Genomic DNA, 72089 nt, shown 5'->3' with positions numbered 1-72089 from the left:
ACTTTCAGCTTCAGAAACCTCACAAATTCAAAGGAGAAAGAAGCCATTCTCTAGGACTTTGCTCTGTTGTTGTTTTCTAAGGACAGAGTGTTTTAATAGTCAGTAAGTGCCACTAATTGCTCCCTGGACAGCCCTAATCTAGCCATTTCCTCTCTGCCTTTTACTCCATAAATCCTTAGACTGATATATTGGCCAGCACTCCTCAAGAGTACCCCTTGGATTCGATTGGTTTACATTCGATTGGCTACAGATAGTTGCCATGCACCCCACTCTGAAAGGCCTGTTTTTATTAAAGCTATTATGAGTGCATAAAAGCATTCTATATTTAGGCTTATGTTGGTAACACCAAAATTAACCACAAACCTTTCATTTTCTTTTCCTTTTTTTTTTTTTTTGTTTTTTTGTTTTTTTGTTTTTCTTCAATACCTTAAACACACCATCTGTCCTTAATACCAGTCTGCCATTTCTGACTCCAACTAGGTCCACATGTTTGGAAGAATCACTGCACATTTTGGCTCATGTGTTTTGTTTTGTTTTGTTTTGTTTTTGTTTTTGTTTTGTTTTGTTTTTCCCTGCTTATGAAACAGAAAGAAGATGCCTGTCACACAGCAAAGCTGTAAGAAAGGCCCTGTTCTCTAAGTGCACAGCTCACAGCTCTTCTGTGATAATCCCGGCTGCTTAGAGTCCTCCCCCTCCATCTGTGAGGTGGAGACCTTCACCCTAAAGAAGAGAGTAGGTATTATCGTATGATTGACAGTAGAATCGGCGCATAAAGCAGAACTCGGACTCAAAATTCCCAGTCTGGGCAATGTTATCTTTGCTTCCTCCAGTTGCTGGTCCTAAGCAGGAGAAGAACTCATGAAAGGAAATGCTCTCAGGAAGAACAAAGCTATCTGCAAATTCTGTGGGGAACAAGCACTCTCCATGAAATGTTAACCTGGAAAAACTGCCCTCCTGCAAACACATAAAATTCTAAAATGCACATACAATATTTGCCTATGTTACCATAGACAGGCAAGTGTAGACGAGTAGATGATAGATGAATGGATAGATAGATCGATAGATAGATAGATAGATAGATAGATAGATAGATAGATAGATAGACAGATAGATAGACAGATATTTCTCTGTTTAAGAACACTGCCAGATAGCTACAAGACATATTGTGTTGGTTCTTTCCATTTCAGACTCTACCCTGCATGTTTGCAGATTGCTTAATTACTTCATTGGGCTTTGGAACTCATACATTACCGATACATGATCATCCAAGTCATTACCTGCACATTTTCCCATTAAGAATAATTATGGCTTTTACCACCACTGCCCACATACTTATGTCCTGCAGGCCTGGGCACACTGAAGTAATCATCTACTGAAAATGATCTTGATGGGCAAGCACTGTATGCACAATCAGCAGTTTGCAGGGCAGGTGGGGAGATTTCCATCTTCTCCATTATTGAGTGGCTCAAAAAATCACATCCCCATTATTTTATCACAGGGCCATGCAGGACCCTGAAGTAGTTTATCCTCCCCTGAAAAGCGAGTTAGTGCTAAGTGTGGAGACAAGACCCATGGGATGCTGGGTTGCTTCTGCCTCTCAGTGAATCACCTTTCCAAGCACGTACACATCTCCCATTTCCTGGCTCAATTTCATTGTCTACAAAATGGGATTTATAAGCTGCTTTAAAAACCTCCGATCATCAAATGAGAGACGAAACAGTCTTATAGACGCAGCATAGCTTTTTATACTGAGTGATTGCCCAGGTTCTGGGATCCCTGCTCCTCTACTTTATCAACTGCAAGCCTTATGTGCTATCACCTCTCAGAGCCTCAGTTTCCACATTGGTAAAGAGAGGCTGGTGGTAGCTCATGCTCTTTAGCCACTCAATGAGAAGACACTTAGAAGACATCTTGCCAGTGCCTGGTGTAGGTAAGCATCCAGTCAACACTGGCCATTGTTATTATCAGGAGTTCAGGAACAGTTTTCAACAGGGCACAGGACTCCAAATTAAAAGCATTCACTGTCTGCCAGATAATATTCGAAGAACACTGTGAAGGGCCACATGCTATGTTAATCACATGAGCAGTTCAATTTCAAAGGTAAGAAAGAGACCGGCTAGCAGATGATTAAAAAAAAAAAAAAAAAAAAAAAAAAAAAAAAAGTTGGATGGTCCTGAGAAAAAGCTACTTTAGCCGGGTGGTGACGAACGCCTTTAATCCCAGCACTCAGGAGGCAGAGCCAGGTGGATCTCTGTGAGTTCGAGGCCAGCCTGGGCTACCAAGTGAGTCCCAGGAAAGGCGCAAAGCTACACAGAGAAACCCTGTCTCGAGAAAAAAAAAAAAAAAAAAGCTACTTAAATAACTAGTTGGTGAGTGACCTGCATCTGGCTGCTCAAAGAGTTACTCAATTACTCAAGCAGGAGGGGGAAAAACTTTCTTGTTTCATTTTTAATACAGATAAAATGTATTCATTGTTAAATTGTTTACATTTTAAATAAGCAGCAAAAGGCTTCCAAAAGTTGTTAAAATTTCCCACTTCTACCTAGAAATAAGTGTGAACATTTGTTGGAAATCACTGTTATTTCTCACCCAGGGACCCTCCATATAGAACACATAAGGTATTTTCCTGCCTCTATTTTTCTATATTCAGCTCTTTCACATAGCTATATACAAGAAACATTTTTCTATGTAATTTAAAATTCTCAAATTCCTTAATGTCTAAATTAAGGTCATTTATTTATATTATTTTATTTATATTGTTTTATTTACATATTTACAGACCTCTGTTGGTACTTACTTAGATTTGTTCTGAAATGGTTGTCATGAATATCCACATAGCTAAACTTCTAGAACTGGGTTTGCTAAATCAATGCGATCATACTCCTCACCCCACCCTTAGAAACAGTTGACTTTAAAATCCTGTTTTTCCCTACTGGTTCGTGCCTGTGGATATATCCTCATCTTACCAGGGATGTGGAGTCCCCACTGGACTCATATGTGTGTGTGTCTTCGGGGACAGACTGTCTTCAAAGCAGATTCTGCTGGCACTATTCAGTGATGCTCCAAGTAGCAAATGACCAAGGGCTCTGATCACTACGTCTCCCAGGGCCCCGGCAGACTAAACATGTCATGTTTATAACCTCCTTGACTGAGCTTCCCACAGCTGAGGCCAGTGTGGGTTTGAGGTGTCCTAGCCAATCGCTGAATATGATTATCTAAGTGTCCAGGTTTCTTGATTTTTCAAGACAACACTTGGCGTGGCTGGTTTGAGTAGATGTGTGTTCAGCACTGACTAGGAAGTCATCTGAAGGTAAGTGCCTGTGTACTCTATGGAGGGTCTCTAGGAGGATATGCAAGCTGAAGCGGATACAGGCACACCTCTGCCAGGAGAGCAGAGGTCATCACGGAAGCCTGGCTCTTCTCCCTCTTTCCCTGCACAGTTGCCGTTTGTCACATGTGCAGTTTCATTTCTTGCCTCATTCCAAGGGCAAGCTCTTAAACAAAAGAGATTGCCCCCCAAATCCGCAGTTCACGTAGCTGTTTTCTCGTGAGCAGCAGCTGGATGAGTGAAAGAAGCAACAGCAAAGCAATCTAATGCTTTTACAGAAAGAGGGACAGTCTGGTAGTCAAGTTTGCAGACTTGGGAGCAGACTGTGAAGGTCCATAAAACATTTATTGCTAGCTGTATGATCCTGGACAATTCTAAGCCACCCTGTAGACCAGTTTCCTCATCTACGGAACTAGCAAGAATTCTTACTTCACAGTTAACCGGAGGAAATGAGTGAATACATTAACGTCTTGGAACAATAATCGGCACATAGCACATATTACTGTAGATTGGCTACTGTTGTTGATGCTGTTATTCACTGAGTTTTATGCTAATAATGACAAAGAGCCCTCCCTATAAGTTGTATCTTTTGATACAATGTTAAAGGAGCCTATTTACAGCAAGTGTCCACTTGATTTGATGATGTCATTTACTACCATGCAAACAGCTAGCAGGGCCAGAGTTTGGGAAGTTATCCCCTCGGTTAGAAGGGACTCCAAATTGAGGACTGATACAGCCTTTATAAGAGAGTAAGAGTAACCCTTCAAACTGTGTTGCGTCAATGTAGTCTGTGAATAAGTTTGTCAAGACATTCTATTCTATTCAAACAGCTTGGTTTGACATTAATTCATCTGGGTGTGTGTGTGTGTGTGTGTGTGTGTGTGTGTGTGTGTGAGAGAGAGAGAGAGAGGAGAGAGAGAGGAGGGAGGGAGGGAGGGAGGGAGGGAGGGAGGGAGGGAGAGAGAGATGTTTCTCTTTTTTGAGGTTAAACAATTTGTAAAACAAAGGTTGTGGTACCTACTTCCTTTGTCTGCCTCTTAGACAATTCTCTTTGAGAAGCACCTGTGTGAGAATCCACATCTGCCTGAGGAAGCCATTCATAAGACAGACAGGCATTAGAGACTTCTGAAAACATTCTGATCCTACCTACTGTGAATAATGTGCTCAGCCATTGGAAAGGTATTGCTGGCAAAGCACATGATATCATGACAGAGACAAGTAGACTTCGTTGTCACACAGGCCTAAAAACATTCTTTGGTCCACCCCTTTACTGAGTGTGGGTGGTAAACAGGGCTGTTAGCTTGTTTTATGGCGCCCCCTGTGCCCCTGTTTCATTGTGAATCTTCCCAAGCTGCCAACATCATCAGAATGGAATGTCCCCTATAGGATTTTTAGGTCCAAGCTATTTCAAAGTCAGGTCAATATACCGCATAAGTGAGAGCACAGAAGACTTTGAACATCATGAGGATGCTCCTCAGAGGTCTCAACAGAGCAGCTCTGTATCTTTTACACTGTGAGTGTTCCACTGGCAACCGCTGAATGAGTCCCCAGATTCATCAGTGACTATCACACAGCATTTCTCCCCTTAGATACAGAACAGTCTCAAACAACCTGGTCCTGCATCATCTTCATGCATCAGGACTGTATACTGTTGGTCCTAAATCCTTCTCCCAACACACACATTTCTTTGACTCATATAGGTGATGTAAATAGAGCAGAGAAAGGGTAAACTTATATTCAAACAGTAAAGTCTAGTTAGAAATTTTCATTGTATCAACATAATTTGTATTAAGCATTGCCTGAAATCAATAAAAGTCTTAAAAATAAACAAAATCTGTTCATCTCATTTTACTAAATTATTCAACATCCAAGAATTTTGAAAAGGTGGGCCTTGGCTAAAACCAGAGACCATTATCCATCCTGTCCTCCTTTTACAAGAGGAAAAGCACCCACTTGCCTGGCCATTACAGGAGAAAGCAATTACCCAAGAGCACTCTGGGTAGACAGGAATCAGTGTAACTCCTGAAGATCATCTCTCTCTTTTAACAGTGACATAACTCCACAACTCAATGTTGTATGTTGTGTGTGGTGCTAGGGATTGAACTCAGGACTCATACATGCCAGGCAGATACTCTACCACCGAACCACAACCCTTTTTGTTTTATTTTGAGATGAGCTTGCTAAGTTTGCCCAGGCTGGCATCTGACTTGGAAATCTCCTGCCTTAAGCTCCCTAATAGCTGTGGTTATAGGCATGGACCACCATGCCCAGCTGCAAAACATAATTCTGTAAAAAAAAAAAAAAAAAAAAAAAAGAACATTTAGAATATTTTATGCTTTCAAGTAAAAATTGATTTGCACTACACTTAAGCCACCTAAATTATAATCTATAGAGTTCCCTTTAGCAAAAAATTACCTAATCCCGGCATCCCAAGAGCATTGTCATAGTAGAACATACCAACAGATGCAGAGTAAATGGTGGGATGACAGTTTTCTTGCTGTGTGGCAGTGTTACTGTAAAATCTCCCACACAAGGAGCACCTAGCTTCCTGGGTTGCGATCTATCTCGATAATACTAAAGTTGATGGCCATGGCCCTTTGGGGCTAATGAGTTCTTTACAGTACATCTTTTTACTTTTAACTGAGGTTATTATATGCCATCATTAATAGGCTAAGGAAAGAATCTGTTGCTGTCAACAGATAGGAGGTAAGTCCTCACAATTTTCTTGGTCTATTCTTCTATGTCTAGAACATCCACCTTTTCTGAAAAGCTGATGGAGACATATGCTGTTACCATCCTGCCGACGTTTATCACTTACCTCTGAAACACATAGTGCATCCAACTTACCCACTAACAGTGCCCTATCCTAATTATCATTGCTTACTCAATGTGCTCGTAAATGTGCTACTTTTACACAGAGCATTCCTATGAAGATCTCATGAACTCAATCTCTAATGTGCATTTCTATAGCCAATATTTATTCACAACCTGTCAAACCAGTGTTTTGTTCCTCAATGGTATTTCTTAGTCTCTAAAATCCATCTGAACCTTCTAATAGGAAAAATTATCTTGATAAAATTCCAAAGAGAGCTTGTGATAATGGCTTCAATGTCATAAAAAACATGATACTGTGTATTTTCATGGAAACTGTGTGAATAATCTAGAGTCTGAGAGAGAAGCCATTGTACCCTTTGCTAGTTTCTTCACCTGCAGAACTATGGTAAGCTTTTTCCTTGACCTGATTCAACTGCGAGGAGAAACAGCTAATAAAAAGTGTTATGAAGTACCATGAATATTGAAAAGTGCATGATCATCATGATTAATTATAATACATAAAGTTCAAATATTGAAATGACTCTCTGGCATCATTCCAAATCAAGAAATATAATCTCTGGTCTTGCATAGTAATGAAGAGAAACAGTGTGAGGTCCTCTTATTGTACCCGTTTAAATGAACGTGGTGATGAATATCTTTAATTATGGACTGTATTCTGTAACACTGTGTACGTGAGTGTGTGTGTGTGTGTGTGTGTGTGTGTGTGTGTGTGTGTGTGTGTGTGTGTTAAACTAAATGTATTGAGATCTCAACAATATATTACAGATTCAAAGGGAACCCTAACCCAAACTTTGTAGGCATTTATGTATCTGAATCTTACCTTGGTATGAATGTTCATTTTGATAGAGGATAGAAACAGCTAGCAACCCTCACTTAAGAGGCTGGCTCTGATTTCATAGATATCAAAATCTGTCATCCTCACGTTAGCCGACTGTCTGGCACCTAATGAGAAAAACAAATTGCTTTTACTTCCTACGTAAGACATTTGCATTTAGAATTTTTTTGCTCGTAAAAGGTTTATAAAGCATCCACTCAAACCATTTTACCTGCATTTTTCACCTAAAAGGGTCTTTATGAAATCTTACAGTAAATTTAATAACCCTCTTCAATAAACATGAGCTTTTATGAGCATGACATATCTAAATTGACTCAATGGTCTGGGAATAAAATCTGCATCAGTAATATTTTCAAAACTGTAATATGCCACATTTAAAAAAAAAAAAGAAAGAAAAGAAAAAACCATGAACAGAGCAGACCATTGCATACGGAAATGCATTCATTTCCAACCTTAAGAAAGCAAGTGGTCCGTGAATGCTTGAGTGACTCAGTGAACTGCCCTGATGTGTACAGCATCGAGCTGCACAATATTCAAGTATTAGCAGCTGTCATTTCCTTCCATCTTCATCAACTGTGTATTATAGAAACAAATTAGGAAATGGCCTTTACCAGTCATCCCATGAGTCTCTTCAGGAAAGGGACTTCCTTCCCATGAAGCATTTCTCTACTTCGACCCCCTCCTCAGGGACTTCTGCTTGAGTGATGAAGCCGAAGGGCACCCTATTGCTCTGGGCACCTCATAGCTACTTTTACCAGGTAAGCTGCCAAATTAGGCATGACATGGAGCCCCTCGTTTCTGCTATTGCTGGTGCGTATCCTTAAGGAGGACAGGAAAACACTAGCGACTTTTTTTTATAGCTGCTATATAACAAGAGAATGAAATGTCAGAGCCCAAGAAACCCCATCTTTCTCAGTCCTGTCAGAGCTCATCGAGGGCTAAGAATGCTGCGCTTGCACCTCGCCTTCAACTTGGTCTTGTGAGCAGGGGGTGATGGGAATTTTGGCAGTGCAGAACGGCCTGCCCCGACAAGACATCTGAGCACACCATCAGTGCCTGTGGCTCATCCGAACATGCTGAGGGCTTGGGTGAGCATCCAGGGATGCCAACCCTCCCTCTGACAACCTACTTCACCTCTGCCACTTCAACACACTCCTGAGAAGTTGTGTGGAAACTCTTCCCTTGAGAATCAACCCATATGTTTTAACACACCAGTGAGGTGTGCTTAAAAGTAGGATAAAGTGCTTAAAATACATTTTTGAAATTCTTTAAATTCTATCATGTTTTACATCAAGATTTGTTTAAAGTCAAGACTTGCTCAAAGTAGACTACATATGGGAACAGAGACAATAAAGCCACAGATTTAGGCTGAGGAAATGGCTCAGTTGGTAAAGGACTTGCCTCACAAGTATAAGGACCTGAGTTCAGGTCCTGAAAACACACATAAAAAGTTGGGTGTGCCTGTAATCCCAACAATGCAAGGTGGAGCTTTACTGGCCAGCTAGCCTGGCCTACGTGATAAACTTCCCAGCTAATGAGAGACCTTATCTCAAACACTCAAGGTTGTCCTCTGACCTACACACACACACACACACACACACACACACCATGCCTGTGTGCACCCAGACTCACAAGTGGATCCACACACATAGACAAAAATAAGTAAGATGTGGGCGAGGGTTAAAGCTCCAGATGGAGCACACACAAGGTCCTGGTTCAGTGCCCAGCACTGAATAAACCGGGCATGGTGGCTCAAACCTATAACCCCGGCACAACAGAGGTCTCAGAGACAGGAAGGTCAGGACGTCAAGGACATCCTTGGCTACAGAGTGAGTTCGAGGCCAGACTAGGCTCTATAGGAACTTGCTTCAAAATAAAGTAAAATAGTGGGTTGTCAGGCAGAGTTGGCCCATGAAGGCAAGTCTAATGACCTGAGAGTTCAACCCTTGAAACCTTCAAGGAAGAAGGAGAGAGCCAATATTCATAAGTTGTCCTCAGACCCAGTTGCACACCATGGTACACACACACACACACACACACACACACACACTAAATTAATGTCAATTTTTTAATAAGTAAATACACATTAATTCTCATTAAGTCCTTAAAAAAAAAAAAAAAAAAAAAAAAACTCCTCTTATTCCCTCATCCTTTTCTTAAATCAGAATTTCCACAAAGCCAAATGGAGGAATGTTGCCCAGTGATCAGAAGAACTGTTTCCTCTGCCTTGAAATTCAGACTGTTTCTCAAATCATCCAGTTCTAAGATGGATGGATCATCAGGAAGACTGAGAAGGGAGAAGATGCAGAACAAGAAACCTGCTCTGCTCACTTTGTCCCCTCGAGGCCCCCAGTGCATCTTCTCATCCTCAGCCGTCCATGACTGGGGCAGAAGGGCACCCAGGAACTGCATAAAGCCGCCTGCTCCCATGTCGATTTCTCACACACACACAGCCGCGTTCACCAGCAGAATGATCTAGTCAAACTGCCTCCTGCTTCGGCTTCTCATTCCCACCTCGGTGCCTTCTTAACTGCTCTTGTCTGTCACCTTGGGCACCTGAGGGGCTCTAAGGGAGACGACCTTCTCTACTTTGTTTTGCCGGTAGGAATGGACAGACATGTAAGCAAAGTAGAGTTAGGCACTCCCGGAATCCCTGAGCTGACCCCCGGAATCCCTGAGCTGACCCCCGGAATCCCTGAGCTGACCTTGGACAACACTGCACCATTCTAGCAACTGGTTCAAAGACTGGCACAATATAAATAGATGGGCAACCGATTCCACTCAACAGAGAAAGTCATGGATCCTAAACAGCCAAGAACTGGCAAGCCAGTACTTAAGCCTGGCTTTAAAACTTGTTTGTAGGGCCTTTCGACGTGCCTGCTGCCCACAGAGAAGTGAGAGAGTATCTGTTGGGACCCTGGCCAACTTGACCAGGAGCCACATCTTAGTGCCAATGAACCCCCCTTGGTCGTAAAGAGTGTGCCTAAGGCTGGCATTGCTGTGCCTACTGGATGTTCTACTCTCAGGAATCAATGAAGCCTACTGCTCCAAATTAGTGCATTTTTAAACGACCAAATAAAATGAATGAGGTGATGATACAGAGAAAAGAAAACATTTAAGGATAATGAGCACCGAGCACAGAGCTTCATTCTATACAGGGAGGGAGAAAGGTCAGTAAATTTAGCACAAGCATAATAGTCCTCGCAAATCATCTAATTAATCCTTATCCAGCCAGAATGTACCGGTTTAACCTTTCCATTCTGTACTTCTCACAATATTTACGAACTATAGCCTCTCAACGGGGATGGAAGGGGCACCTATATTTCAGAAATCTGGGACTAAGTGTACCCTGAATGTGGTCCTGCAGGGCAAGTGGGGAGGAGAAGCATGCCCTTCCTGTGCCGGGAACAGTGTGGAAACCATAATCCAGTCATTTCGAGATGTTGTCCGCTTCTCAGTGCCAGAGTTACCTGTAATTGGTAGCTGTAGGGTTTGGGGTTGAGTTTGGGCTTGAAATAACAATAATTGATCTCTTCTACAACAATGGAGCTGACCTCAATAAAAATCAAGCCTTGACTTGGATCCTCCCTGGGAGAGTGTAATTGGTAATTTACTAGAAAGCCTTATCCAAAAGAAATTTAATCCATAAGTGGACCGCAGCCACGGTTACTGAGAATAGAGAACATTCAAGAAGTTGGTGGGGTAGAAACCCCAAAGGAGTATTTCTAAAGATATAGTTTCTCAGAGGGGGTAGACAACTCGGGGTTTTGAAAACATTGGTTTGAGAACAACATAGGAAAATAAAGCATGGACACCATCTAACTAGATACAGCCATTTAAATTTTTAAATTCAAATTTATTTAATATATAAAACTAATATTATTCATATTAATGCTATGAGGCTTCTCAGTACATAGATACATGAGTTAAATATATTTACATGTATCCAGTACATCTATAAAATGAATTAAATATATTCACACAAACATTTATCTTTCACTTTATGGTGAAAACATTCAAAAATTCTTTCCTCTCAGTTTTTGAAATGTGCTGTGTAAGACTGGTAGTCTACAGTCCCCCGGACGTGGGAGGGCACCCCAATCGCCTAACTCTAACAGAGGCGATTGCTTCACCCTAATCATGTCATTGAACCCCTGCGACTCTGAACCCGAGTCCCACTAAGAACAAAACACACAGAAAACAAAGGAGTAGCCTGAGATTTTGCAGCCCTTCTAAGTCTCCTTCCGATAGCACCCACAGGCCCTCCAGCCAGCGTCGGTCATGGCCAGCACTGCCCGTGAGTAGTAGAACTCTGGAACATCAGAGCTGGGATGGGTGGGGAGGGTGAGACAGTGACCAGATTACACTTCACTCTGCTGTCTGCCTGGGTCAACAGGTAATATTTATTAAGTGCTTCCCATGTCCAGACACAGCTTAAATAGCTTATACTTATTAAATTATTCCCTCCCCATAGCAAAACTGCATGCAGTTACTATAGCCATGCCCATCTTAGAAGTAGAGAAACTGAGGCACAGGGCTTGTGTCATTTGCCTAAGATTGTACAGGTAGGAATAAGAGAATCCATTAAATTGTAACTTCTTCAGGGTTGCTGTTTTATACCTCTCTATATTCCAAGGACACTTAGCACTGAGATTTTGTTCACCTGTGGCACTCACAAGACCAGGGATTTGTTGAGAACAATTAGGCAGAAATGAATGATTTGAGATGCAGTTTAGGCGGCAGAGGGAATGGGGTGGGGGACATATTTGCAAAGTGCTCCATGAGTAAGAAGCACCCTTCCTAATCCTGGTTTAGCATTTAGGATTTGTATATTCATCAGAGAGCCTTCTCTCTAGATGTATGGCCCTCTACACACGCATACGGGCCTCCACCACCACCCCCAATTGTGCCTTTTCTTAAACGATGGGTACTAATTATTACTCTTAAGCAATGCTACTATCACTGTGGATTTATTTAGTTTTAATGCAAAAAGATATTGATGAAGTATTTGGGCAAGGTGTTATTGTGGATGCCCAGTCAGAGTTTAAAACATAAAAGAAGGGCAAGCAGGTTAGGGCACTTGCCACTAAACTAGCTAAAAGAGTTTGCCCAGGAAAGCCACATAGGGGAAGGAGAGAAGTGACCCCCTCAAGTTGTCCTCTGATCTAGACACATGTCCATGCCATATGCACACACCCCCTACCTACAACACACACACACATGACAAGCAAATCAATGTAAAAATTGTAAATAAATGGAATTGAGGGCTAACTAATTGGCAGCCCCTCTGTATCCCAGGGGCGATCCTGAACTTGTTCTGACCATATCTCCCAGGGGAAGAACCACCAGATTCTGGTTTGCAGAAGTTTCAACTTCCTAGAGTCAGATTTCAAAAAGTAGAGCCCAGGAAAAAAGACCCAAGTAGGTTATGTGTCTATGGTTAACACTATCAGCGTTTCTAAGACACAGCAGGACTGATGGATGCAGGAACTCACAGAGACTGTGGCCACACACACAAGACCTGCGCAGGTCCAAACCAGATAGAGTCCCAGCACTGAGATGGGAAGTGGACAGGGTTCCACCCTTAGCCACAAAGCTACTTGCAATTGACCCGCTGGCAAAGGGAAACTCAGTTTTCTCCAATGGTGTGTCACTGGGTAGATCAACCACACCTCGCTCGGGAAGGGCCTCATGCTCAAGAGTAGGTGGCCAACACAACACAAAGGCTTTTGTGTATTACTTTTTATTTGTATATTTTAGTTTTTTGTTCATTTGTTTTTACCTTTGTTTTGTGTGTGCTTGCTTGTTTGCTTGCTTTGAAAGAGAGAGAGAGAAATTACATTGGATGGGTAGGGAAATGGGAAGGATCTGAGAAGGGCTGGGAGAGGGGAAATATGATCAAATATATTTTATGAAAAACACTTTAAACTAAAAGTAAATAAACTTACAAACACACACACACACACACACACACACACACACACACACCACACACACCACACACCACACACCACACACATTATACCCTGGAACCAATCAGGGGCAATTCTTCAGGCCATATGCAGGGCAGATGACATTCTGTGGGACCTAACAGGGTCCAGGCCTTTGACATAGAACCAGAAATACACAGGAATCCCCGGAGTTGTGTGATGTGGAAACTTTAATTTATTTTGAGAGCAAGGGGCATAGGGCGTCAGGTTCAGCCACTATTATCACCATATGGAAACCAGGGTCACTGCTTCAACCCCTGTGGGAGACCAAGGACTTCTGTTGATGGAGGAACCCAGCACATGGGGACAGAGGACACACCATGTGTGGCTCCCTCTAAATATGTGAGGCGATGACACAAAGTCGGGACAGGATACCCACACAGGGCCCCAGGGTCTGAAACATTCTGCCCAGGCCCTCGAAATAATGAACTATCAACGAGACATGGATGTTACAAATAAAAATTGGATTGCTACTGTACTAAGAAATAGACACTTGGCCTTTGTCCTCAATTTCTGGCATATAGCTCCTAAAAATCCTCTGGAGTCTCCAGGTTGATTAAAAAAAAAAATAGTTTTTGTATGCTAATGAGAGTTGTTGGGACCCCTAGATAGGATCAGGGAGGTCTCCAGAAAAGTAAAGAGGTTATGAAAGGGTCCAACGTTCCAGCCTACCCTCAGACTTCCAGGAAGTTAAGAAAGCCTGAAGACCAAGTTAGTAGCCAATGACAAAGGGTTTAACTAATAATGCTGATATAATGAAACCCCTTTAGGACCCCCAAAACTGTATGATTAGCAAAGTGTCCAGACTAGTGAACACATAATGGTGCTGGTCGGGGTGGGATCCTGTGTACCACCCCCCATAATTTTTCCTATGTATCGCTTCCCCTGGACTCAAGTAAGAAGCAGTAATGATAATGTACTTTCCTAAGCTCTGTACCCCATTCAGGCAAATCATTAACCCTAAGCAGAAAGTCATCAAAACCCTCAAACTTATAAATTAGAAGCAGCCTGGACTTGTGGGTAGGTCCTCAAACAAGACTATTAGACTTTGGGGTTCTGTGCTAACTCTGGGTAGTTAGTGTCAATTGTAAATTACAAAACACTTGGTCAGTGTCCTCCTTGAACTGGGGAGTTGTTTATAAAAAAAAAAAAATCTCCACATATTTTGTGTCTGAGTTCTATAAGTAAAAATGGCTTACATTCTGTTTGTTTACACAGACTGGAAATTCTGCATAGTAAATTACTCCTTCTCACGAGAGAATGCAGAAGATGTGAAAATGTCATTCTTATTACCACTTCCGGGACAGCAGAAACTATATCCCACACTCCTTGACAGGTTGCTTAGACGAAAGCTGCTAGGCTCTCATATGCCTGCCCCTGCCCCTGCCCCCACCTCGCCCCTGCTTCTGCCCATGTCCCCACCCCAAGTCTGTTCTAGAGACCAGAAGTATGTGCTGTACCAGAGTGGGAGAAAAAAAAGATAAAAGATTGGGGGGGGGTGGAATCAAGGAGGTAGCATGGTGACTGATGAACTGAAGTCACAGAAGGTTCTGGGCATGTGGATTGACTGTCAAGGATTTGGGTTTCCTGTCTACATCACTGTGGCCTTGGAACTGAAGAAGCAAATGGATTCAAGGGCAAAAGCCAGCGAAAGAGGGGGACAGAAAAGAATGCTGGGAAGACAGCGTTCTTGAAATGCACAAAGATCCAGAAAGAAGACAAAGGAACTGTGGCTAAGTCACGGGCAGGGGGGCTCCCCAGCCAGGGAAGCCTTGGATGTGCAGGCAGCCAGGGCTCTGTGGCCCCTGTTTCCCAGGGCTGCTACACTGACCTCATTATCTTTCATACTTGGTACTTCACCAACTTCACACTCTGTCTTCTTATTGTCCCCTGCTGAGTCAACACTAGCTCACAAACCCTTGCCCAAACATCCCTCCCTCCTTTTTACAGGGCCATTCTCTCTTTATCCATGGGGTCATCCATATTACCTGCTCTCATTGTGTTCAAAAGGTATGTGAATAAAGCTAGGGATTATTATTATTATTATTATTATTATTATTATTATTATTGCCAAATGATAAGATCACACACTACACAAATAACCTAATCTGCAATTCAACAAGCCCACACATGGGAATGTTTTGGTATTACAGCTAGTATACTTACTGAGCAGAGTAATTTAAAATGAAGAAATGGATGACTACATATTATAATTTGTCATTGTTAAAGAATGAAGGTGATTGGATAAGTAGACAGGACAAATGCATGTAAGATAATATCGACAGCATGCTGGCTAATCAAACACCCAATCATCTCACCTGCCATGAGTAAGAATTTGGTTAAACATTTTGATGATGTACAGAATAGCTTGCAGAGGGATTTGTTCCCAGGTAATTGGCAGGAACTGCAGCTCATTAAATTAGCTCTCATCTGACATGCCAAATGATACTCACAGCTGATCCGTTAGATCATCAGCAAGCGATTGTTTATCTCTTCCGTGAGCCAGGATGACAAATAAGCAATTTTAGCCAAAAGGGTTAAGGCCAGTGCCAATCATTATTCACACTGCAATTTAACTGATTCTCTGGCAATCAATACCATGCGTTCAAAATGCAATACAGCAGTTTTTCCACATTGTAGGGCCCTTATGTGAACATGCTGCCAGGATATAGACAAACAAACTACTAAATGAAGACAGGTCTCAGATGCAGTATTTGCCATCTGATTTTAAGGAAGTGAGGAAATCCATAGGCCCCCAGCATTCACATAGAGCATAACATAGCAGATCCATTAGCAATCTCCTGCCCAGATTATTGCGCTAAACCATAAGAAATAATGAAAGCTGGCAGAAGAGAAGAGGCGGTGACCACCTTAATGCCTCCACCGAGCTTCTCAGACTCAGCAGGAAGTCTGAGCTAATGATGGATAAGTTATCCCTAAATGGCTGCGTTTTGCAGCTCACTCCCATGGACTTGGGAGTGGAGGTCTTCCTTCCTTCACTTGGGGTTAAGACCTTCTTGGGAGATGAGTCAAAGAAAGGTGTGTCAGTACCACACAACGTCTTGCTCAGTTTGCCCTTGACATGCCTGGCTTTTTTCCAGTAATAAAGGATGGTTCCCTTCCTGACTGACTTTCTCTCCTCTTGCCCAAAACTTCTGATGGTTTGGCAAGACTCTAAGCTGTTGAGAGAGCATCCACTGGAGTGTGCAGGCTCCAAGCTACTCTGTGTCTCAGTGGTCTTCATGCACACTCTCACTTCCTTCTCTATGGGAATGTGGTCTTTCTGCTACTTCACAGCTCATTTTGGTATCTTCAGAGAGCAGAAATTCTAGTAATAGCCTCCTCACACCTTACCTATGCTGATAAAATATTCAGAGCAAAGGACTGAATTTACTGCCTAATATGCAACTTTGGAGATCCTTCGTTACTTCCGTCTTTTATGTTTTCGCTAGCCAGCAAACCAAGATGATCAAAATTTGATAAAGGGGCTTAGTGAAGACTTCTTCTTATGATTTGTTCCAGTAATCATGGTGCTGATCAAAATCCCATGGTGAAAAATCTAGGTCTTTAACACAATATGGGTAACTAATGTATCATAATATTGATAATAGGTGTCAGTGATTAAAATAAAAAAATACCATGTACAGGACTGGAAGAGGCTCAATGGGTAGAATTCATGCTGTGTGCAAGCATGAGGACCTTGCTTCAGACCCCCAGTGCCCATGTAAAAAGCCAGGCACGGCTGCAGACCCCTGTACCTGCAACACTGGGAGGCAGAGCGAGAAGCCCTGGACCTCACTGCCCAGCCAGCCTAGCAAATTACTGAGCTCCATGTTCAATGAGAAACTCTGGCTCAAAAAATAAGGTGGAAAGATATTGAAGACATATGTCACACTTGAGCATATACACACAGGCACACATACACTAAAACACACTGGTGCATGTACACACATACATATGCCACACCAAAAAAGAGGAGGAGGGGGGAGAAAGAGGAGGAAGAGGAGGAGGAAGAAAATAGAGAGAGAGAGAGAGAGAGAGAGAGAGAGGAGAGAGAGGAGAAAGAGAGAAAGAAAGAAAGAAAGAAAGAAAGAAAGAAAGAAAGAAAGAAAGAAAGAAAGAAAGAAAGAAAGAAAGAGAAAGAAAGGCAAAGGTCATGCTCTCGATTTCTCTCTCTCTCTCTCTCTCTCTCTCTCTCTCTCTCTCTCTCTCTCTCTCTGGAATGACAAAGACTTGAAGTAAATTGATAGTAACATGGCTGTATTAAAAGAGTGTGGCAATCAGACTGAGAAGGAGTTAAAAGAGGGTGATAGAAAGGGGAGAAAATCAAGAGCCAGTCTAAGATTCTAACCTAAATAACTACAGATACAGTTTGGAGACAGTTGGGGAAGTGGGAGACAGATAGGTATAAAGGCATCAAGGTCAAGATGCCCATGTATCTTTAGGTAGAAAGATCTAGAAAACAGTCAGATATTTGAGCTTAGAGTTCAGCGGGAAAAGAGACGGGTTGAGATACAGCCCCAGAGGCAGATAGTGCATAGTTAGTGCTGGAGCCATTAGGAGTGAATGAGACCTTTCCAGACTGGTATAAAGGAGACCAGCTCCAACAGTAGAACCCAAGAAGTATTACATTTAGAAGCCCACCAGAGCCAGGCACAGTGGAACATGCATTTAATCCCAGCACTCAGGAGGAAGAGGTGGATCTCTGAGTTCAAAAGTCAGCCTAGTCTACATAGCAAGTTCTGGGCCAATCTACATAGCGAGACCCTATCTCAGAAAAATAAAATATGGGGCTAGAGACGTGGCTAAGCAGTTAAAAGCAATGGCCGCTCTTCCAGAGGAACCAGCTTTGACTCCCAGCACCCATGCGGCAGCTCACAACTGTCTGTAACTCCAGGGGCTCCAACACCCTCTTCTGACCTCCACACACACTTCACACACACTGTGCACATACACACCTACAGGAAAAATACTTATACACGTAAAATACTAGCATAATAATAGAAATTATTTGATAAAATAAAATACTGCCACACAAGCACTAGGACCAGAGTTGGAGCTCCACAACCCATAAAAACAAATATTTTTTAAAGCCAATCAGGAAATGTGTAGTCATCCATGGAGGCTGAAATGGGACAACAAAGAGCAGTGTTACAGAAGCCTCCTGGGTCATCCAGGGTGTGTGCATAACCTTCCAAAAAAATTCAGGCCACCTATCCTTGATAGATATGTATTTATACACAACATAATCTGACCCCAAACCCCCAACCCTGACAAGTGTCATCGCCTTCTGTTCCTCCCTCTACAGAAACCAAAGTTTTCCAAAACCAGATAATCACAGTTTCGTATTTCCCCAAATCAAATAAGAAAAACAAAGTAAAACACTCCTCATTGAGTTCAGAGAAAAGGAAATGATTGAGACATTTAAAGACTTAATTTCCAGGAAGTGAAAAAAGCAGGTGACAGTTACCAGAAAAAGAGTCTTTTGTGACAGAACTCTGCTAAAGCTGGGCAGTGGGAGAGAGGAAAGCAGGGGTGGAGGCTGCTTTTGTTTTTATTTTTCAAATTAAAAATGTGAGTACTTACAGTCCATAGGGGAAAGACAGAAGGGTTTCTTTAAAAATAAATAATCAGGGTCTAGAGACATGGCTCAGTAGTTAAAAGTATTGACTGTTCTTCATGAGAGCCTGGGTTCTATTCCCAGCACCCACTTGGCAGCTCACAGCCACATGGGATTTGATGCCTCCTCTGCCCTCCATAAGCGTTACATGCAAGTATTGAACAGACATACATATGTGCAGGCAAAAGACCCATATGAAGAAAATATAAGTAAATAAATGAATGAATGAATGAATGAATAAATAAATAAATATTAAGTGGAACATGGTAGTGCATACCTTTAATCCCAGCACTCAGGAGGGAGAAGCAGGAAGGTCAGAAGTTCAAAGTCATTCTTGGCTACATGGTGAATTTGAGGCCAGCCTGGTGGGCTCCATGAAACCCTGCCTTGTAAAAAATAAAATAATAAATTATTTTATCAAATAATTTAAAAGAGAAGTGCTGTGGGATTTCTTTCTGTATGCTGTGAATATGTGCTGCTCTGACTGGTTGATAAATAAAGCTACATTGGCCTAGGGTAGGGCAGGATGGAGGCAGATGGGAAAATCCAAGAGATAGTGAAAGCAGAAAGAAGAGTAAGGGGAGACGCCTAGCCACCACCCAAGGAGCAGCAAGATGCCGGCAGATTGGTAATGCCATGGCCACTTGGCAACTTATAGATTAACAGAAATGGGTTAAGTCATGAGAGCTAGCTAGCAAGAAGCCTGAGATTCAGTCTGTAATTAATGTAAGTCTCTGTGTGTTAACTTGGGTCTGAGCAGCTGTGGGACCCGGGTGGGACACAGGAAAAAGCAAGGGATATGAAGAGAGGAGCACTTCATTAGAGGACAGTGAGTGTGTCCTAAAACTGTAGACATGTAGAAGAGTGGACCCATACTGTGCACATTAGAAAACAAATTAAGAACGAGTCAGGAAACACTATGTTTCAGAGGTGCCTGAAAAACACTACTCACGTGGGAAATGCCAGGGAGAGTAGGAGAGAGCTATCATCAGTACAGGGCACCACTGCCACTCTTGCTGCAGCTTTCTTTCTTGAACTGGGCAAATCCATGCAAGCTGTGGATTAAACATGTTTCCTTCATGATTGCTGCTGCCAATCATTCTTGTGGCCTGTTTCTGTCTACCATCAGCTCCTCTCCGCATCTCAATGGTCAGAGAGCTCACATGGGCCACCGTAGCCAAAGCTGCCAGGCCTTGTACAACTGGCAAAGGGCTCCCCCGCTGTGCAGAAGTGATGGACTGGAACAGTTCAGCATTAAGAAGCAGTCACACCGTTAAGCATCCCCTCTGGCTGCAGCCACCTGGACTTTACTGGTGTCCACTTTGTGTGGGGGGGTCTTAGCTGGAGTTTCTATCGCTATGATAAAACATCATGACCAAAAGTAACTTGCTTACAGCTTCATGTAAGGAAGTCAAGGCAGACTTGAAGCAGAGGCCATGGGGGAATGATTCTCGCTGGCTTGGTCTTCAGGCTTGTTCAGTCTGCCTTCTATATATACATCCCTAGGACCACCTACACAAGGGTGGCACCAACCACAGTGTGCTGGACCCTCCTACATCCGTCACTAATCAAGAAAATGTATCACAGGCTTTCCCACAGGCCAGGCCAGTGAGGGCATTTTCATCAATTGAGGGTCTCTCTTCCCAAATGACTCTAGCTTGAGTCAAGTTAATACAGAACTAGCCAGTACAGTGGGCTAGTCATTCAAACAGAAGAAGTCTCTGTGGAGCCTTTACAAAATGGTTGTCGGCCTTGTGTTAAAGGTGGGAATGGTAAGGAAACCTGCCTCTGATTATTTCCTCCCAGGCTTTGCCATAATCCAGACTTTGCCTAACTCTCCATTCACCCAGGAGCCTTTTGAAATCAAATTGAGTTTCTTGAGTTTCTTAGTAAGATGGAGAGAGTACACAGATAGTAGACACAGAAATTAGTCACTGGAGTGGCCACCTCCCTTGTAAATTATTGCATTGGAATTCTGGTTTATACCCAAATTTTAAGCACAGCCATCATAACCACTTACTAATTCTAATACATGGCACTGAATATTTGATTACCCCCTCTTTTCTCCCACAACTGAACAGTTGGGGGCAATGGGTGTGAGTGTGTGTTCCAGAACTCATACAGAACAATGACGCAATTGGCAATCCTCTGTCCAATTTCGTGTGTGTGCAAGCAGTGAGAAATAATAAGGGGATGCTTTAGGAGCACAGAGTATAAAATACCCAAAGAAAACATTCAGTAAATTGCCAGAAAGAGACCCAGACATGAAGTCAAAGAAGACTACAGAGGGGGTAGATGGGGTACACGACAAGAGAAAAAACTTAGAACATAGCCCTGAGCCAACGCAGAGAACGCTCCTGAGCATTTCCTGTCAGTAAGTTACCTGGAGCTTGACCCACAGGGAAGAGAAGTCACAGAAAGGAAACTGTCAGCTACCAGGTGCTTTACGGAAGGGTGTCATCTCTCACCATGTACAACAACCCTAAAATATAAAACCTCTTACTCCTCATCAAGGAGATGAGAAAAATGGGGTTCAGAATAGCTAAGGCAGAGAGCCAAGGTTCACAGTGAAGTCACCTGCCCAGCTTCAGTCAGGGAGCTGCCCCAAGCTGCCTTCAGATGATATTAAGCCTCTCTCCAACAAACTCTGGGTACACTGACAGAAAGGAACTACCAAATCCAAGAAGCTGAAAGCCACAGTCCGGATTGTAGAGATCCAGACAAGCCCTCCCTGGGAAGCCATGTGGATGCTTGGGATATCTTTGCCATCAAGCAAACTACAGTGGCTAGCCCATGTAAATCACTATATTTTCACTAGTTACCACAAAATGTGGACACCCTTGCTCTAGAACAACATATATTATATATATACATCTATATATATTGAAAGCCAGGAGCTTAATCTCATTTAAACTATTTAATCTGATCTGACATAAACTGTTACCTATTTCTGCCTTCTTTCTATGTGGATTAAAAAAGGGTGAATTGATCACTTGATATTAATCCGCAAACATCAGAAAATAAGTTAGGGGTACAGGCTTATGAATCCTTCCCACCCCATGCTAAAAGCAAAACTTTCATCTTTCGTTAATATTAAGTAATAATTAGTTTTTAAAGATTCCGGCTCTTAGCTAGAAAAGTCTATCAGAGTTATCCTAATAAAATATTTCAATGTTTCTACATAATTCTTCAATCTTAAATGAACATTCAATGGTATTGTGTATATCATTTCTACTAGTAGCCGATGGGGAACCGTTTAAGGTTTTTAAGAAGAATGGAAGAGCTGGGGAGGGAATTCTCTTAGTAAAGCTCTTGCCAAACAGGTGCTAGAACCTGAACTTGAACTCCAGAACTCATGCAAAAAAGCCAGCAACGGTGGCACCCACATGCACTCTCAGTGCTGAGGAGGCAGAGACAAGAGGATCCGGGGACTCACTGGCTCACCAGCCCAGCCTACTTGGTGCACTCCAGGCCAGCGAGAGAACCTGGCCCTCCAAGAACAAGATTGATGGTACCTGAGCATGGCCTCTGGCCTCCGTATGTACACATGTGTATCCATGTCAGCACATACACACACAGGGAGAAACATAAAGATCAATACTGATGCCTCAGAGGTTGAAATTTTGCAGTAGAACAAAGTATAAATGAAAATAAATAAAAAGGAAGCGGGATACCTTTAATCCCAGCACTCTGGAGGCAGAGACAGGAGGATATCTGTGAGTTCCAGGCCAGCCTGGACTACATATTGAGCTCCAAGATAGCTAGGGCTACATAGAGAGACCCTGTCTCAAAAGGAGGAGGAGGAGGAGGAGGAGAAGAAAGAAAGAAGAAAGAAAGAAAGAAAGAAAGAAAGAAAGAAAGAAAGAAAGAAAGAAGAAAGAAAGAAAGAAAGAAAGAAAGAAAGAAAGAAAGAAAGAAAGAAAGAAAGAAAGAAAGAAAGAAAGAAAGAAAGAAAGAAAGAAAGACGCATAGACACCGATCACAAGTTTGTTTTTAATTATTTATTTTATTTTTTGAGATTATAATAATAGAATTTTCTTAATTTTACAAGATAATTATACATATCGATGGAGTTCATTGTGACATTTCTATTCGTGCATATTGTATACTAAATGTAGAGATTTCTGGCCTATAGAGAAAATCACAAGACCCAGCTTGACCTCATAACCACTAACTACTGCTATGACCTTCAAATAGCAATAAATGGAAAGATAAGAGAAAGCAGTTTAAAAGGTACTATTTCATTCAAAGTCAAGATCAGCATCTCAGTGCACGGAAGACAAGAAGGGAAGCAAACTCATTTAGGGAACGTCATTATGACCACAATTCTGAAGGGTCAATGTTGGATGGGGTTGCCCACCCCCAAAATGGAGACTGGTTCACTGGTTTAGGCATCAGTATCCCCTTACAGCAAGAACTCTAAGTTGCTTATAGAATGTAAGACAAAGCTCAGAACAGGAGTTCCCAGGAAACAGCTACAAGATTACTAAAGAAGACATTTGAACTCAGGATGGGAGAAAACCACAAGCAGAGGTAAATGTCTTCCACTCAAAATGCATTCGCAAACAGAAATTTCAAAGCAAATGAAGAAGACAGTGCTGGTGCTGGAGAGATGGCTCAGCGGTTAAGAGCACTGGCTGCTCTTCCAGGGGGTCCAAGTTCAAGTCCCAGAACCCACTTAACCATCTGTAACTCCATTTCCAGGGGATCCAATGCCCTCTCCTGGCCTCCAAAAGCACTCCATGCAGGTGGTACACAGACATCTATGTAGCTAGAGTTTTCCTGCCTTGCCCACAGTCAGGACAAATCTTTGTCACCCGCCAGTCCCACAGCCGCTCAGACCCAACCAAGTAAACACAGAGACTTATATTGCTTACAAACTGTATGGCCATGGCAGGCTTTTTGCTAACTGTTCTTATATCTTAAAGTAATCCATTTCTACAAATCTATACCTTGCCACGTGGCTTGTGGCTTACCAGCATCTTCACATGCTGCTTGTCCTGGCAGTGGCTGGCAGTGACTCCTGCCTTCCTGTTCTTTTATTTCTCCTCTCTGTTAGTCCCGCCTATACTTCCTGCCTGGCCACTGACCAATCAGGTTTTATTTATTGACCAATCAGAGCAACTTGACATACAGACCATCCCCCAGTACAGCCAAGTGCAGACCATCTCAGACACCTGCACTCAGGCCCATGGTCCTAATCATCCTCTATGCAGACCTGCTGGGTAAAGCCACGAGGAACCTGAGAATGGGCTCCCACAGGACATACAGAACATCCCCCAGCACATCTATGCAACCAAAACACCCAAACACATAAAACAAAAGTAAAATAAGTCTTTAAAAAAAGAAAGGAAGAAAAGGAGTGAGGGAAGAAGGGAAGGAGGGAGGGAGGGAGGGAGGGAGGGAGGGAGGGAGGGAGGGAGGGAGGGAGGGAGAGCATTCTCTGAAACACAGTCAATGAGTTGAAAGCACAGATGAATTTACTTTTATTCTAGAAATTGAAAGAACGGAGTAATCTAAAAGTCAATTTGTAGGATCCCTAGATATATTTTATTTTAAAGCAATAAGAGGTTATAAAAATTTTTAAAGGATAGCTATGAATCAAGTGCCCAGATTTCTTAATAGATTTTTAAATCCTGGAAATGAATATAATTACCACAATTTATGGACCTTTGATATGTGGATAAAGTATAACAAGTTATAGTCAAAAGGATAATTGGTGCACTAAGAAAACTATTGCAATAATTAAGGCCCGTGGTAACAAACACAAAGTAAAGTCATAGCAATGGAATTTTTTAAAATCAGAAACAGAAATAACTAGATTACACTGCTGCTGGGCGGTACTCACCACGATTCCCTTCTGTGTGACCACTGACGGAGCCCAAGGTCCACTGTATGGATGACCATCCGAAACTCCTCTCTTCAACCAGTGTTGTGAATCCCATTGGAGTGCAGAAAAAGAAAGACGAAAGAAAAGAAGGACGGGATAAAAAATATAAATTAGATCCATCACCAGCTAACAAAAATTAATGAGCTTACAATGAAAATCATAAGACACCTTTACTTAAGATCAAATAAGTTAATCAGAACCCTCCTGATTATCTGATTAGTTCTACTACACCTGATTCAAATAAGCAGTCTGATCATAAAATATTTATTATTTGTTCACAGCATCCTTATTAAAGACCATTTTGAACATCCTCCATCCTGTCAATAAAGTGATTATGATATGATGAAGAATTCTTTTTTAAAAAACAAAATTACAGCTGGGCAGTGGTGCTGCACACCTTTAAACTCAGCACTCAGGAGGCAGAGGCAAATAAATCTCTGTGAGTTTGAGGCCAGCCTGGTCTACAGAGTGAGTTCCAAGACAGCCAGGGCTATTACATAGAGAAACCCTGTCTTGAAAAAACCAAATATATATATATATAGTTTAGTTGAAAGGATAAATTATTAAATGAAGAAATGACTGAGAAAATAAATGCATAGAAACCAAACATTTTAAGTATTTTGAGTTATAGATGGCTTGTATGTAGACAAATTTTTCTTTGGGCTGCTAGTTCACAAAAAAAAACTACCCAGAGACTTATTATTAATTATGAAAGCTCAGCCTTAGCTTAGATTTGTCCCACTAGCTCTTATAACTTAAATTAACCCATTTCTACTCATCTACATCCCCCACCCCCGTGGTTTATTACCTCTCTTCCATCTTGCACCTCCTATTTCCTGTTCTGTGTCCTCTAGCGCCTTCCCTGTACCTAAGTTCACCTCCTCTCCCTCTCTCTGCCTGGAAGTCCCACCTAACCTCTTCCTGCCTAGCTATTGACCATTCAGCTCTTTATTCAACCACTCAGAAGGCACCTTGGCAAAGGTACATCTTCACAGTGTCCACAACACTTTTAATCTTAAATAGAAACATTTCTCCATCTCTGTCACTACAGATGTCCTGACAGAAGCAGCCACACCTGCTGCCAACGCTCAAGCTCAGGCTCCACCAGGGTCCTGAGACTATAAGCCACCGCCATATTGTTCTTTACCACCATACGCCCAAGCTTCTTACAGGAGAGATGGCCTGGCTTGGAACATCCTCTTGTTGCCAGCCATTAAGATGCCCTTGGAGCAGAAAGGATAAAGGAAACAGCCTTCACACACACACACACACACACACACACACACACACACACACAGTCACTCTTGCAGTCCATTGACTGTGAGGGAGAGGGGATGAGTCTTGCTGATGGAAACACCTTTGGAAGAAGTCATCTAAATATCCCTAGTACCTGCCCAAAAGTCCAGAATTTAGACAGCAAATCCATCAGAGGGAAGACACAATGCCCACAGAAAATGGTTGAATACAGAATATATTCAGATGGAAACACAAAGACAACAGCTCTGAGAAACTTTGAGCACCACAGTCATAAGGAAACTAGTTTTCTTTTCTTTTCTTTTCTTTTCTTTCCTTTTCTTTTCTTTTCTTTTCTTTTCTTCTTCCTTGCCCCTACACCAGAAGGGAGAATAAGGGCAAATCAGGCCCCGACACACTTACACCAACCTGCTCAAGTCCCGAGGCTATTCTGTCCAGAGGCGTGAAGAATGCTAAGTTGAGGCAGGGACTAAGGAGCTGGCTCAGTCCATAAAACACCAGACCAATATGATGACCAGACTTCAGTCCCGAGCCCACATAAAAAAGTCAGGCATGGTGGTGACATTTGCAAGCCCTGCTTAGAGGAAGCAGAGACCAGAAAGTGCCCAGGGTTCACTACCAGCCAGTCTAGCCTAATTGGAGAGTTCAGGTCCCAGTGAAAGGCCTTGTCTCAAAAACTAAGGTAAATGGCTGTCCTTGCTTGGGTTTTGTTGCTGTGATAAAACATTGACCAAAAACAACTTGGAGGGGGAAAGAGGTTTATTTAGCTTACAGGTTACATGGTCCATTGTTGAGGGAAGCCGAGGCAAGAACTCAAACGAGACCATGGAGAAATGCTGTTTCCTGGCTTGCTCAGACCCCTTTCTTATATATTTCAGGCTCACCTACCCAGAAATGATACCACCCACAGTTAGCTGGTCTCATCTACATTTATCAGCGGTCAAAAAGATGCCCTCATACACATGTCCACAGGCCAATCTAATGCAGGCCATTCCTCAATTGAAATTTCCTATTCCTAGGTATGTCTAGGTCTGTGTCAAGTTGAAGTAGGACAACACCAAAGATATTAGCCTTTGGCCTTTCCAGGCAGGTGTCCACATGTGCATGTGCAAACACACACACACACACACACACACACACACACACACACACACACACACACACACACTGACTGACTGACTGACTGACTGACTGACTGACTGAAAGGGTTAAGAATGATAGAGTGCTATTACCAAGGCAGGTCCCCATGCAGAAAATCACCCAGAACAGCAATGAGTGCCACACAGAGCTCTGAAATACCATATGACTTCTTAGTGAGGGGAACTCCTCAAGCACACTGCCCAAAGATGGGCAATTTCAACAATTAGAAAATCTAGGTAAGCCAAACATGGTGGCACACACCTGGTGTCCTAGCACCAGAGAGCCAGAGACTGTGAGTACAGAAAAAGCCTATCTCAAAAACCAGGGGAGAAAAGAAAGTATATGTAGTAAAGAAATACCCCATTCTACCCCACCCACACAAACTTTGGTACTATGAAATACAGACCTTTTGAATACAGCCGTTCTTAGGCAGCTCTTCTTTAGTGAGGTTATTTGTCTGCTTTCTGTACTACTTGACATAAGTTATTTATTGTAAAAACCAAAAAAAAAAACCTCTTATAAAGCATCTTTATCTAAGTTTAATATAATAAGCAAAAATTTACCTCACACAGAGAAATTTAGCTTGTAGAATCTCTCCTGAAGCTACCAACCATTTTCCCATTACCTTTCTATTCCTAACATCAAAATTATTAGGGCCAAGAAATTGTAAGGAGTTGTCCTTAGCACATCCAGTTGTTGTGGGATTTTCTGTATGTCCTGTGGGAGCCCGTTCTTGGGTTCCTCGTGGCTTTACCCAGCAGATCCACATAGAGAATGATTAGGACCACAAGCCTGAGTGCAGGTGTCGGAGATGGTCTGCACTTGGCTGTGCTGGGGGATGGTCTGTATGTCAAGTTGCTCTGATTGGTCAATAAATAAAACACTGATTGGCCCGTGGCTAGGCAGGAAGTATAGGCGGGACTAACAGAGAAGAGAAAAGAAAGAACAGGAAGGCAGAGGGAGACACTGCCAGCCGCCCGCCAGGACAAGCAGCATGTGAAGTCGCCAGTAAGCCACGAGCCACGTGGCAAGGTATATATTTATGGAAATGGATTAATTTAAGCTATAAGAACAGTTAGCAAGAAGCCTGCCACAGCCATACAGTTTGTAAGCAATATAAGTCTCTGTGTTTACTTGGTTGGGTCTGAGCGGCTGTGGGACTGACAAAGATTTGTTCTGACTGGGCAAGACAGGAAAACTCTAGCTACATCCAGTTCTACCCAGAGATGGCTGATCCAATTTTTTTATGAGTAATGTGCTGACCAGTTTGATAACCCTGCCTTGCATATGTTCCTGAATGGTAAAGTATGGATTCCAGCATCCTGGCTCTGTTTTAACATTCCATAGTTCATAAGTACATAATGCTGCAAATAGTGTGCTGTGCCATTTGTTGCTTCCTCCCAAGGCATTTTGAGCTTTGTTAAGTCATAAATGACATAAATAACCTTGTATAATTAATGCACAGTTTCATAGAAATTAAATTTGCAGTTGTGATTTTTCTCCCAGATTTAACTTTATAAGCTATTTTGAAGTATATTTCAAAATACATTGATATCAAGGTAGACTTTTTAATTTAGAAATATAAATGCATCCTTTGATGAGAAAAAAATTACCCTGGATTTCATGTATTATAAATATAATTAATACATGCACTTTAACCACCCTATGTAGGGAGGGAAATTGGAATGCATTTGGGGAAAGGGAGATAAGTGATTGAAATGTGAACAGTGAGAGAATCTGGAATGAAACCTTCCAATTGATTTATGTTCCCTTTTCTACTGGGATGGAATTGCTAGCAGCAGAGAACCTGGAACGTTGACCTTGGGTTTTAAGCACACCATTCACAGCATGCAAACGTGAGCAAGTCACATACCTACCAGAAGCTTGATCTCCTTGTGGGCCAGCAAGCCTATTTCATAGTGCTCCCATGCTGATCAATGGAGCATCCATAAGCTGGAACTGTAATGAAGTGTTCTCATCAGACTCACAATATCTAGTAATCTCACCTAATTTCTTTACTTCCTGCCTCCAAGGACATAGAGACTTAAACTTGGATGATGTCATCATGTAGACACTAGGCATCAGCCAGTGTGCTTACTCCTTCTTCACATAGGCCACATCATTTATTGATGACAACACTTGTATATCCCCATTTTAAAGGGGACAGATTCAAAATTTAAAAGGAGGATAACTGATCCACGGTCACCCAGCTGTAGTCAATGAGCCAGGATTGAACTAGTCTCTCTCTAGAGCTGATGTTCTACACTAATAGTGAATTCTAAACCTAACAACAATACAATGTTCTCAGTGGAGAGTCTGCCCTTTGCTGCACTAACCACCAGCAATGAGTGCTGTGTGTCAAAAAAAAAAAAAAAAAAAAAAAAAAAAAAAAAAGTTGCATCCAACTAGCAAATCCAAGAAGGTAGATTCTCACAGCCCCTTCACTACAGGCTTACCACTTCATATTAATGCCAAATTCATGAAGTACGTGTACAAGTAAAGGAAAATTATCATGGTGCTACTTTCACATCACTAATAAAAGTAAAACTGGGGAGAGGGGACAGAATAGCATTTCTTGGGACACCTGCTGGCCTCACTGACTTAGATTGGAGGCATTTCTGTGGCTCCCTCAGTCCCAGCAGCCTGTATTTCACATTATAAGACAACCACTGGTAAGAAATCAATGCAAGGCTTCTACCTCTGGGAGATGAGATGATAAGCCAGAAGAGAACAGGAGGAATCATTTCTCTTCCATGTCCTCAGTGACCGGGTTCAGCGATAGACCCTGCACATGGGACATGCTGGGGAAATTTTCATTGCAGAACCCAGATGCCAATGTGGAAAAGAGACAGAGTGCTTCCAGCAGCTGCATCTGGCTCTTTGGCATGCTGTCTGTGCTGTGGTCCTGATCCTCCCCAATCTGTACTTCTGTGGCTTCACCAGTTACCTGCAAACTAAATTCCGTCCACTCTGACGACACACAGTTTGCAACATATGCAAAGTTACTACTGTGGTACCTGTTTTCACACTTCTGTGAACCATTCTAAAGGAATCAATATAAAGACACGTTCAGCTATAAAGACAGAAAAAGAAAAGAAGAAATTCTCTACCTGGACCCCTTGCAGCTAAGCATCCTGATCATGTGCATACGTAATGATTTTAAAATCAGGAGGAAAGTCTGCTTTATCCTAAGTAAGCACTCTTTTCCTATACATGAGTGCAGGGTTCAAAGGGTTAATCTGGAGGTTGTACAGCTAGGAGACCCTGAGTAAATTTAACCTACAAGGAGGCTCTGCTGGAACCCTCACCTTTAACAGACCCTTTTTTTGCACATCCGGAAAGTAAGACACCTTTCATGGGTTTCCCTCCCCACTTTTTTTATGATATACCTTTCAGCAAAAGCTTTTACAATGATATTAAACATTAACTCTAGATGGGCTAATCCCAAGACACGGCAGCGGCCTTAAGGTTAATAGTCCTTTTAATTAAAGGATAAGTCCGTTATTGAACACAGAAGCTAATCACAAAAGGATTACCATTGAAAATGAACATAGTCTGTGCAATTAGTCTGATAATTAAGACTTAAGTACTGGACAGAGATCAAAGTGCTTCTAATACGCAATAAAGTTCCAAGAGTGGTAAGGAGATTCAAAATGTTAGCTTGTGCTTTATTGCACCTTTCATTTATCATGTACCCATGATAGCAGCAAACACGTTTCCCCGATGGATGTCAGCACGGGTAACTGCAACAGCTGTTACTACATAAGCCTGGTGTTTCTCACAATATGATTACTCTGTCAACGATGGCCGTAAAAGGTGGCATCTGCATTCATCAAACAGAGTTATCAATAAATGTAAAGCCATACAACAATTAGAGATCTCAAAGGAAGAACAAATCCAAACAGGGAGGGGGAAAAAATGCCAACCACACTCTTTAATTACTAAGATTGTTAATCAATAAAATGCCTTCATAACTTTTAATTAAAATTTTATTTGAACTGCATGTTTGGAGAATCAGATTCTTTGTTTTCATTACATTTAACAGTTGCATTAGAAAGATCCTGACGACATCTGTGAGAGGCCATCCCCTGGGGAACACTTGGTATCTGTAATTGCATATTCTCACCTACAGAGGGTGTTAAGAATCCTTGTTAAGAATAAGAACGGGGAGCCATCTCACAGCAGCGATTATTACAGAGCAAATTACTAGGTAGAGCAATCCAGGAGCTGTCGAGAAAGGTTAGCAAAAAAGGAGTGTGAAGAAATCAACCATTCAGCAATTCATCATGGGCCAAAACCAGCTCTGAAGTTAAAGCAAAGGAAAAGGTATTGGCTTTGTGAAGTTCAGAAAGCCTCTGCAGCAACAAGTAGAGATTATAAGAGGTTATTGGTGAAGAATAAAAAGATGAAATGACAAAGGAAAAATCAGTTACTTTAATCAGACTGATGATGCTCAGACATGATATGATGAGAATAACTATTTGTAATCTGCAAGCTATGTGGTGTATACATTATTGTGACTTTACCTTTAATCTGTGTTGCTAAGGGGCTGGGTAATTTACATAGCCTGTCCCCAAAGCTGGCTGACAAATCCCACACAGAAGTCTCAGTTCCTTCAAGCTGAATGCAGACTTCACTGTCACACTTTGAAATGGTCTCTTTTTGATTTGTTGAAAAAAGGAAATGAGTCTTGAATTTCTTTCTCATCTGGCCTTCCACCACACCGTCACCCCCAGTTCCAGCCCCCAGGAAAGCACTGCCCACATCTCCTACTGCTTACTACGGTGCTGAAATAATGGTGAAGTTCTCCATTTGTATTTTTTGAGGGCTGATGGATGAAGAATGGAATATTTATAGGTTCGTTCTGGGGCTTTCCTTAAACTCACATTGACTTCCTAGATTCCTGTCTGAGTTAAGAGGGTGAATGATAGTCAGCCAGCCCTCTCAGGGCTCCAGCAAAGGCTACTGATGGGGGGCTCAGGGCATGTAACTCCAACACACGGATCCTGACATGAGAGAGAAGCTGGAGCGTGTCCTTCTGCCCTTCTGTCCTGAAGCAGGACCCAGAAGCATTCTCTGACTTCCAGAAATGGTTCACACGGCCCTCGTCTCATAGATTATGTACCCAGAAGAAAGGAGGTCTGTCGTTGAAGAAAATCAGGGACAAAAAAACAAAACACAAAACAAACAACCTGAACAAGCAGGCCTTCCTATGTCCTCCAGTCTATTGCCACAAGGTTCTCCCCGCTTCTTTGCCCAACACTCCTGCATGGTTATCCCCTTCCTCTTTGAATTTAGCACTAATGGGTAGAGGTTTCCCTGTCTCTTCGTTTTGTTTCCAAGGGCTCTCGGATCACATGAAACTTCTATTTAATAAATTTGTGTGCTTTCCTCCTGTTAACCTGTCTTTCGTTACACAGGCCAATGCTGTGAGCTGGGTGGTGAGTGAAGAAAAGACATTACTTTCTCTCTCCTCTACAGCAATCTCTCAAATTCATAGCCCAGAGCCGATAGGATGGAGCTCACGTGTTTTCCTCCTCTCGAGAAAAGTTAATGTGTTACCATAAGAACATGGCTTAGGGAATTGGCTAAGGAATGGGCTATATTTCACCAAGAGGTCCTCCTTCCACTTTCTTCAAGTTCTTTAAAAACAATGACTACACCCCTGGGATCAGGGTCATATCTTGGGGAAATGACAGTTCCTTATATTTAACTATAATGCATAACAGATGCCAGAAACTATTTCAAATTCCATGCAGATATTAATTCATTTAAACTGCATATAACTCACAGGAACTAACTTTTATTATCACCCTAAGGAGGAAAGGCATGCCCCCCATGTCCCAGTGCCGCCAAAGCTGAACTGTGAATCCAACCTAGCAGGCCCCAGTATCTCGGCCTCAACTACACCTCTACTTTAAAAAAAAAAAATAGTGTTTATTGGGCATCTACTTAGTATCAGTCTTTTATTTGATATTTTATTTCTGCTTGCATAATTCTGCACATGGGTTTGTACAGATGGAAAAGCTAAGACTTAATGAAAGAACTGAACCTGATCAAGGTCAACTCAGTAGATAGGTATACCTGGAGTCAAATATAATTCTGTATATTCCAAAAAATATGTATTTTTTTCCTATAGCCAGGGTAGGAACTGATCACTGGGCTTCCATTCCCCCCACATGCGACGATGGCTGAGAGTATGCAAAAGGAGGGGGACAGGAACAGGGAGACTACATGTCTGTGCTGTGTGTTATCTCTTTCCTTTGGGGTAGAGAAGTACATTTTGGCTCCAAGACAAAAATATTTAGCAAGGTTTGGAAGGCTTCCTGAGGAGTAAGTTTGGTACTAAATAGTGTTCAAATAATATAATATAAGGGTTTTGTAAGAGGACGTTCCATGTTCAGATCTTCGTCTGCAGGGGAATCCAATATCATATAGGGCAGAGAAACATAATGACAGGAAAGCTTACATGGAGAGGTTCTCAGACACACTTAGGTCAGGGTTTTGACATCCTCCTCTCGGCGATAAATATTGGGCTTGTGACATTTGTCCTGGAATTTGCTCCTCAATACCAGAATAGGAAATCGAGTCTGAATCAACACCCAGGAAGAAAGACAGTCTCCAGTTCATGGGCGCTAACATATATATGTCTGGATAGAACGTTGAGTTTCTTCCCTTTACTCTACCGCTGTGCCGGGGAACGGGAACCACAGCCTCTCCAAAGACACGATGCGGTCGTCTACTCTCCAGGAAAGATATTTCTCTGTGCCTTCCGACATTTAGCACTTAGCTTTTTCCTGATTTTCACGCCTCTTATTCTTGGAAGTTGTTGGCTCTTTAACCTCATATAGTGAACAGTTCAGGCTTTGCAGCCATCCCACCTGCTTCACCAAATGTAGATTCTGAATGTCCCAGGAGGACCCATTCTTCCCCCCCCCCCCCGTTACTTAATAATACTTAATATGCTCCAGTTGGTTACAGACATATCAAAGGCATTAATGAGAATGGTACGTGAAGTGAAATAGTCGTGAAAATGTTTAGTATTTTGTTCGTATCTATAAACAAAGCACAGGTAATTCCAAGGCCTTTAATCTCCTTCACTGATTACAAATGGTAGCCATACTTGAACATCAAAGACGTTTCACATCTTAAATGATATGTAAAAGGCATTGCAGCCCCAGAGTATTACTCATTTTCTACATTTTGAGATGATAGAAAATGAACCTGATTGAAATATGAAAGTCGTATTTTTTAAAACTTTCATTTTACGAAGGTTAATTGACAAGCAGTTGGAGCAGAGAGAATGTGCCTCAAGTAAGTTTCCAATTACCAGAATATAGACTTGGGAGAATGTGTAAAATATATAAATCTTGAAATGCTAACAGGACTTGCATTTGCTAGGTGGAGAGAAAGCAACACATACTTGAAGACGTTATGAGTCACTTTATAAAGCTATAACTATCTATATAAAGATAAAATAAATATCTTGACTTAATTCACGAACAAAGTCTACAAAATCTTTCCATGGAAACCATCAATGGCTCCTATGGCAAACTTCTTTTTTCTACTAATAAAAAAAAAAAAAACTGCACATGGCTACAGTTGCATGGCTGCATGAATCTCTACATATTCATATATAAACAGAGATATGCAAATTTGCTGCCAAAGAGATTAGCAAAATGCAAGTCGTATGCAATCTGGGGGAGAGTCTATCTTGTTGCAATTTTAAAATTTCTCAATCCATCAGTTAAATGTGGATTCAGGGCACAGGCTCATATTTCCTTGTCAAATAAATTATGTCTTACATCAAAGACCACACAGATTCCTACTTAACAAAACAGGAGAATGTCTGAATAGACCATAAATGTGAAATATGCAAGAGAGCAAAATGAGACAGCCGATAAAATAAAAGATTTGTTAGTCAGCTCAAAACCATCTACAAAATGGTGCTGCTGACAATCAGACTCAGTGATTAAAGAAATATTCTTTTAAACTGATGCTAATTTTTTTCCATGAGAAATGAGCTAGGGTGATAATGCAAAATGGTAACAAATTGCTGTGCATAAAAAGTTTGTAATTGGGCGACACAGATGCAGATGGAGTTTGTTGTTGTTGTTTGATTATTGAAACATAATATGGAAAAAAAGAAAAAGAAATATGCTAAGTCTTTAAGAAATAAGCCAGGTAACAAATTATTGCCTAGTTGTAAATCCATGGGTCAATACCATTTGTCATTTCCAGTTGGCTTTTTCCCCTTTCCAAGTAATTTATAGGAATTAATTCTCATTTATTATAATGTTTCCTAATCTGTTCTTTTTTTCCCTAAAAAAAATCACACTGGAAAATCCAGCTGGCCCTGTGTAACAACCACTATTAAAGATGTTAGCTGCTTTAATGATTTGGGTAAATTCAATTGTTAGTAGCCTTTAGATTAATACCATCCTCTTTTACACTTGTTTCTTTTATGCATGTGGGTGTTTTTGACTGCATGTATACATATGTGGCATGCGTGGGTCTAAAACCCATGAAGAGCAGAAGAGGATGTAGGATCACACGGAACTGGAGTTACAGACAGTTGTGGGTACTGGAAACAACAGCCAGTGCTCTTAACAACTGAGCCGTCTCTCCAGTCCCATCAATACTATCTTCAAAAGCATTACAACATAACAAAGGATGGCATAAAGAAAATTATATAAATTTTTCCGTAAAATTCCTTTAAATTGTATTGTTTGCTTAAATAAATCAGGAGACAGCTCTACAATTAAGCCAGAAAAAGCAGAGAAATTGCCTGACATGGTATGTAGCCCAGAATATAGAGGCTCTGGGGGCTGCAGAGGTGGCTCAGTGGTTAAGAGCACTGGCTGCCCTTACAGAGGACTCAGGTTCAATTCCCAGCACCCACATGACAACCCACAGTTGTCTGTAGGTCCAGTTATGGTGGATCTGATGCTCTCTTCTGGTCTCCAAGGACACTTTATATACACGGTGCACATACATACATGAGGGGAAAATATCCATACACATAAAATAAAAATACATCTTCTAAAAAAGAAAAGAAAACTGAGGCTCTGTATAATTCAGTTAAACCCGATAAAAACTGACAGAGTCCTTTGCTGTCGACACTCCATCATGTGTATCATTAGTTATCTCGGGTTGCCCTAACAAAATACCGTATGCCGAGCAGTTTACGAAGCAAAGATGTATTTTCTCACAATGCTAGAGGCTGGAGGTCCAAGATCAAAGTGCTAGTTTCCCATAAATCTCCTCTCCTCAGCTCATGGGTGACCCTCCTCTCTGGTGACTCTGTGTGTGTCCAAACCTCCTATTTTTATAAATACATCAGTCAGATTGGATTGGGCGTGCCAGGGACATGGCTCAGGGGATAAAGAACCTTCCATCAAGCGTGAGGACCAGAATTCCAATCCCCGGAACCCACACAAAAGCCAGGCAGATGTGGTGGCTCCCTGTAACCCCAGAACTCAAGAGGCAGAGACAGGGTATCCCCGAGGCAAACTGGCTAGTTTCAGTTAGATGGTGAGTTCTGGATTCACTAAGAGGCCCTTCTTCAATAAATAAAATGGAAGATGATGGAAAACACCCAATATCAACTTCAGTCCACAATAAGCACGCTCATATGTGTGCATTCACATGTGTACACATGCACGTCAACATACACAGGCACTGTGTGCGTGCGTGCGTGCGTGCGTGTGTGTGTGTGTGTGTGTGTGTGTGTGTGTGTGTGTGTGTCTGTCTGTCTGTCTGTCTGTCTGTTTGTTGGATTGGGCTGGAAAGACTCTAAAGGCCTTATTTTTCACTCAATCACCTCTGTAGAGTTCCAACTCAATCACCTCTGTAGAGTTCCAATACCCACATACACATTCTGAGGGCGCTGGGGGTGGGGTGGAGGTGACGTGGTTTCAGCGCAGGAGTTTGGAAAGGATGCACCATGTAGCACCTTACAGAGCAAGATCGCACTGTAGATACTGCCCAAGGAATGGGAGTAGTATCCAAAGTACACCAGAATGTGAGAGTATGAGGAGGAGGGTTGTTGAGGACGGAATATCGAGGCCTCTCCATTTTCCTCCTACGATAGTGTTGCTGGCGCCCTCTTCCTCACGGGTCTCTGTCTGCATTTTTCTTCACCAACACCCAAACCTCTTGGCCCCAAGTCAGGTATAACTTGAATCACAGTGGAAATGGGCACCACGGCACTCTGAAGGGGCATTCCACACCCCCACAGAGAAACTAGTGACCTCAAAAGACCCTCTGGTTAATGGTGTACAGGGTGGGGCAACCCGTAGGAAGTTGCCCAGCCTGAGCTTGCGCTGCCCAGCCAGGATCCACGCTGAAACAGAACCCATCGTCCAGATCCTTTTTCACTTTTGCTCAGTGCTCCCGTGGAGGGAAAGAAATCAAGTCCGGGGGTGGGAAATGCTGGTTATTCTAAATAAGATGCTGTCAGTGGGGAAGAGACGAGGAGGTGCTCTACAATGAACGGACCTGAAGTGACTTAAAGCATTTGTCTTAGTACAAAGAAGATTTTTGTCTTATCCTTGTTCCGTCCTGTTTTGTTTTGTACTCTGGGAGACTGTGTGTGAGTGTGCTCATCAGGAAAGAGTCTTTCTTCAAAAAAAATAACAGTGTCCAGAAGGGCTGGGAGTCGTTCAGGAGGTTGTGTAATCAGCCACAGTACGAACTTGAAGGAAAGGGAAAAAGCAAACAGCCTCTATCTGTTTGTCTCCTTCCCAATTACAAGAAAAGGAGGGTTTGCAAATGTGAGTGTCTGTGTAACTCAAGCCCTGGCAGAATGCCTAGTACAGGGCTCTGCACTGTGTTCGATAAATAGATGTTGTCAAGTGACAGCACCATGGTGGAGACACATTTGTTCCTTCAGCCATTTCCCGGTATCTGCAGAGTCCCATTGTTCTTTGGGGGCTCTTCCCTCCTTAAAAGGATGGATTGCCAAGTAGTAAGAATGCTTCCACCTGTATCACCTCCTGTCTCCCCTCCTTCCGGTCCTCCTTTTATTTGCAGGGCTTGCGTCTGTCTCTCGTTGGCTTTCTGGTACCCAGCAGTTCCCAGCCACTCTGGTTTTAAAATATTGGAAGCTCTTTGATGGTAATCATTGGGGTTTGTCAATTAGAGGAGATATGGATTGTGTTTTAATTGTTCAGAAACAACAGCATCCCGACTAGCATTAGCCAAGAAAGTCTCCCCTGAGCAAAGATGACCCAGCTGGTGAAAATTAAGTGGCAGACTCAGCAATAAAACCAGGGGGTGGCCTAGCAGACAGGCTATCAACTTCTTTGTCTAACCTTGGGGCCAGTCTCCAAATGCAGAACTCTAAGATAATTTAACGAACAAAAGAGCACCTAGACCAATGTTTTAGCAAATAATTATCAAAAGAGGTAAGCATGGTCCCTTATCTCTGCACCTGCTACTGTGGAGCTCCATATGATACGCATCCTCTGCATCCACAAATCAGAACCCTAAGTATGCAAAGCCCCTAAAGGAAGAGCCAGTCCGGGTGGAAGCCCTGTGTTTTTCTCCCCCACACAATCACAAAGCATTATGAAGTTCTTGCAGCAGAATCAGGCACTAGACACAAAGTACAGCAAAGGTCTCCACAGCTCAGGACCAAATCTAATTGATGAGCTGTGACCAGCACAACTTCAGTTTTCAAAGGACACCTGTGATGGTTATGTCTAAATTAGAAATCTGAGTTCGCGATTTTGTCATTTTTCTCCTGAATCTTGTAACAGTTGCAATGCATGTGTCGTTTGCCTTAATTAGCATTGACTTTGTCCTCTGGGCTTTCTAGCTAGCTATGGTGACTGAGGTGCGACCAGACATTTTGAAGAAGCAATACTACAAGCGCCTTCCCTAGATTTTGTTAAACTGTGAAGATATACGAAGATTCCCTCTGGACCTTGTCCCACAAACAGACCAGCAATGGTCTCTACAAAGGGTGTCAGGAAGGAGCTCAAAAACAAGCTCTAAGAGATCAGCATCCTACTGATGACTGCCATTTGGAGTTCACTTCATTGGCAGATGAGGGAAGGTCCCCATAGCAGTGCCACCCCTGGGGACTTGGGCATCCTCAGTAAACAAACTCATCCTTAGTAAACAAACAAGGAGACGTTAATGAAGCCTGCCACCCTGCCCATTTCCCTCTCCTTCCTTCCAAACATGCCTCTTTAGACTGAAACCACGTATGAACACTCTTGGGTCTTCATTCTGTATGTAACAGTTGTATTTTATAGTTGATTCTAAATTAAATACGTGAATGAGGCCTCAGCCACCTTATTTATCAAAGTGTTCTTAAGTTTAGTTGGAAAGCTGGGAGATGTGGATATTTGGCCCATAAGCTATGTATATTCGGAAATATTTAGTTATCCAGGATGAAAATTTTTATTCTAACACCAATGAGAAGGGATTATTATTTGTATTCATTAAAAACAGTGATCTTTGAATATACATATAAAGCAGCATATGAACAAAATGAAATAAGATTATTGACCATGAATATTTTATACACATCTTAACTTACCCTAACACGGTAAGGTGTGACTCTTTACGTGTATTTTACTAAGAAATTTGAAAAGTAGGTTTTCATTCCCAACAGTTTCTCTAGAGACTCTTCCAAGATGATCTACAAAGAAAACCATATCCATTCTTCATCTGAAGTTAGGTGCAAATCTTTATATTCGTGGTTTTTCCACAATGGAATGAAAAAGAAATGATGGGGTTTTTTTTTTTTATTCTTCCAGGTCCAGATTATTTTTTCATTTACAATAAGCTAACTGAGAACATACAGAATGTATGCTGCTCACCCCCCATAATAAGCCAAGTAACTAACATCATATTGTCAGTTCAATTTCCTCTAATGAAGTGTTCAAGCAGGCCCCGCATCTGGGCTTGTCATCTCAATTTCAGGACAGGAAGTGCAAGGAGGAAGCGTCTCTCTTCCCTCTGGTTCCATCAACAGCAACTTCACACTGATTCCAAAGCACACTGCACCCTGAACCCAGCAGTCTTGCTCTGTAAGGGGCTCAGCTTAAGGAAAGGGATAGACCTTGCTCTATTTCTTATCTTAGTCCCTAACTTGCCTTCTCAAACACATTCAGTTCATTACATATGAATAAATGGCTCCTGGCCCTATCCTCTTATATTCACAGTCAACAAAGGGGACGCTGATGGATGAGCAGTGCCTAATGTCAGCCCTGCAATTGGTTCAAAGCAGGAGAGAACACAAACCCAGATCTTTTTATTTTCACATTGAGGAAATTTCAGCCAGTAAGTTGAACCTACCAAAATCTACAAAGAAAATGTGTTGAATGCACTTTGTAGCTCATGGTGCCTGATCTATATACTTTTGGTGAAGATGTTACCCTTAATACTATAAGTGTAATGAATTATTATCCTAGCCCATGGAAATGTCTAGCATAAAGTCCAGTGATTCAGAGCATAGTGGATTCAAATTCCAGGTCAGACACCAGCTGTGTGGCCTTGATAAATTCCTTCGTGTAATCCTCAGATTCACCTCTATAAAGTAAACACAATGATATCTACCTTGGAGTTGTTAGGATGAAACAAAGCAACACATATAGAACAAACACACAGCTCAGGGTCTGCCCCATGGTAACCAGTGTAGCAATAATTTAAACTGCTTGCAGGCATTTGTTTAATCAATGAGAAAAAAAAAAAGATGCTAAAAAATATATTTAAATATGTACACATGCATATGTTTATTTTTAAGCATAATTGAATAGACACACATGTATATTTTAACATATATGTTATATACTTAACATATATCACAGAGTTATATATTGAACATTTTATATATTTTTATATATGTATATATCTGCATGTATATGTATATTTCACAGAAGAGAAATGTGGGGAAAATGCACAACAAAATATTAAGATGATGGTTCTGGAAAGTGGAATTTTGTTTCAATCTATATTCAAATATATTTTCTACAATAAGCTTGAATGATTTGTGTGAGGCAGATTTGTATTTTTAACATAATTATTGACTCTTATCCATCTGTGTAAAAATCTCATTCCTTTCCTGCAAATCCTAAAATCACCTCATGTGTGAGATGCTGAAAATGTCAAACTTACACCATTTTCCCCCCAACATCATTGTGGCGATTTTCATTTTTAGTTCATTAACTTTTGCATTTACTTATTCTGTTGAACATTTACCATGTGATTGACACTGTTCTCTATGCTTTATAAATATTCACACTCACCTAAGGAAGAATGCTAACAACCTATATTGGCAAGGTATTGTTAAATGCGGAGATAGAAGATGCCTAGGATTGTTTTAAAACTAACTTTTATCTGGGAAAATGAGGCCAATGAAACCACTGGGCAAGTAGGAAGTTCCTAGCACTTGATTTATTCATATATTCACAGCAGCCACCAAAATGGCTAACATGAATAATATTCCACTAAAAGCAAGTGATTATTTTCTAAACAATGTGGACATGGTTTATAAAGCATGATTTTACAAAGAAATCACCAAAATCTATATAAGCTATGTAGCAGACTCCTCCCCTACAATATTTTCTTTTTTGGCACCAAACTGTCCATTGGTGCACAGCCGTGAACTTCAAGTGTGTAATCTCAAATGTAATGTTACAAGATTGAGAATCTTCCTCATTATCTCCCCCATCACACTCTTCTCTGCACACAAGGGCCCATGAAGCCAGCAGGCAGACTCCATAGCTGTGAAGGTCACAGAGGGGCCACAGCAGTGTGTAATACTTAAGCTGGTAGTCAACATGATATACTTTCAGAATCAGTATAATCACCCTGAATAACACAGGAGCATCATGGTAATATACAACAGACTATCATTTTTCCATGCTTTTCCTTATGTGGCTCTGATGACCATAACTCAACAACAAATTTGTCACAGAACCTTCCAAGAGAGGGGATAATGTCAGTGGGCTTGCATACATCCGTTCTGGGATCATAGAGTGTTTTTCTAATATAAATCTAGATATATTCACAACCATATTTGCCTCATGTATAAAAACAGCTATTCTTAAACAGCAGTGCCTCAGAGGCTAACCATGCCAAATGGGACCCTTCTGTTCCTTGAACGTTTAGCAATGCTAAGGAAGCATTAGCACATTAAGGCAGAATCCTCTTACACAGAGCAAGCCTCGCTTGTGATCCTCGTGATCCTCCGCTGGATGTTGCAGGGAAACCAGCGTGACAAAGGCCAGTGGCCAGAGCCCAACTTGGGAACGAGTAATTACTTTCTCACCTGCCCTGATATTCACTGTGCAACAGAGGATGAGCTTGCTCTTGAAGCCATAACACGAAGCAGCAGTCATCCTGAGCTGCCCTGATTCTCCGTCTGACCGCCGCGGTGCTGACTTCAACAGGAACCCAGCGTGGGCAGTAGCTAACGGTTATCAAGGCAACTGGCTTCACACCAAGAGATTAAACAGCAGAGAACTGTTGAGCCATCTGCTCCCAGGGCCAAGTCAGAAGAGATTTCCCAACTTCATGGGGGTGGGGTAAGCAGAACTCTCTAGAAAAATGTTACTATGTTCTTTAGAAATCTCCTGTATGTGTGTGAAACAGTATCCCAAAGCTTGAAGTCCCTGAGTCTGAAAAGGGGGCGGGGTCCAGAAGATACACAAAATCAGTAAATAGTAAATAAAGGTAGAAAGGGCTTTTAAAATGATTCGCTATTATCACCATCCCGACCTACCCACTGACAAGAAGACAAAGACCTAGGAAACTACTACTCCAGTTTGGTGAATTTCAAGGAGCTCAGAGGTCAAGCCTACCTAATTCTCACAGTAGGACCCAGCCTTCGGGTTTTGGGGTCTGCGTTCCCCGCCGCTATAACAGGCTGCCTCGGAGTGGAGAGCAGGGAGCTATTGAAGGTCTTTGAGCCCAAAATATGACGTGATCAACTATGTGTCTCAGGAAGTCTGACAATCCCGTATGTAAAGTGGATCAAAAGACCAACATCAGCACCAGCTAGAAGAGCGGACCCAAGGGACTGGCAGGTGAGGGGATGGAGTGGAGGAAGGTGCAAGAGCTATTTCAGTCATCCTTGTCTACAGGCTCCGTGAAGGCAGAGCTGGTGGCGCTGTGATCCCCAATAGTGGGCCTAGTGCCTGAGGAGGATGCAGCCACGGTTTACTAAGCAAACGCGTGCATGAACTGACGAAGTAGAAAAGACAGGAGGTGGCCAGGCGGTGGTGGCGCACACCTTTAATCCCAGCACTCGGGAGGCAGAGCCAGGCGGATCTTTGTGAGTTCGAAGCCATCCTAGTCTACAAAGCTCGAGATCCAGGAAAAACACAAAGCTACACAGAGAAACCCTGTCTTGGGAAAAAAAAAAAAAAAAAAAAAAGACAGGAGGCGGTCGGTGACAGCTGAGCAAACGGAAGAGGGAGAGCCAGAAATGCTGCAAAAATCTGTGAATTACATGAAAGAACATTGTAGAAATTGGTGGTTGGAGCTAAGAGAGGAAGTAGGGTGTTGAGCGGCATCCAGGGTGGACTTGGAGGGAGCTTTCTGGAATTACTGATAGAAAAGTGTCCGGTGAACCCCCTAGACCAATTGAGAACACCACAGAGCACAGAAACAGAACGGAGACTGGAGAGCTCAGTGGGGTTAACGCATGGCTAGAGCTGGGTGCTTGGGGGCAGGTTTTCAGACTCACAGTTTTGCACACTTGAGTGATAGAACCACAGAGTTAGCTTTTTTTTTTTTTTTTTTTAATGAAGAGGGGGAATTTAAGACCCATGTTCAATGTCAGCTTAAAGACCCAAATGGTAACAGTAACAGGAACCAAATTTAGGCTTCCCTGAACACATCCAAAACTTTACAATCAGAAAAACTTCTTAGCGATAAAAAAAAAAAAAACTTTAAAAATCACCCTGTAATATTATTTGAGTAGCTGTTTAAATTTGTTGTTTTCATGTTAAAGAAATGGTTTAATTTTAAAGCACACACCAAATTGGGGAAAGAAGGCATCATAATCTTTTCAGTGTGTGATCCAGACAGCAGATCAGCCCTAAGGCCCCTGCCCCAGAAAAGGTAGCACAGGAAAACAGCTTTCTACAGGAGCCCCGGGGATCAGTCACCACCCATGTCTGCTCTTGGCCATGGCAACCTCCTCAGAAATGGCCTACAGCTTTACTGTTCCTTCTATCCACCTGGACTGTCAAATAGCCAGATCTTTAAAAGGAATGTTGCATGTTCTGCTGTTAACGCATAAGAAATACCAAGCTTCATAGATAGAGCTGAACATGACCTTAGAGATGAGCTAGCTAAATCCCCTGGAGGGAGCTGAGAGCCAAGCCCAAGCTCCAAGGACAGAAGAACAGTGGGGTTCTCGGCCAGGGCTGCTGTTCTCAGCTCTGCTGCTGGACATGAAACTGGGTATGAATACAGGTTCCCCACCACTGCAGGTGATCCGGGAAGACGGCATACAACCACTCAGCTTGAGGATACAAAAGGAAACAAGACTGCAAATAAAAAGTGGAACCTGGAGAAGTGGTGTCCATGAAAGAGTGGAGAGGGAAGGAATTCTGCGGTACCCTGGTCCTTCAAAGAATTGGGGATAACCACTTTCCTGGAAGCTACGTTTCTCTAACATTCTATGGCACTAATAGATTCTCATCAATGAGGCAAGTAAAAGTTTGGGAATAAATGGGGACCATAAAGTAAGATCACAAGTATTATCCAAGGACTATGTTTATTATAAAAAACAGCAGTATTGTACCTTCCTCAGTAGCTCATGCACTAAAATTGGCACAATACAGAGAAGAATAGCACAGGCCCTGGGCAAGGGTGACACACAAATTCATGAAGCATTCTATACAAAATAAAAAGAATAGCAATATTAATGTGCTTTGCAAATCAAATTCATAAATGTATGCTGTAAAAGGGACTTAGCCATCTTTGAATTTTTTTCTGCTTGCTCACTGGCTTCTCTAACCCCCTCCAGTTTAAAAACTGATGTGTGCATTTGCTTACTTGCTATTTACTCAGTAAACGTGCGTAGTTTACTTACTGTATTTGATTGTAGGTCACAAAATTAAGTGGAAACTTCAACAAATAATTTTTCCTGCTCACAGGAATTCAGCTCATTTCAGTTTTTATTGTTTCTTTTCCTGAAAAGAATTCTATTTTCATAACAGAAACCATTTTCCTTCTGCTGGAGTTATCTCTTTTTGAACAAAACGGAGTGGGGGGGATGAAAGTTTCCCTGACACAACATCACTGGCATGTCATATATACCCATCCTCCAAAGAAGTGAGAATCTATAATGTACCCTTTAGGAGTGTTTGAACATAATTTGAAAATCACCCTAGCTTATCCTGGCTTCTAACAGTAATGGTTGGTAACATTTTATTTGCTCTGTTCGTTGTGAGTTGGATTTCAGCTTGAGTCGGTGATTATGTTCTCAGGTTGGTCTCCCCAGCCTTCCTCTATGCCAGCTGCTTTCACTACTAACCTAACCAGTGGATGGTGATATCACACAAATTTTTCTCTTTAAATTGGTCAGCAGTCAATGTTTTCTACAAAAGACATTTGCTCCTCACAAGAAGAAGAAGAAGAAGAAGAAGAAGAAGAAGAAGAAGAAGAAGAAGAAGAAGAAGAAGAAGAAGAAGAAGAAGAAGAAGAAGAATGCTGAGTCTAGTTTCCTGTGGACCAAATCCCTCAGGAATTCTGTGAACTCTGAGAAGGAGAAAAAGGTTAATTGCTAACAGTCCCATGCATGTGTCACTTACAGCCCACCACTGGAGTCTCTCAGTCTAACACCCTTTCAGCAGGAGCCTTTAGCACATTGAGACCAGACTGGGTTTTTTATTGCAGACTTCAATAAGACACAGGGTGAGTTTAAAGAAGGCCATCTTTAAGATTTATCCATGTGTCCTGGAATAAGAGTTCAGTAATTCCTTTAATCCGTGTCGTCCTCTGCCTTGACTTTATGCTTTGCGTTAGTCTCTTAACATCACACCTTATTTTAACAACAATTATCACGATGCATAACCCAAGCAGTGCTAACAAGATCTCCAGTCTAACCCTTAAGAGGAGACACTGCTACATCTATATTATTCTTTCTAATGAGATCATATCTCTCAGAAAAATAAACTGTGTATGTCCAAACTGTTTCCAGTAACCTGTGTCTCTAAATTAAAGGCTCTCTGACAACAAACCAAAATGGCTAATTGAATCAATTGTCCTTAAAATGAATTAATTTTCAAATATTCATTTAACACTAGTTGAAGCACTGGGCGTAAACCTGCAAATGTACAGCAAAAATAATTTAAATTAACAAACAGGATCAGTTAATGTAAAAAGCTGAGCTTCAACACAGATCCCAGCTTTCTTCTCTGCACTCTGAAACTATGTCAGTTAGTGATCTATCTATACATGGATCTTTAAATATCACTAATTCTTAATGAGAATTGCATTGGTTTTCTACCTCTAAAGACATAACATAAAAGCTTCATTTCTAGAACATTGACCAACAGCATTACATTTCTTGAAATTTCACAAAATCTTCTATATGCATATGTCTCTAGATATACTCATCAAAAGAGATTTGAGTGTCTTACTACTTGAAAATAATGTGAGTGAGTCTTTACAATGATGGAAGCAACCTACCAGAATCCTTTGCCTTCACTTCACAAGCATGCCCCACATTGGGTCTCTGCTCATGATGTGATTCATCTAGATGTGAAATAATGGCCATTTCTGGAGGCACCTACTTAGTATAATTTCATAACTTCATATTTTCTTAAAAATCTATTAGTCCAACTAGTCCTGAAACCAGCCTCTAAAAAACAGACATGAAAGTTACATGTTAATTGGTGCCCATGAAAACCATTTCTATGTTCCAACTCAGTCTGGAACCTTTCTAGGGGTTCAAATACACATTATGACCCTAAAACATGGCATAAGATCTGCCTTGAAAAAAGCAGTAGAGAGGAGACTTTCCATTTTACTGTGTGTATTTAAGTTCTTTTGTCTTGTGAAAAACAATATTCTGTATAGAAAGTATTGCATGCTGCTTATAATAAATGAAAAATATATCTCAGAGAAAGTAGAGAAAAAGAAGGGAACAAGAGAAGATTGGTCATAGAAAAGATCAAGCTTTGAGGATTAGAGACATGAAGAACTTAAAATTAAGTGTTGTAATGAGAGGTCCTATACCTCTCCCTTGGTGTTTCTTATGGGCCAAAAAGGGGAGGGGGGCAAAATAAAAAGAGAACAAGAGAAAGAGGGAAAGGGTGTTAGGTTGTCCAAATCTGTGTTCACAAAACTCTAAAGACCTCTTTATTCAGGTGTCTGTGAGCACCAGGGCTATGCTGTTGACACATGAGGACACACTCTGCCGCTTTTGCCCATTTCCATGGCATAAATACTCTTTCCATAACCAACTCCAAGCTGCCAACAGGTCATTCACTGACTAGTGTAGCTTCCCCTCCTATCAATTCCCTGTCATGTGCATACCGACTTTTAAAATGAACAAACTAAGGCCCAAATAAATGGGAGGTATTATAAAACTGCCCAAGTATGCAGCTGTTCACACTGACTGGCATCTCTGTTCCTATTCCTGAAGTCAACAGTGAATCTAAGTTGTCTGCATTCGAAAATATGTCTATATGCAGCTATATGAAGGGGAAGGATAATCCTACAGCATCCAGTGATCAGTAAGACCCTTACCTCAGAAATACAACTTTGTGTTGTCATCTTACCTGCTCAGCTCTGCTGCCTAGATGTAGCATAATTTAGATTAGGTGCCATATTACCAATGCTCTCTAAAAAGTAACAAGAAATTCAGGTTTATTGGTTGACAATTTATTTCAATGCATAGTCAAAAAGGGCAGTGTGATGACTGAAAATATCATTACAAAGTAATCCAAGTCTTGAAATCTCTTGGGTCTTGGTCTTAAATTGAGCACCTGCTCTAGAACAGAGGAAGTAACACACTTAGAGACAAAGGTAAATTAATTTTGCTTTATTTTACTACTTTCGATGCTCAGGCTTTTCTCTCAAATCATCATTTATTTAAATACTCCCTTACTTCATCATACTTTCAAAGGTAATGATTTGTTGAGATACATGCCTTTAAAAGATAAAATTATTTTTACACATTTATGTGAATAAATTTGGTTTTGTTCATGGAAAGCCATGTTCCTTCCTTAGGCTCAAAATGAGAATATCTTTTTGTCACTTTCCTTTGAGACTCATTATCTTTTGTGGCAGAGAAGTCCCTGGGAACGTTTCTATAAATGGACTTGTCATTTCAGTCCCAGGTGCCACCCTGACCAGCTTCCTGTGGGCTCAGATGAGTCCCCAAATCTAATAACCGTAATGTGGTTACTCATAAAAGGGAATAGGAGAACAGTAATCTATACTTTATAGGGTGGTTGGTCTCAAATACAGAGATTCTTGAGAACTAACCATTATGTTCATAAATTTCATCCTAACTTTTGTCCATTTTAGAACATCTCCACTCTCTTACTGGAATCTTGATGGGTGGGGGGAAGAGCTAGGATTCAAATTTATTTTCTTTAAACTATCTGGAGCAGGAAACCATTCAGATTCCCCTCATGTCTCATTAAGAATGGGTGCTGAGAATTAGCAACAGTGGACAGTTGGTGTCTTGTAAATGTAATAATGGATTTTGGTTGCCGCTCTAATTACTTCAGGAACAGCAGGAATACAGGGACAGTCTTAAACACAAAGACCTGGTAAGACTCAATAAGCCACAGACACAAGATGAAAGGAAAGAGAGCTGAATAAAAACTGGAAGGAATTAGAGGAAGGATGGAGCTCCCTGTGGTGGGATGTGGGGTGTTTCTGGCAGGGAATACTTCACACACCTCAAGATGCACAATAACCAACAACTAACATCGTCTTCTACTGCCCTTCCCTGGAAGCTGCACTTCAAGCTCTTCGGTTGTTCTAGTAAAACTGTGACAACGTCTACTTTTTTTTTTTTTTTTTTTTTGGTTTTTTGAGACAGGGTTTCTTTGTACAACAGCCCTAGCTGTCCTGGAACTCGCTTTGTAGATCAGGCTGGCCTTGAACTCACAGAGATCCACCTGGCTCTGCCTCCCGAGTGCTGGGATTAAAGGTGTGCGCCACCAACACCCAGCCAATGTCTACTTTTTTAACTTAAGATTGTCCCCAATCTCTCAGATGCCCTGTGGTTGTGCGGTGATGGCTTCCTTTGGTCAGGCACAGACAATGTGTCAGGACACAGATCATGGCACGGATCACGGCAGGACAGTCCTGGACGAAACAGGTGACTGTGGAAGAGATGAGTCCTCCAAGGCCTGGAATCTGATGCTGCAGCATCATCACTCTGTCCAAGTTCCTTCAGAGAAGTTTCTCAAGCTTCTTGTAGGCAGAATTATTTGATGAGAGAGTCTGGGGGAAATTCTGAAAACAGTATTACAAAAAGAATGAAACATTTAAACAGCGCTTTACCATCCACCAAGTTGTGTCTCTCCCCAGTTGTATCATTTAATCCTCCAGTAATTCTGAAGTCTAAGACATATTGTTTCCATTTTATGAGTAAAGTTAGATTTCAAGCAATTGACTTATTTAGGCCTATGGAAATCTGTCAGAGAGAGATCAAGGGTTCAAATACCCAATTCTGTGAACCTTCCATTGTGCTACATCAACTCTTACATGAACTTGATTTTCACTCTTGCTACTTAACTACTTACTGGTATCACTCAGTCCCCCAGACCTGGGTAACTGCTAGCAAAGTTCAAGGAAATGCATGAGTTCTGCACATTTAAAATAGGATTTTGACAGACAAGCACAGCAGTAGTAGACCAGACAGCAGGAAGAATGCTCTATAATTGGACATCCTGGCTCCAGCACCTACTTAGGCAACTTGTTTAACTCAGTTTCCTCATCCAGACAGTGGGGATAACCCTAATACATTCCCATGTTTTGATGTGGACCAAACACAAAAAGCGATCACCATGTAACAAGCACTCAATAAATGTTACCTTTAAACAATGTGTCTGCTTGGGCCAGCAAGATGGCTCAGCTGTTTAAAAGAGCTTGCAGTACATACTTGACGACCTGAATCCAAATCAAAATATAAGGCAGTCTCAGAGTTATGGACCCAGAGTCCTGGCTACACAGGAGGCTGAGGATGTACACAATCAGTCTAGATGGGAGAGTAAGACCCCATCTCAGGGAGGGGAGTAGAAACATATATACATATAAATTGCTCACTACACAAGCAGAAGAACCTGAGTTTGGATCCCCAGTACTTGTGAAAAAAGTCAGTCACGGTGGTGTCTGGCTGTGATCCCAGAACTGGAGAGACAGAGAAAGGAGGATCCCTGAAGCTGGGAGGCCAGCCAGTGTAGCCAAACAGTATTAGAGTAGTGAATGTTTAAAGTATAAGATACATAGAAACAAAATATGTATAGCATCCAATACATGAGATTTGAATTTAAGCACACTGTCTCTAAGACAACCACCTTTGTAAAAGTCCACGACCCTGGAATAATACAGCAATGGTTATTTGTATGACCCGGTTTAATTATCTTGTCTCTCTCTCTCAGCGTACACCTAGCCTAAAATTTAAAAATTCTCTAGTCAACTCAAGGCACACGCACAGAACGTTCATATGGGGCCCATCATTCTGGCCTTAACGGTGTGTGTCTGCAGAAATCTGAAGACCATCCCAGGCCACCAACTTAATTATGTCCAGGATGCACGCCAGAGGTGAAAAGCCTCCTAGTACTGTTTTTCAATCATCATCTCGCCTACTGAGCTGGGCTAGTGACACTAAAACGAGCAATTAAAAGCCTCAGGTTTGGAAATACGTTCAGCTTCCCAAGTCCCCAAATGGCAAAGGTTAAGTGAATTATGTGGAGATAATTCGCCAGGTCCCTCGGGAAGGTCTTGCTGACTTCAGATGGCTGGCTGTTTGAGCCTGGCTTTTCCCTTCTCAACTCATAGACTTTAGTCGTGGTCCTGCCAATGTAAACATCAAGAAAACAAGAAATGTTGCAGATGGGGGAAATAAAACCCCTTCAATATGTTTTCTAGGGGGAAAAGCGTGTGATTAGCATGTTCGGTATTTCTGTGACACCGAGGGCTTTTTCCTGTAGCCATTTACAAGAATAATTGTGAGTAAATTTACACTCACCTCATATTAAAAACAAAAAAAAATTTGAGATCTTTACTATGTTGCTTTGCTACTTAAATTGGACCACGTCGCCGGGCATCTTACTGTGTGAGACCATAATGGGACCGGTGACTCACCTCCAGGCTGAATTAGAACCACCCATTACACCTCAAGTTGTGTGGTAACACCTCCACAGTGTTTCCAATTAACTTTGTAAGTTTTTAATCAGTGACAAATGCATCTTTGTAAATTCAATTTACCTTTTATTGCAACACTATAAACCGTCTTGCAGCATTCCGGTGTGTTGTGAACATTTTACTTGCTACTGACATAAGACAGCTGTTGGACCTACAACAAAGGCTAAGTTTTATGAGTTACCTGAATTAGGATGTAGGTGAAGTAATTAAACCCCAAAGAGAACAAGGGAGGAAAGAGATAGCCCTCCACGATGCACAAATAGGTAAGTGGGAACCTCTGTAGCAACTCTAAAAATTAAACCCCCAAAACTCCCTTCTGATTTAAACTGGTAATATGTTGAAAGAGGTAGAAATGTGAAAAGGTCATGCACATTTTATTAATAAATCTATACGGCTATTTGTTTTTCCTTTTAATCAGATTCAAATGCATCCTGTTAAGGAGCCGTGAGTGATTAGATCATAAATCTAAATGACCTTGAAGATGATGAAGGAAATGCTGCTTTGTAAAACCATCATCATGCTGCCAATCCATCATTTACACATCTTTACAGGTGCAAGGAAAAGGTTTCATTTCAAATCACTTGCAAGAATCACCCCGAATAAAATATTACTCTATAAGATCTCCACACAATAAACAAGCCAATCATACAACTTGACAATATATTTTTAGTTGTGCTCCTAAGTAAGAAATAGCAAAATGAAAATAAGAGAGAAGGTTAGTTATAAATGTCTGCCCTCATCACACTGATTCAGGATGCTAGCTTAGGTTTGTTTGTGTATTACTGATGACACATTAACTCACTGGCCTTTGTCACCAATCAGTAACTAATTGTAATGTAGCCATGAGATGTATCTCGTCTTACATATTTAATCAAAAGCCTGCATTTTTACATGGGAGGCAAATTTATGAATGACATTTATGGTTTCTTTCTAAAATACTGAGGGATTCTTGGCTCATATTTTTAGATTTATCACTCAACCATGAGACATTTGACATTCAGGATGTAGATCTGAGTCTCACTATTATCACATTAGAAATATTGTAAATGTTGTCATTTGTCAAGAGTTTTTAAGACACTGAAACTATTCTAATTCACTAATTCATTCATTTATTCATTAAGCATATTAAGTGCCTAATATCTGCCAACATGAACACTGAATAAAAGTGCCCTGCCTCCAAAGATTAAAGAATATATATGCAAGAAAAACCACTGAACTATATATATTTATTTATTGTTTATTTTGGAGTTTTATTTAGACATCATGGTTTTTTTTTAATGATCCATGACCTAAAACTTTTCACTGAATCTGTATATTATCATTTCTAAGCTGCAGCCTTGGCTTTCTTTAACCTCTCCTGAAGGGTATAGTCTGAATACTGTTTAGATTCTTCTGTATGTATTGTAGATGGTTTTGATAACTTATAGATTCTTTAAAATAAATAAACAAATTAGTCAGAGTGCAGCTTTTATTTCTTTACCCTGTTTTCTATGTGCTCTATTGCATGCATTAAGGAAATTTTTTTTTAAATGCCTGACAGGTTGCTGTAGAAACACTTCACGTAGCCATCAGCCAGGGCAAGCGCCCTTTTGCATTGCTGTAAGCCAATCATCAGTTCCTCACCATTTTTTCTGGGTGCCCAGAAGAATATGATTAGATGAAAAAGAGGAGTTTTCACTAATAATATTGAATTCATGCTCATTAAATCACAGTGTGATCTTCATGCATCAGAAGAAATACTCTCACAAAAGTCTTGTGGATTGGAGGGGAAATGAATTAGGGGGGCTACAGCAGGACAGAAATGAGGTAGGGTGGGGGAGACTCGCAAGAGGCTGACGATCCTTCTCCACCTCAGTTATTAGTCTAATCCTAACAAAACCAACCCAGGGACATTCCCAAAAGATGGAGGGAGAGGTGACCTCCCAGGACTCAGGCTTTCATTGCTTCTCAAGATCTCACCTGACACCCCAGTGTGATTTCCAAAACCCTCCTTAATGATGGGTCCAATTTGAGTTTAGAATCAGAAGCTTTGGAGAAGTGGTCTAGCATATGGCTACTTACCTTCAAGAGCTTGAAGCTAGGCATAATAGTGCATAACTATAAGTATGGCATTCAGAAAGCTGAGGTGGGAGGATTGTCACAAATTTCAAGCTAACATGAGCCTCATACTGAAATCCTACTCTCAAAAATAAAATAAAATAAAATAAAATAAAATAAAATAAAATAAAATAAAATAAAAAGAAAGAAAAGAGAGAGAGAGAAAGGAGGGGGGAAAACTTGAAATTTGCAAGGGTCAAATTCACCACACGCTGGGGGAGAAATCTAAGGCTCGGGGAATGCCCTAGCGTCACAAACTTTGGGATCCAGGACTCAATCCTGTGCTGGGGGCCACCAAACCCACCCCTCACCACCCCCACCTTGCCTTTCAGAGGCCAGAATGTCATACTATCTCTGAGGTCTAAATATTTACTCTTTGAAAATTACAGGGGGAAATCCTGACTTATCTCTTCAGTAAAAATGTTGACACTCGCAGAACTACATCCTCACATGAAGAACAAGACAATTATTGCTCTCTCTCTCTGCTGTCCCCTTTTCCTCTGTCCTGCAAGCCGTCTGACACTGGCTCTTCTCAACATCATCAGCACACATTGACACTAAAGACACCCTTTACAACAGCGAGATCCTGCTCTGTTTTTACTGAAAAATATGCCTCTATTTTAGGAAAGTAGATTAATTCCCTCCTACTGGATTGTTTCCATTTAAACTCTCTTACAGCCAAAGCCTCTTTACCATAATTTATGGTTAGCTTTTTTAATAAAAGGCTTCTAATAATATCTCTTGCACAGGACGGGTTTTATGGTATTTCATAGGATATGCAAATTGTTTCCGTCAAAACCAATCTAAAAGAAGGTTTGCATTCTGTGTTATTCAGTGATGTAAAACTCTGGCTTTTGGAGTTATTCATTAGGGATCATTGAGAATGATCATTTTGGACCTGGTCAGGGAACGTTTTAAAAATCAATGAACATTTGAAACCTCTCTCTCCACACACCCAAAAGGAGAGAAGAAACGATTAAAAGCAAATCCCCAGGTATCATCAGGCATTCTCCACACACTCCCATCTTGTATTTTCTGCAAACAGTTCAGTCAGTGGAGAAGAGTAATGTAATAATTGCAGCAACATTCGCTGTAATTCCTCATTGTGTAGCAACAGCATTTCAATAATATTCAGAGAGACTATTTATGGTGCTTAAGGCAAAAGGGTTCTGCCATGTGCTGAATAACAAAACTGAGTGGATCTTTAACCCTCCGCCCTGGAAAACCTAGGGCAAGTAAAGAAGTCGTAGTGATGATTCACCATGAAATCCTCAGTCTCTCTACCAGACAGTAGTCACAGTGTACTGAGGACAGGACATTTGGACAGACAAAGTGACATTTGAACATTAATCAATAGGGACCAGTTATATGAAATACAGTATATCCACACTATAGAACATGCAATTATTACACAAAGGAAACAATGAAGACTATATATATATATATATATATATATATATATATATATATATATATAATCTCCAAGATATTTTGTTGGGTGGAGAGGGACAAACAGAGGGTAGTGTGAATCATAGGTCAGGGTATAAAAGGAGGAAAATTAAGTGTAGACGTTTGCTTTATTTATTTTCATATTCATAAGGACCCTCTGAAGGCTCTATTTAAAACTAATTGCAGCATTTTTATCTGGGAATACGGATGGTGGGTAGATGACTGACTGCAACCAGTGCAAGAGGCCTATATGTGGGAATGTGTGTATATGCTTACGTATGATTTTTAAAGACTTATTTTATTTATGTGTGTGTGCATGTGCATGTGTGTGTGTGTGCATGTGTGTGTATACAACCATGGAGACCAGAAGAGGGCATAAGATTCCCGGGAGCTGGAGTTACAGGTCATCCTGAGACACCCCTGTGAATGCTATGGTCTAAACTAAGGTTCTCATGATTGAGCATCAAGCACTCTCAACCCCTGGGGCATTTCTCTCACCTCATAAATGATTTTTAAACCTTTTAAATGTATTATTTATTCAATAGGTTAAATTAAGCATTGTTTAAGTAATATAATTACTATCAACATGAGCTAGTTGAATAAACATGATATACTACGTTGACTACCATGGAGTAGTATAGGGCTGTAAAAAGGAATTAGTAACTCTTTATGTACAACTTTAAAATAGCACCCAGATATTGTATTTTTTAAAAAAAAAATCCATACACAGAAAAATGTCCTTAACTCAGTACTTTAGTGGAATGTGGAGGAATATCAGTTTGTATTTGCTTGCATATGCTTAATTGTCCCTGAAAAGACACACGGGAAATGAATAATGTTATGTTGATGGGAGGAACTGTGTGATGTGATGTGAGGATGGGAAGGAGACTTTTCATTTAATGGGTTTTATGCTTTTTTTTCTTATCTATATCAATGCATTTCTCTTTATGAAAATGAAATTCAAGCATTAGCTTTAAACTATGTAATTATGATCACTGCCTTCCTCCTAAGGAAATAAAAGAATGGATCAATAAATTGATCTCAGCAAGTCTTTCTGAAGGGTTTGCTTCATCAAGTCAAACCTTTTAACATGATCCAGTGCTTCAAACAACTAATGTGCTACGTTCTAACTGGTGGTATTTTTATTTTTTATGTGTATGTGTGTTTTACCTGTATGTCTGTGCACCATGTATGTGCATCATCCTCAGAAGCCAAAAGACAGCAGTGAATCCCCTGGAACTAGAGTTACAGATGGTTGTGAGCTGCCATGTGGGAATCGAACTCTGGTCCTATGGAAGAGCAGCCAGTGCTCTTAACCACTGATCCATCCCTTCAATCCCCTCATGTTGCTTTAATACAATAGTGTATTTCCATTGACTCAAACTCACTTGATAAAACTAACAGCATTCATTTCTTCCCAGATATATAAATAAATGTCATGCTGTCTCCCTTCTCTCCCAACCCCAACCCTCCACTCTAGGAGGGAAGACTAAACAAACTGGGATTGCATGATTTAAATTTTACCTGGTTCATTATCACTGCTAAATAATTTATGCATTTTCAACAGCTGCTTTTCTTCTCTTTATGTGTCAGTCATGCAAATTAGCAAGACCTCAAAGAACCTAGCCTATAATAAATCAATTTTTAAACTAAGTATTTCACCGGGTTGTCTTTCCTTGCTCAGATCTTAACAGCTGCAAAACAGCCACGCTCCCACGTTGTAGTGGAAAGATGATGAGCTGTATTTAAATACATCTATGCCTTAATCTGGTTTCTGCCACTTACAAGCACATGTTTTTGCACAAATCATTTCACCCCTGTGAGCCTCAGTTTTCTTAATCTGTAAAATGGACATGAGAATGGATTTTACAATACTGCCTGCCATGATAATTAGAACCCTAGGGTGACAGGTCCCTACTTTGCCGGAGACTCTCCTCAGAGCATTTAGTCTTGTGTTCCAGAAAACAACTCGGTCCTAGCCAGACCAAAACTCCTGTGAGATACAAAGCAATGTTCTAACGTGATGTTTAAGTGACTTTCAAAGAAAATCTTAAATGTACACCATTCTTGAGGGGCTTCAGTGAGAAAGATACAATGAAGTCAGTTTGGGAGGCTGGGAAAGATGGCTCCACAGTAAAATCTTGTTGCTCCATCAGAGAAGCGGGTTCCGGTTCTTCTCACAGGTCAGGCAGCTCACAACCACCTGAAACTCCAACTCCAGGGAAACTGAGGTCATTCTGACCTTCTCAGGCACGTGCACTCATAAAATAAATCTTCCCAAAAAAATGTCCTGAAACTTTTAGTCGGTAGAAGCACAAGACAGGCAGAAAAAAGTTAAGTGAGTCCGCTTGAGAGCCAAATGGCCTGAGTTCTGGTTCTGGTTCCACAGAATGACCAACTGCGTGGCTGCCACTGTGCCTCTGGGCCTTGGTTTCATCATCAATAAATAAGGGATTGGAGCCAGATCTTTCCATAAAATTCTATTTTGAGAATAGTCTGAGAGTCTCTGGATGGTGCAAGGAATTCCTGACCAGCAGCAGCATGAGATGAAACGCAGGACACCGAGTCCTGCCTGCCCCTCCCACAGCAGAGCGGCCAGGGAAACCGCCTGCTAAGCAGAAAATGAGACCAATAAGGACCCCCAACCCCCATGCCCTGCACCACCCTCAGCCCAGGGCGACAGGAACTCTCTGCCAGAATCTAAGAAAACTCTAGCAAGAATTGGGTTGCCAGTTGGGCCTGAAGACAGACTCAAACGTTACTTAAGCAACTGAGTTACAACGCGCAGAGGCGACCTCCCACCCTGCCAATGGAAGAGAAAATGCTCGTCCTCCCAACCCCTGCCGCTGAGACCGCACGGCGTTCTGCGAGAGCAGATATAAATATTCCTGAGAACTATATTGCTAGGGTCAGATCATACCACCCAGACTGTGGATGGGAGAAGAAAACCCGGCCTTCGGTAATGAGGACGCGGCACAGGAGAGCCTAGAGGGAAAGGAAGTGGGGCTGGGGGAGATTTGAAAGCGTGCCTCAGCGCAGGGGACATTAACTACAAAGACCAGAGGCTTCAGTGGGGAAGCAGCTTGTGTGTCCAGGCTTTAGGTTCACAAAGAAGGGACGACATCAGAGAAGACGGAAATTGTTAGGATCTGGGCTTGATGATGTCAATCAACAAAATAAAATGATTAGTCAGCGGTGAACCTTTCTTCCCAGCTAACTTAACTACCACCTCAATCCGGCAAATTACCTTCATGTGCCTGTACCGAAAAGAACCGTGCTCAAGGAGTGGGAAGGGTCATTTCACTTACTGTTTTTGTTAGCTATAGGTTTAGGGGTTTTCAAATAAAAGTCCTTTGTTCTAACTCTGATAAAAAAAAATTATATATATTCTCCTTCTGAGAAATTAAAACATAAAAACAGACTTTAAAAAAAACAATAGGAGGACTGCAGAGATGCCTCAGAGGGAAGAGTGTTTGCTGCACAAGAGTGAGGAAGAAGTCAGCTAAGATCCCAGCAGCCGTGACAGAAGCCAGCTGTGGTCACAGACACCGATGGTCCCAGTTCTGTGGGTCTCCGGGGCTTGCTGGCCGCCACCCTACCTCCAGCTTCGGTACAGGATCCGGAGAGTGATATAACCAGCACAGCGCGTCCTCCCGCCTTTGTGCACACCACGCTCCTACACCACACACACACACACACACACACACACACACACACACACACGCACGCACGCACGCACGCACACACACACGCACACACACACATGCACACACACACGCGCATGCGCACGCACGTGCACGCACACCAATCCATGCACATACACAAATAAGACTTATTAATGAAATATTTTATTAAGACCATTAATTGTAGAAAATAAAGAGAACTATGAAGAGCTCCCTCCCTCACATAACACACAATTCAGACACTGGTGTTTGGGGACCAGTATTTCCTTCTAGTTTCTCTTTCGGCATTTTATATGGTTATGGTATTAGGCAAATAATATGTATCACAGTTGGGTGACTTTTTCACTTAACCATAAAAAGCAGGAATTTCCTCATATTCCTATAAACTCTTACAAGAGTTTGCTAACAGTGCACTATTTTAATACCTGCATTCCATGATGGGGTCATATCATAAATTATGAGTCACACCTCTACTTGGCCATTTAGGTTGTTTTTAATTTTTTGCTATTATACATAATGCTGAATGTGTAACTTATGCACAGAAGGGGTTTTCTCATTTACTTAGGGTGATTTTCTCAACTTTGACCCCAGAAATGTAATCGTTTTTAACAACTTCATTGAACACAGTTCACACACTATATAATCAACCCATTTAGAGTACAGACTTGAATGTCTACCTGTGTAGGCACAGGTATTTGTAGCCAATACCACAGTCAATATTGGAACATTGTTATTACCCAAAAAGTTACTCTAGTTGACACTGTTTTCCCCTTGCTTGAGGATGCCCTTCCTACCAGAACTAAGTGATCGGTAGATTCCCTTCTAGTTCTAGAGATTATGAATACAACCATGTGTGGTCTTTTAATTTGCTTCTTCTCCGTAGTAGTTTTTCCAGGTTCGTCCATATTGCAGCATATATTAGTGGTTTATTCCTTTTTATAACCACATAATATTCCATTGCATGGATATACCACATCTCATTTACCCATTTATCAGTTCATAGGCATTTGAGTTGTTTCCACACTTGGGCGTTTTTTGAATGATTCTGCTATAAATGTGTGTGAACAAGTTTCTGTATGAACATGTGTTTTCATCTCTTGCATATGAATACCTAGAAGATTTATTTAAGATTTATTTATTTAAGATTTATTTATTTATTTTGTATACATTGTTCTGTCTGCATATATTCCTACATGCCATAAGAGGGCACCAGATCTCATTATAGATGGTTGTGAGTCACCAGGTGGTTGCCGGGAATTGAACTCAGGACCTCTGAAAGAGTGGCCGGTGCTCTTAACCTCTGAGCTATCTCTCCAGCCCGAAATATAATTCTTGATTAAACAGTTGTGACACTTTTAAGTCTCTTAATATGGTATCATCAAATTGCTCCTCAGAATTGTTTTAGATGGAGTTCTAATTCTGACTGAGAATTTAGCTGATATTAGCAAGCAGTTGGTTCTCGGGGAACAATGCTATCTGAAAGAGAAAGCGCTGTCCAATAGAAATATAATGTGAAGCTGAGAAGTCACTTTAAATTTTATGGAAGTCATGTTTTTTTTTTTAAAGTTACAGGAAATAATTTTCATCGTTTATTTTGTTTTGTTCTGTTTTGTTTGAGACAGTGTCTCACCATGTAACTCTGGATAAACCAGGCTAATAGACCAGGCTGGTCCAGACTGGTAGACCAGGCTGGCCTCAGACTCACAGAGATTTGCCTGCCTCTGCCTCTCAAGAGCTGGATTAAAGGCACGTGCCACCATGCCATGCTACTTGTTCATAATGTGTTTTATTAAGCTCTATATTCAAAGTATTAAGTTTTCTACCTGTAATACATCAAATGGGATAGTTCCAATTTTCACTCACACTTCCTGAAGTCTGCTGTGTACTTTACACTTCAGCATGTCTCAGTTTGAAGCCGTCATGGTTAAAACTCTCCGGAGCAGGATCTGGATGGTAATTCCTATGCTGGAAAGCACAGATCCCAGAGTGTGGTTACATCTGCACTGGGAGGTAGTGGGCACTTATAAAAAAAAAAAAATACCCTCACATTTGCTTCCCCTTATTATCGTCATGTTTTTTATTAAAAAAGAAAAAAAGCAGGAAGAGGAGTTAGCAAGCTAAGGATGCCTCCAAGATGGAGAAAGGGTAACTAAGTTTCTTCTTTTGCTTTCACATTCTTCTTCCGGTTCTACTTGGTGAGTAACAATGTCCAGTATGCTTTTAAATCTCCACTCTTGTACTATAGTTAACTTGGATAGACCCTGGGCCTGCTTCCTCCTTAGATCCCTGGGATTGTGCAGAATGTGAACACTGATGCTAACATTCCCTGTGCTGGAGAATAATTGTCCTTATTTGGGTCTTTAATGATGAAACGAACAGAAAAGTAGAACAGGCAATAAATAAATTGCACTGTGCTGCACATTGGTGAAAATGTGGTTTTCCAATTTATTCTTCACAACAAAGCATATTTGATCAGAGATCCTACAGAATCCCAGAACGCCATGATTGTTGTATGGCAACTTCCTGCCATGCATAATTATTTTCCAGAAACATACCAGGTCAGATATGAAGCTGAGAATGGGGGAAGAATCTCCATGGTGACCTCAGGCAGATTTTTTTTTTATGAGTGCAAATCAGATGGATAGTTATCACCACCTGGAGCTGCTGATGAGCCCTACGCATCCCACAGCAGACTGCACTGCGCCCAGGGTTGGGAGTCTTTGAGGGTCTGCTGAGCACTGGCAAATGCATTGCAATGAATCCTGTCAACAACAGAAAGCAAATTCCTTAGTTTGAAAGGAAACGTGTTGCTTAGAAAACACTATTAATGGTTGATTCATTTGCACTGCTGTAAATATACGTATATTATTGTGTTCACAAAATAACTTTAAAAGCTTAAATAAATTAAAATAATTTATTTATGATAGTCTCAGAGGAAATCAGTCATCTTTTCCAAGAAAGCATTTTTTTCCTACTGATTAAAACTACCTCTTAACAGTATAAAATGTAGACTATTAATTGATTAACAGTCTATTTAGACTTTAAATAGACATCAGAGCACAGTCGTTCATAACAAGAAATCTAGAACTACAGAGTCCTGCATTCAAATTTAAGTCATATTGTTTACCAGTGTTCTGACCTGAAATGAGTTGTTTTTCTGTGAATTAGACCCCTTACCTGGTAATAGGAATAACGGGAGTTGAGTTAATGGGATAATAGATCTATGGGGCTTAAAATACCTGTCTTCACTATTGTACTGTGCTTCTCATTGTTATTGCATCTTGTATGACCAAGTTTTAGCAGCACAGAGAACAGCAAATAAAAAGTCCAGGGACTAGCAAGTCACTTCCCCCCCTCATACTTCTGCCTCCCCCCTCCACCCCCCCACTCCCCACCCCGCATCGGTTATCACGTGACCTGGCCACTGTGCTGTGTCAGAGGGAAGCATGCTTGTCCCAGCAGTTGTTTGAACAGAGCAAAGGGGACTAGAGTCTCAGGCAAAGGAAGCAGTAGGAAACACTAAGGCCTTTCCACAAGAAGATGCTTAATTCATATATCCTGCCTGTTGTTAATTAATTCAATACTTATTCATTGAGCACTAGGTATATTCAAAACACTATGCCAAGTCCTTCCTATATTTACAAAGATTAGATTTGTTACCTGCCCTTGGTAATCTTAAAATTTATCAGCGCGCCACCTGGTTTAAGCCTGGACCATGCTTTCAATCATCGCTTCCTTACCCACCCCTGTCTCTCGGCCATGAGCAGGTATGCTATCTGAAGCACATTTGAGTGCTTAGCACAGTACCTGCTCCCAAGAGGTACTTAGTAAGTATTTGTGGGAGTGAATTCCTTAATATCCACCACTGCTGGATTTCCAGCCACATTATTTGAACCTAGAAGGCAGACACATACTTGTGAATTTCTTAATGCTATGTGAAGGGCGTTACTCACAAAGGTAGAAACTATGACAACGTCTTTGTTAAGGTGTGAGTTGCTGTGTAATACCAAAATGCAGTTACTGCATTCTTGGTTTGAATAGGTTTCTTTAGTCACAGGTGCACAAAAAAATAAACATTTCTTTGCATTGTTGTAGCTAATTGAGGAAAATAAGGCAGTTAAAATGTACTTTATAAATGAGTGACATTGCTTGGTGTTGATTCCCTCTATTTTTCAATGAGATACAAATGGGAAAGGCAAACAAAGACCCCAAAAAAGGATTTTATGAGTCGTGTTGAAGCTTCATCATCTTGTACTCAGATTTTTGTAGTATATTCTTATATTAAAACAAGTTATAACTTTGGATAGCTATATTTAAATTGGTTGTATACTCTGGGTCTGTTTTCCTATTCTGTGAATGTGATGCAGTCAACAGGAAGCAGCTTAGAAGACTATTGTAGAGCTCTTGATAAAAAGCAGCTTCTCAGGATCGTCCCTTTCTGATGTCCTGCAGAGTGAACTGTGTCTTGCTGTATTATTAGTGGACCTCGTTAGGTGGTGCAAGCTTGCATCTGATACTTTGATAGGGTGGACAGAGGTAGCTGCAGATGTTCCTGCCGGTGGACACTACTTATACAGTAGTCTAGAATCAACCACTAACAGACAGCTTAATCCAAGCATGATAACTTTCCATTAATCTGTGATGAGTTTTTATTTTCCATTATGAACTGAATATGTAAACACAAAAGAATTAGCAGAGCTGTTTTGAGAGGATTTAATTCTCGGGGCTCCCTCTGCTGGTGGTGAAAGGTGACAAATTAGCAGAGAGCTCAGAAATGAGGGTACCGTCGTTATTACCGTGATTTTGCCATTTATATCAGAGCTAAATTTACTGTTGGACACTCAAGCAATCAAACTGAATGTTTTGGTTTATAAACTAGCTAGTTTTTCCACTAAAGATTAAGTGATATTCTTGTGGTTGAATTAATTAGTCTTTTCATCACAGAAAATTGAGCTATTTTGTATTTAAAATAAATATTTGCCAGAGTTATACCAAGTAATTTTTAACATTATTTATACAACTTATTACCACTAGCTTATAGAACAGAAACTGAGCGCGTTAATAGAGATGTAGTGGAGATTTAGTAGCTACCCAAACTACTTCACTCCGCCTTTATAATTCCTCTGTGACATAAATACACCCCACAGGACAACTGATAAAAATCACTTTTTAAGACATAATTCCATCTTAATGTAGCATATAGATTACATTAAAAAATTTGGAGAAAAATTTCAAAGTGGAGCCCTGTGAGGTTGAGTGCCCGTGCATATGATTTTAACAGCTATCTTCTGGTGTATATGTTATTATTATTTTTTTTTAAATTTAAAACATCCTTTCTATTACATTGTCCTAAGCTCCCTGAGCTGTAACAGAAACTGCTATGCCTGTTTAGGAACAGATATCACAGTGGTTAGTAAGTGGCCCCAAATTACAGACTTCTTTGTAGAAAAGATCCTTGGGCTTCTCTGACAAGGTGCCAAAGACTCTGTCCTTTGGGAACTATTTAATAAAAATCATCAAGTGAAGCATGGCCAGAGGAGTGGCTGGGTGGCGGGGCTCCTGCCTAGCATGGATGAAATCCTGCGAGAAACCACCGCTGCCACACACAACAGAACTAGAAGTTACTTTTAAAGCTATCTAGGTTTCTTGTTTTTTTTTTCTCCTCTCTTTTTTTTTTTAACTTTTTTAAAAATAATAATTTATTTATGTATTTTAAGTATATGAGTGCTCTATTTGCATGTACATCTGCATGACAGAAAAGGGCATCAGATCCCATTATAGATGGTTGTGAGCCACCATGTGCATACTGGGAATTGAACTCAGGACCTCTGGAAGAGCAGGCAGTGCTCTTAACCTCTGAGCCATCTCATCTCTCCAGCCCCACTATCTAGGTTTCAACAAACCACCTTCTCTTGGATTGCCTTTCCACATTTGTATTTCACAGCACCCTACTCACTTCTTTTTTTGTTTGTTTGTTTGTTTTGTTTTGTTTTTCAAGACAGGGTTTCTCTGTATAGTTTTGGTGCCTGTCCTGGATCTCGCTCTGTACACCAGGCTGGACTTGAACTCACAGAGATCCGCCTGGCTCTGCCTCCTGAGTGCTGGATTAAAGGTGTGTGCCACCACCCAGCTTCCTTACTCACTTCTTAATAGACTCGAGTCTCTGGAGAGCTGTAATCTGTTTTCAGCTAAGGAGCCTGGTAGTGAAATGGGAAGAGAGAAAAGAAAGGCATGTTTGACTCTGCCAGGTGGAGTTCTAGAAGGATCTGGAAACTTCTAGCTTGTTCTCAGCTAGATTGTACAGGTGCAGACATATTCTCAGGAGACATTTTATCTGAGAGATCACTTTAGCATTATCCACTGTGCTGGATGGAATTCAGAAGGTGACCTATGTCTCAAAATTCCAAGTTCCAAGATTATCTGATAGACTTCTAGGATTGTAGAGAAAAAACAATGAACTACGCTCTATTTCAGCTTCAAGGTGAGAACAATTGAATACTTCAGTTCCCAAGATCTCCTAGGCCTATAAGCAGACAGTCCTTTGAAACCAAATCACGAACTTAGCTTCTTTTTCTATGCACAAGTGAACAGCTTCTTAGCAAAATTTAATGACCAAAGTTGAGAATAAAGACACTGGTCTAACTAGCACTCCACCATGAAATAGGTTTGACGGTTTCAGCTCCTTGCACATCATGAAAGCACGCTGGCACAATTGATAGGATGGTCATGGGGAGCTAATATACAGACCCACAGATTAAATTACTTTTCACCCCATGAGATATTTATAGATGTGTATCTATCAAGGTTCCAGGGAAGAGCAGTGACGAGACATAGGAACAATCACCCTGAGCTGTCCGCTGGGACATACAGACACCTGCAGGGTTGTCCTTGTTGCCTAGTACGATTGACAATGTTTCCCTGAAGATGTTTTGGTAGGAAAAAAGTATGCCTGAAGATTTATATTTGTTTGGTAGATTCGGTAAAAATTCAAAAACCTATCAATTATTTTAAGACTACTTATGTCTCAAAATACACATGGAATTATTATTTCTAAGTTATTTAGAATACATGTTATTTATATCCTAAAATAAGGAATAAATACCAGAAATGAAGTTATAGCCGGGTGGTGGTGATGGCGACGGCGGCGGCGGCGGCTGCTGCAGCACACGCCTTTAATCCCAGCACTCAGGAGGCAGAGCCAGGCAGATCTCTGTGAGTTCGAGGCCAGCCTGGACTACCAAGTGAGTTCCAGGAAAGGCGCAAAGCTACACAGAGAAACCCTGTCTCGAAAAACCAATATATATATAAAGTTATTATATTTGTGCAACCATAATATACACTCAGTTGCAACTATATATATATATATATATATATATATATATATATTATTTTTCTGTTAGCATTTTGCCTCTCTATAGCTTTCCAAAAAGCCAACTCAATTCCAATTGCATTTCAGTGTCAGATATTACAGACAGATGAAACTGACAAGCTGTGTTCCACAAATCCTACTCTAAAAGCTGTTCATGGAAGTGAAATCTGTTGTCCTCTGAGCCTTAGGCTTCAACGCACCCTCCCCATATACTGGTTTCTTGAATTTTCACAAACATTAAGCAAACAGGCTTAACTATATATTCAAAAGTGTACTCATACTTTAACTGTATCTCACATGTCTGACTGATCCGTTCTTCAGAATATAACAACCAAAGAACCAGATGAAAACTGAAGAGACATCTGAAAAATAATGTCTGGCAAAGTTTATTCACTTGACTCACAATGAAGTGCCATGGCCCCTCATTTATAGTCAACTTGCTCTTATTTTTACTGTATTCCAACCAGCTTGTTTACCTGAGAAGAAAATTGATGTCAGAGGTGGGCATGTGGACAATAAGAACAGCAGCTATGTGTACCTGGTGCAAACCAAATTACCACTCAGACTGGAAGAAATGGGAGACTGGAAAACACACACACACACACACACACACACACACACACACACACACACCCCTCTAGGCTAGACAAAATATCAGAAAACAAGGTTAAAATGTACGTTGTATAACCTCAGGCAATAGTGAAATGAAGATCCTGTGTTGTTGTCTGCTAACTCCACTAAGCAGTTTTGACACAATCACTTGGCTAAGACCAGGCTGTCACAGACCCAGGGAGACATCCCTTAGGTTTACACCAGGGAAGAAAGGACAGGTCTCTTCTTCCATGCCTGAATGCAAACCCAGCTTCGGAGGCCCAGGAGGAACCCAGCGGGGAAAGGGGAGATAAGGGTTGGCAGCCAACATGACCAGTATTCACTTTTCCACAGAGGACAACCTGGACAGTCTCCATGGCAGAGCCTTTGATGTATGCGGACAGAGGCACAGGAAAGACATGTCCCCGCTCCTCCTGTGCGGCTTCCAGCAGAGCTGGGGACTGGAGGATGGCTTCTTCCTTTCAGTACTAAAAAAGGAGGGGAGAGAAGAAGAAAAACTCAAGACACACTTCCTAACCCATTGTCTTCCCAAAGCAGTAAACCTTGCTTAGACAGAAAGCAGTATCAACTATATCATGCTAATTGGCCTTTCTGTATGAATTGAGTGTCATCTTTCTCTCCGTAACTACTATAACCTTGATGAAATCATGGTTCTCATCAGGGTCCCTGTGTGTCTTTGGTTTCTCTCCAAAGTGCTGTGCTCTGCGCATGCACACACACACACACACACACACACACACACATACACCAGAAAGAGCATAATACCATGAGAGAAATTTCTAGTTTTAAAATGAATATGCTGGAGAATTTCTGTGTGTGTGTACTTGTGGGGCATGCGTGTGTGCTTGTGAATGTTCATGCACGTGTGTGTGTGGAAGCCAGAGTTTGATGCCAAGTGTCTTCCTCAATTATTTCTATGCCTTATTTTTTGAGATGGGGTCTCTTACAAAATCCAGAACCCACCAACGGTTAGAACCAAGCTGGCCAGCAATCCTGAAAAATCTGCCTCTCTTACCCCACCCCTAAGACAGCACAAAACACCCTAACCTCCAGTATCCGCTGATTAGAAGGTGCATAATAATGAGGGCTACTGCTAAGTTATTACTTTTAAGCTAACTTGTATTTAATGAATCCTATCATCTACATGTATTGGAAATGAAGTGGTTCCTGTAAATGGGAGACAAATACTTAAAATCTACTCATAGACTCCCAGAAAACGCCCATTGGCTGAAACTACTTCAGAATAACCAAACTCATGAAAATCATGAGCAACTAAAACATCTGACCATTTTAAGTGTGAACACACTGAAATTTGACTAGAGTTGGGGAAAGGATCAAATTAAGTATCTCCCTTTTTTTTATACTAAGGGCATTTTAAACATGAAGAGTTTGAGTAAATATTAACCTGATGACAATAGAGACTTTACATTTTAAAACAGGAAAGGATGTCATTTAAAACTGCTTCTATTCTGAAAAAGAAATCTATTTCATCCCTTCTTTTTTATTTTAGAAAAGAAATGAAGAGGCAAGGTAGAAACAGACGAGATGATTAAGCAGTGGAATGCCTTGGTGGCCAAGAGGCCAGCCTTCTGAACCAGACAAGTGAGGGGTGAAGCCAGGACTCACCTCTAGTCAGCTGCAGGATCGTGACAAATTTCCTCGTGTTTCTGAGTCTTTGTCACACAGGAATAATACATATTTCAGGGACACCGAGTGCTTTATGCAAACTCACAGTGTGGTTGCCGTCACTATTAGAAAGACATTCCGTATATAAATGTATGTTCTGGCCAGATTTGTGTTCAAAAAAAAAAACCCTCAAATGTTTTTAAAATACACAAAGAGGAAGGACAAATTAAATAGAGAGCTAAATGCTAGATCTTTAAAATGTAAGAAGCATGTAGGTAGATAGGCAGCCTCTCTCCTCAGTCAACTCTGGATAGAGAATTTCTATCATGACTTTGTTCTTGGACTCCGCTGTAGCAGCAGAGTGAGCACTCTCTAGGCTCTTGACACCATAGGTACAAGATGCTGAAGAAGTTGAAACACTTCTAGCTAATGTTGGCAAAAAAAGAAAAAAGAAAGAAAGTCTATAGAATTAACAGAATGCCTGAGATAACTGAGAGAAATACTGCTGTAGAACCTGTATGCCATTTCAAGTGTATAGGCTTCTCTTGTAAAAGGAAAGCAAATCTCTACCTCGAAATAGCAGTTTTCAAGACACAGCTATGTTTAGAGATCACCTATTATCAAAGGGATCTTAGAAGGGATCATGTTTTTATCCTCTTAGAAGGGAGACTGCCACTTTTTTTTGTTTAATAAAATGTTAATTCCCCTTTAATTCCTGTTCAAAAGAATCGTTGAAAAGAACGACAAAATCACAAATATGTTGACTTTTAGTTGGAAAATGAAATTGTGGCTCACCTTTGTATCATTCTGAGTGTTCTGTGTTTCCTTTAGCATGGCAATCATTAAGCAGAAAGATCGACTCCATTTTTGTCTGTGGGTGGGAAGAGTGAGAACAGCAGTGTGGGATGGCCTTTTCCTTGAAACTTGTTAAAAAAAAAAAAAATCACCAAACTCTCAGGAGCCAAACAGTTAGCTTCACTTGAAATAAGGATTGTAACACCAGGAAAGTGTCTTCGGGCCTTCAGGGATTTTTCTTGAAGTCTGCAGAAAACCAGGCTGATAGCACCTGAAGGACCAGGAGGGGATAGTTCAATTACAGTCAGGAAGAGCTGCAAAGAGGATCTGCGTGCAATCCTCACAGCGCTCATTACCTCTGGCTTTCTGCCTTAGCAACTGCCATGTACTACATCAAGCGTGTAAATGTTCTATGCAGAATGCTTTTTTGTCACAGCCTTTGGGCCCTCGGGGCACACACAGGGCTAAAAGAAAGTTAGCAGAAGACATCCGGGACCCAGTTCCTAACTTTTCAAAATGTTGAGGTTTTAATCACGAAACTTATGGCGAATAAATATATCCAGATGCACTACAAACCGATTAGCTGCACAAAGCGTGCAATAATCCTACAGAAGGCTAAGACGTGACCATCTTCCTCGGGGTTTGGTGTTTGGTTTGCAGTACAAGGCCTGAAACTTAAACCTGAGTCACCCAGAAAGGTCTGTTCAGACGCACTAATCCCTCTAATCTGTTATGTTCTCCCGGGTTCAAATGAAGTCTGGGCTTTGAGCTATAAAATCCTTAGTTTCCTATTCTAGCTCCTAACATTCTATAAAGACACTCATCCATTCCACAATATTCATGGAGCGCCTGTAGGCACAAGGCATGAGGGATGGGCTCCTTGTGTTGTTTTCGATATGTGGGAAAAATCAATGCATGTGCAAGTACACACTAGTATGAGAGTGTGTGTGTGTGTGTGTGTGTGTGTGTGTGTGTGTGTGTGTGTGTGTGAAGTAGGGAAGGCCCCTTTGAAATGATATTTAAGCCAGTCTGTTGATGAGTGGTGATAACTAGAGCTTTCTAAGAATAGGAAATTGAATATTCAAGGATTCCTGGGTCCTGGGACTCCAGAAGGTCAGCGTGACTGAGGCAGAGCAGAGGAAACAATGTCACTGCAAACATATCAGAGCGATTGGTACCAGATCACACACGGCATTACAGGATTACTGGGCATCCTAGTCAGGCATGGTGGTCTACCTGTAATCTCAGAACTCAGGAGGCTGGCCTCAGAAGATTACTTCATGTTCAATCCAGGCCAGACTACACAAGACATTATCTAAAACCAAAACCTGGGTTTCCTATTACACACTGAGAACTTGGAACAATTCTGAACAGGCCCACGAACACCTCTCTTTACCTGTGCTAAACGGACTGATGCTGGGACAGGAAGTGGATTGAGGCTTTTGCAAGCAGCCATGCTCCTGGAGTAGTTCTCAGCATTTTAACTTCAAGAGGACTATAAATGAGGGGCTGGGGTGGAGTCTAAAGAATGTAGCGCTCATGTCTGACATGTCTGAGGCCCTGGGTTCAAACCTAGCAACTGGAGAGGCAGGTGCTGGAAGTGAACACAGGTGTCTCTGGAGAAACTCGCCATCCTTGAAGAACAGTATTGGGGATTACATAACAAGCACTGAATGTGAAGCACCCCACAGTCCCACATCATGAATGACGCCTCATTTCACATAGTAAGTGTGGATAAATTATGCTATTATCATTTTCCATAAAGTAGCACTTCCTTAGGCCCCCAGAACTCTCCATTTTTAGTAGTCAATATCTCTATTTAGAAACTTGCTGAGACAGGGAAATTACCTCATTTAAATAAATATCCTCTTGTTTGCATTTATTTTACATTTGGGAATAGAAGTTGGTGTTGTAATAAAATGAATATTCTACCAAATATATGAAAATCAATCAAAGCCTCAAAATTCAAAGTATAGGATAAAGGTGGGCACAATGGCCCATAGCCATGGACCCAGCTAGCTGTGAGGATGAAGCTGAAGGGTCTCTTGTGCCCAGAAGTTTAAGGACAGCCTGGACAACATTGAGAGATACCTCTCAAAAAAGACAGAAAGGAAGAAAGGAGAAAAGGAGGGAGGGAGCAATGGAGGGGGAGGAAAAGAAAAGAAAAAATTGAAATTGTGTTCAATGCCATCCTGGTACCTTTTTTTTAAAATCTGGTTAACATGTAGGGTATTCTTTATATTTCTCTCCTCTCTTTCTCTTTCCAAACATTTACACATAGTGTCTATAGAAAAATTTCAAATATGAATTCTTATTCTAGTTAGACAGCTTCTAAATTCTTATCAATTGTTCTCTAAAGCAGAATATCTTATAAATCAATATTTGTCATTCAATGACATCACATTTTGAAATCTTTATAAAATCATAAACTAACATTAGGGACTAAATTCAATTAATATTTTTACTCACAAATATTTAAAATTAAGATGCTGGCATGCCCTTATCAGCAAATGTTCACCCTTTACAGTAGAAAAATAAACAGTCCTCTGAGTGCTCTCCATTTTTCCCAATAGATATGAACTAGCTTGACTTCAGGAGGAAGGTAGAATCTGGATTTCAGAATATTTTATCAGGCCGGGTGGTGGTTGCGCACGCCTTCAATCCCAGCACTCAGGAGGCAGAGGCAGGTGGATCTTTGTGAGTTCGAGGCCAGCCTGGTCTACAGAGCGAGATCCAGAAAAGGCACAAAGCTACAGAGAGAAACCCTGTCTCGAAAAACCAAAAAAAAAAAAAAAAAAAGAATATTGTATCAGCAATCATCTGGAGGCAGCTGGAAAGTGCTCCCAATCATAAAACCTTCCACCCAATCATAAAAGATAAGAGTCCAAAGAGCCTGCAGTATACATGGGCCCCTAACCTACAACTTCCAGCCTTCAGTGTTTTCTCTGTATCTCTTCCTCTCATTCAAAAGAAAAGGCAGATCATTCCTGGGCAGATATTAAAACACAGTACCTATTACAGAACTCTCTATAAGGCTGTGAGTTTTAAAATCACTAGAATACAACTCTGGCTGAGAAAAATATATATATAAACATGGCTGCATCCAGAAATATTTGGATAAAATATTGTTGAAGAACGGTCGATTAAGTAGGCGTTAGTTCTATCCTCCAGCATTCCTTTTTAATAAAAAGTCACGTTCCCGA

At 41.2% G+C, this 72089-nt stretch overlaps 1 non-coding gene across 1 annotated transcript; it reads left to right on the top strand.

Moving 5' to 3' along the window:
* Positions 1-44658: 44658 nt before the first annotated feature.
* LOC114700841 lies at positions 44659-44765 on the top strand. The gene has a single exon (XR_003735741.1). It is a non-coding gene; the product is annotated as a U6 spliceosomal RNA (small nuclear RNA).
* The last annotated feature ends 27324 nt before the right edge of the window (positions 44766-72089 follow it).

The sequence above is a fragment of the Peromyscus leucopus genome, chromosome 4 (assembly GCF_004664715.2).
Source record: "Peromyscus leucopus breed LL Stock chromosome 4, UCI_PerLeu_2.1, whole genome shotgun sequence".
NCBI lineage: Eukaryota > Metazoa > Chordata > Mammalia > Rodentia > Cricetidae > Peromyscus > Peromyscus leucopus.
This window is presented reverse-complemented; position numbering and strand designations above follow the sequence as displayed.